The following is a 70,058-nucleotide window of genomic DNA, read 5'->3' as shown; positions in this document are numbered from 1 at the left end:
AAAGAAGGAAATCACACAGTTAATTTAAATTTAAAGCACATTATCGTTTTATCAACGAATAAAATATCGATTTTCATATTATGGTATTAGGAACTCGATATGAGTTCCCTTGACCAACTTCTCAAGTCCATGGACAGAACAATTAAATAAAACGTGTAGTCGAAAGTTCAAAAAAAAGTCATTTTTATTGAACAATCGTACTTATTATGACAACATAAGATGCCGTAGGGTTTAGCTTCATATGCCGACGTCTATCACTGATATTATGTAGGTAGTACTGTGGTACTATCAACTAGAGATGAAACGGATATCCGGTAACTATCCGGTAGGCCGGATATCCGGCCTAAATTTACTATCCGGCCGGATACCGGATAGTAACTCACTATCCGGCTGGATACCGGATATTAAAAAACTACGAAAATTTCCTATTAATAAAACGAAATGCATTAATCTTTGAGGTAAATTTCAATTAAATGACTTATAATAATGACGGCTTTCATTTAACGTCCAAAATGTTACAAAAAAGCCATATTAAAGCCTTTCAAAAAACTAAAATATTTTTCTGGGCTATTCACTCTAATGCCGAATACATAAAAAGTAAATATCTGTTAATGTCGAAATATTGCCAAATAAAATAGGCGATCTTTTTTTCACTGATGATCTGATGACATGATGCAGTTCAGTCAGATTACGCAGCAAATAAACTAATTTAATTTTCGCTATTCAATCACACACTCACGATGGCAAGCGAAATCGCCCGAATTGATCTACCCCCTAGACAAGTGGCAAAATTCTTACTTTATACAGTGAGAGTCACGATAAAGTGCACATATGAATTAAGGTGAAACTAGACCTATTTTTATCGACAAAAAAGACATCAAAATTTTTTTGAGTTTTTTTTTAATTTTTTTATAGATTTTTTTTCTGCCAATTACTTATTGTAAAGAAAACGTAATAACTTTTAAACTAAGAGGTATGTCCTGATAAAATAAAAACAGTAATAATGCTAAATAACAGGCAATACTAATTAAATACATAAAATACCCAGAAAATGCCAACAAATAATAAAAAAACATATTTTTTGAACAAAATCTGCTTTTAAATTCGTGTTTTTAATTATAATAACCAATTATTTGATAAATTTCTCTAAAAAATGCCCCTATAACAGGTGGTTTTTATTACTTTTTAATATTCTCTATCGTATTACTTTTGTAAAACCATAAATCGCATGTCTCTATCCCTATCACAACGTTTGCAATGATCGTTTGAACTAAGCCTCTCCGGGCGCGCCATTCAACGCTTCGTTAACAACGAAACTGAAAATGGGTCTAGATTTGTAATTTTGATAAAGACAAGTTAGATTTCAAATAAAAACAAAAGATTTCAAAGTAAAATAATCATTTTAGTTAAAATTAAAATTGTCTCTACCTGTAGCGGAGAATAATGTGGGGGCAGGCCTTTGTTCAAACGATCATAGCAAATGTTGTGATAGGGATATAGACATGCGATTTTTGTTTTTACAAAAGTAATACGATAGAGAATAATAAAAAGTAATAAAAACCACCTGTTATAGGGGCATTTTTTAGAGAAATTTATCAAATAACCAAAAAAACACGAATTTCGAAGCAGATTTTTTTCAAAAAGTTTTTTTATTATTTGTTGGCATTTTCGGGGTATTTTATGTGTTTAGTATTGCCTGTTATTTAACATCATTATTTTATCAGGATATACCTCTTAGTTTAACAGTTATTACGTTTTCATTACAATAAGTAATTGGAAGAAAAAAAATCTACAATTTTTTTTAAAAAATCTAAAAAAAAAATTGACCTCTTTTTTGTCGATAAAAATAGGTCTAGTTTCACCTTAATTCATATGTACACTTTATCGTGACTCACACTGTATTCGGACGGATTCGATTTTCGAAAAGTGTGAAAGGTCTAGTCTACTAATAGATCTGACTGACAGACTGATCGCGTTCGAAGCACCTGTGCGGCGCTAAACTCGTTACGACATGCAACGAGACAATTGGCCAACTATCCGGCCGCCGGATATCCGGCTATCCGGCCTAGTTGCTGGCCGGATATCCGGTATCCGGTATCCGGCCAAACCACTATCCGTTTCATCTCTACTATCAACTACCTAAAATAAAATTTTGTTAAAAAACCTCTTAGGAAGCGTTAGGTAGACACAGTCTAAACCTTTAAGATTTAAATGCTTATTGCTTTACGATCACTTAAACCTAATAATTATTATGTTTGATGTTGTCGTCTCAGATACTTTTAGCATAAAAATCTTTTTGATCATTTATTAATGATGCAATACCTACGACCGTAGTTACATTAAAAAAACAAAACGGTATTTAGAACATCCATTATAGGTACTTATATTTTACTGACATCCTAACGAAATTATTCAAAAGCAGGACCAGTTTTTTCCTGACTAATGCAATGAAACATTCAAACCATAATTGGTAATTGCTTTACTTTACGAGTTCTGCAAGTATGTATGTACTAAGCAATATTTTTTGATATTTGTGACCTAGTAGTCCTTGTGCCATATCAAGTACAATTGGATTATTGATCGGAACATGTCATCGGCGCGGGCGCAGCGATCTTAGAGCTCTCGCCTCGGGCGCTTTCCGGACGATATATAACCTCATGGCTGGCTCTCTTCGATATCATATTCATAACAACATCCAACCAACACACAACAAACATGGCTTTTAAGGTTTGTTTATAAAAACGATATATTTCATCGATATTATTAAAATGTTTAACAATTCTTTAAGCGTGAATTAATTTTAAAAATCGTGTTTAATTATTATTTTTAAATTGCAGTTTGTCGTCCTCGCTTGCTTCGTGGCTGCCGCCAGCGCCGGCCTGGTGCCAGCTGGCCCCGTGGCATACGCTGCTGCCCCGGCGTACCACGCCGCCCCCGCCTACCACGCTGCCCCAGTGGCATACGCTGCACCCGTCGCCAAAGTTGCCGTCGAGGAATACGACCACAACCCTCAGTACAGCTTCTCCTACGATGTCCAGGACGGTCTGACCGGCGACTCCAAGGCCCAGCACGAGACCCGCAACGGTGATGTTGTCCAGGGCTCCTACTCCGTGGTGGACCCCGATGGCACCAAGCGCACTGTGGAGTACACCGCTGACCCCCACAACGGCTTCAATGCCGTCGTCCACAAGGAGCCTGTGCACGTGAAGGTCGCCGCCCCCGTCGCCTACGCCGCCCCCGTCGCTAAAGTCGCGGTAGCCGCCCCGGTCGCTGCTTACTCCGCCGCCCCCGTAGTTCACGCCGCCCCTGTGGCCAAGTTCGCCGCTCCCCTGGCGTATGCCCAACCCGTGTACCACCATGCCCAACCCGTCTACCACCACTAAGCTGTGTTCGTAATATCAAAGACCAAATACAATGTAAGCAACCCTATTTATTGTTGTTAGATATATAACAAAATATATACATGAATTTATAAATCTGTGTATACTTTTTCTTAAACTATACCTACTACCTAGGTACTACTTCCTGTTCCGAACTTTAAGAAACAAGTAAATTAAACTAGATAGGTACATTCTATACCAAGTAACTACTTTGTAAACTGGTAGTACCCCCTGCTAAGATTTAAAATTAATTAAATAAAAACACTAATTAAAATCGTACAATTAAAACCCAAAAAAAGGTCCTTAGTATCGTAGTAAAATACACAAAAATGTTCAGTACCTCTAGTACGAAAAACTTTCGAGTTCGTTTCGTTGCGTATTCAAAGTGTCATCGAAAAATTTTGTATGAAAAATTAAACAGCGCCCCCTAGGGCGGCTATAATATAGGGGGCGCTGTTTAATTTTTCATACAAAATTTTTCGATGACACTTTGAATACGCAACGAAACGAACTCGAAAGTTTTTCCTACTAGAGGTACAGACCATGTTCAAATTAAATTAGTAGAGTAGTATTTTACAAAAGTAAAACAACATCAAAACATAATAAAGCACTTTATTTTACCAAAACTTATAATACCTAAAGTATGGAAAATAAAGGCTAAAGATTACAACTGTCTACAGTATTTTTGCGCACGGGTTATGCATAGCTTATTTTTATTGCTTTATAACCTAGAAACAAGAATAACAACAAAAAATTGTTCTGAATTTGCTTTTATGTGTAAAAAATAGAAAAATTCATATCAATGAATGTATGAAACATGAACATAGAGATGATTTAATTTGTTGCCAAATATTTTTTTTTCTTTCTTTCTTTCATTCTTTCTAATTATTAAAACATAACAAACATCCATTTAAGATTCATTCTCACAAGAGAAAAATTAAAATAGAGTCCAAATATTTATTAAAAATTTCCTAGTTCTAATTTCCTGTCATGTTCCATAGAAGATTTTTTTCATAAAAATCTAACCCTATCATGCTTTCAGTATACTGGCCTTGGTAACGTCGTTTCTCAAATCCCACTATATTTTGATGAAAGCGTGCCCCTTGTTCTTGCGAATAAGCCCCCATAATTATTTATAAATATATCCCAATGAGAATGTGACGTGCATCTTTAGAGACATTCTACTATGAAGATGGAAAATTCAAATCGCTATAACTTTTTAAAAAGCAAATATTTTCGATTTGTAATCGCACTTTTTATATACATTTGCTTATATTATCAGAATATAATAAGTAAAATCCATGCGCAAAAAAAAAATTTTTTTTTGTTGACCGGTGTTATTTACATTATACATCGTAATTAATTCTTCCCGATAATGTTCCCGATCTGGTGAAGCTCGCGAGAAGCATCAATAGAACAATGACAGATTCTAGAAACAAAAGATGAAAGTTCTTACAACACATTTATAGTTCCAAAATACTGAACTGTCCTATCGATGACATTGACAGCGGGGCGCCACCGTCAATACCGAATCGCTGGTTCCGATTTTTGCCATGTTGGAAACCATAAAGTTGAACGATGGTAGCGCCCCCCTGTCATTGAGTTTGGCGGGACAGTTCAGCCCCCCTAGACAAAACGCACTTTTTGATCGAATCGAAAATCGAATCCGTCAAAACTCCATACAAAAAAGGGGCTTTTCGACCACTTATCGACTGGTTTGCGATTATAATTTGCACTTTGTCTAGACCCACTGCGTGGGTCATTTATATTTACATTTACGACGACATAAAGAAAAAAACTGGCAATGGCCGGATGAACAAACCGGAAGTAGGTGCTTTGTAGTGCTTATGTTCGCAGAGGATTAAGCTACAGCCATTGACCGAAAACATAGACCGAAAATGATATAACATGACCCGAATGTGTCACCTATTGCACTGTACAGTGGCGGACTTAATGCCGGGTGAAATTATCTACCAGTTTCTCTAGCAGTAAGGTAATTTTATGAGTAAATCATATTATCCGATATGATGATTACTTACTTCTTTAATTGTTCATAACATTTATTTTATCATCACGATCATTTCTATCGATAGCCGTCTGGGCATAAGCATCCCAGGGATCAGGGAATGCCACAAATCTAATTTCGTGTTTTTTTGTTATCTTGTCTTTTTGGTTGCGAGACAAAATCAGCCATGTTATAGTTTGTATTTTCTCTAATCATTAAACTCTTCAAATTGTCTTAGGTCTGTCTATGCCTGCCCGAATAAGTGTTTGTCTAACTTAGCTGATGAATCATTTCAATGTGACAATCCTTTCAAGCGTCCATAATCGTGGCTAGCCACAAATTAACATCACTAAAACATGAAAAAAAGGAAATCTTCATTATGTTTCAGGTTATTTGTTCCAATTTCATAATAGTTGGCCTAAAGTCAAGAACGCGTTCGAATTTTCCGCCATTGACAAATTGCAGCTCATTTCCAATTGCGTGCACATCCATAGTGATGCGCGGGTACAATGCTAAGTGCGGTCTTGGCCGGTGTCACAACCCGCGGCTACTATATATACTTCGGCGGGCACTTACAGGAGCATACTCACCTCTGACTTCGTCAACAACCCATCTTCAAACGTCAAAAAATGGCCTTTAAGGTAAATTTTCATTTTGGACAACACTAGAGAAATCATCATCTCATTGTTTCTTACAAATCATTAGCTTTGAATCAGATTCTTCTTAATAACAGATTTATAATATCATTCCAAATCATCTCTTTATAATTCAGTTCAAGTTTCATCTACAGGATTACAAACAGTCATTATTATCTATCTAATTAAAACCTTATCAATTTCTTAAGTTTTAATATGGTCATCATATCAATGAAAGCTAATTTCATACCCTATCAAGATTTAAACTAATTATAATAGATTGTTACATTATCTACTTCAGTTCATTTTAATGAATCCGGTCTCTGGTTTTAACCATTACAACAACTAATCCAAATCAATTAGCGTTTCCACGTGTAATTGTTGCTTAAAAGTAAGTTACCTAGGTATTTGTTCTTCTATTTGCTCATTTGGATGCGGGAAGCGTCGCCGGCGTCCTTGACGCGCCGTATCCTCGGCTTGTTTGTAATTTCTCCGCGCAGCGCTTGCGCAACTGCACTAGTCTCGCCCTCGCAAAACCGTGTCACTATTTCAAGTACAACTGTCGCGACGATAGACACATGTTATAATAATTACGGCGATGACTATCTACACTGACTGACCTTGCCAGAGGAACGATCCCTTAATACTAGAAAATAATAGTTTTGTTATGGGTTTTCTGATAGTTTATTTCATTTACAGATCGTCATCCTGTCCTGCCTGGTGGCTTTGGCCCGCGCTAGCGTGGCTCCTGTGGCAGTAGCCGCCCCGGTAGCGGCCGCGCCTGTTGTGGCGGCGCGCCTGGAGGAATTCGACCCTCTTCCCCAGTACCGATTCGGCTACGACGTGGCTGACGCCCTCACCGGAGATTACAAGAGCCAAACGGAGCAACGTGACGGTGATTTAGTGCAAGGCTCATACTCCCTGGTTGACTCTGACGGAACACGCCGCACTGTGGACTACACTGCTGATTCAGTGAACGGGTTCAACGCGGTGGTGCGCAAAGAGCCGCTGGTAGCCGCCGCTCCAGTCGTGGCCGCCGCTCCCGCCGTTGTCCCCGCCCGCATCGCCGCCGCTCCCGCAGTCGTCCCCGCCCGCTTCGCCGCCGCTCCTGTCGCCGCTCCCGTGGCAGCTGCCCCCGTGGTGGCTGCCCGCTACACCGCCGCCTACCCCGCTCCGTTCTCGTATGCGGCATACACTGCCCCCGTCGCGGCCGCCTACACCGCTCCCGTCGCTGCCGCGTACACCGCGCCAGTCGCCAAAGTGGCAGCTTTAAGAACTGCGCCCTTCGCTTACGCCCCTGCTGCGCCAGTAGTAGTATAAACATCGACGATCTACTCAAACAAGGACTGACTTTTTAATGGCCAATTAAATTTTTTTACTCGACTATATCTTTTATTGGTGATCAGTGCGAATTGCTGGTCAGTGGTTAATACATACCTCATACCTACAGAATCCCTATTTTTTTCAAGTGTAGACTACATTTGATTTCACAAAAGAACCACTACGAGAGAATAATATTTTATTGTGGAAAGATTAATGGGGTCCAGTGTCCAAACTATAATTTTACGATCAGTAAAAAAAGTATTTTGATTTTTGATGATGGAAAAATTCTCAGTCAATCAATATGTCAATGTCAGAGGAATGCCATAATTTTCAATAATTTTGAAGAAGATTTTGAACATCAAGAAAATTTTGTATATTTTTATTTGTTTTATTTGTTATTCTCAGTTTCCAAAATGCAGATGGAAGAAAAGCAATTATACGGTGCACTTACCGTGTACCGAGAAAGAGGCGCTTATTTGCGTCGACTGGAGCAGTTTGAAAAAGCCAAGGCATCGTTTGATGAAGCGTACAAGGCCGCTCCAGACGATGTAGCGAATCTGACCGGGCGCAGTCAGGTCTGCGCGGACGCCGTGCAGCCGGTGCAGGCGTATGCCGACGCCGAGATCGCGCTCAAGCTGGAGCCCGGCAACATGATCGCGCGCAACATGCAGGCGCGCGCCATGTACACCATGTCCGACTTCGAGAGGTCGGTGGTCATGAACTACCGAGGGGCCCGGGTTCGTCGTCAACCTCCCTACTTCATCGAAGGGATCAACCAAGGAGTGGAAACGATACAAGACTGTATCGGAATTAACGCCGGTAGTGTCATGTTAGATTTTCTTCCTTTGATAAAACAAAACGAAGCAGCGGGTGTCGATGAAAATGAACCACAAAAACCATTACATGTGTCGCGCATTCCACGACCGCTCAAAAAACGTAAGTTGACTCAAATGGAAGCACGTAAGCATTTAACGTTAGCACGTGTACTTGCAATGAAATACCTTGGCCCCATGGCTTACGATAAGTTTTTTCTTCAGGAACTTACTGAAGACCCTCGAATAATGTCTGCGAACTCTGGAGGTAGTATAGAACTAAGGGGAATTGTAAAAGAAGCCTTGCGATCTCTTTCCGAACGTCAGGACATGTTGCGAGCTCAACGTCCATACTACACTATTAAACTGGCTGAGAAAGCCGAGTCTAAACACCAGAACAAGTATAAGGAAGCTGTTCTTATTAAAGAGCGTGAGATTGGTGCTCGTACTGCTGAACGCCTGTTGAAACAACTTGAGAAGAGCATGCGTGAGAATCGCGTCATGGACTTGATTGCACAAGCCGAACGCATGCAGATATTCCTTGACATGAAGACTCCGAGGACACTACCCGACAAAGAAATTTACACTGATCGGTTATACAGAGCTGTCGGTGAAGGCTACTTATCTCAGCATAGACTCTCGTACACGCTTAGCGAACGGGGTAACAGACGCAGAATTGCTTTCCTTATGGGTTTGCCAGTTGGCCGTCCACAATCATTCGATTCTGTTATGGCCAATTATCCATACAAGTTCATCGATATAAAACAGGCTACAGAAAAAGTCGTGGCGACCTTAGAGATGTGCGAGAACTCTACAATGAAATGTTGGCTAATGTACGAACTTTCACGGTTGCTTTGTACACAAAAGAATTACGCTCTTGCCAAATTCTATGCAAAGCGCTGCCAACGCGAAGCTCAGGAGCTGGGTAGTGTGACCTGGTGGTTGAATGGATGTTTCGTACTAATGAGTGGTGATATGCAACAAGGAAACGCTAACGAAGTGCGTATACAAGTGGAAGAGGCTTACGAATGGTCTAAAAAGTTGCAAGATCCGGAAAGAGTGCAAGCTTTCCTTTGTAAATGCGCTGAAATGGCGGCAGAGACAGTGACCGCGGATGAACGTAAAGCGGTAGTACAGCGTGAGAAACAGATAGTAGGTGTAATGGACGAACAGCAACGTGTGGAGACGCAGGTGCTGTTCAAGCGCATGTCGACGGTGCCAACGGGGCGGCGCTTCTCCGTGCTGCCGAGCAAGCCGCAGGCGGGCGAGGTGCGCCCGGAGCGCCGCCGCCGCCGCCAGCGCGGGCTGTCCGTCATCCCGGGCCCGGAGCAGGCTCTGCCACCCCCACCAAAGTCTGGTGTACTCGGGTTCCAAGTTTTCGATATCTAATCTTATTTTATTACTTTTTAAGTTGTATACCTCCCAAAATTGTGATTTGCTATTTAGATATTTCGCTATATTTGCTAGTAAATTATGTACATTAATAAAACCTTCTTTTCTTATTATAAACTAGCTTTTTCTCGCGGCTTCACCCGCGTGAAATATGGTTGTCACAGATCGTCATAAATTATAGCATATATGTTATCCTGGGTTAAAAAAAATACTGTAAAGTTTCATCAAAATCTGTTCAGTAGTTTTACGTGAAAGAGTAACAAACATCCAGACATCCACACAAACATTCGCATTTATAATATTAGTAAGAAGTAAGATAAGTTAATCAGGCATGCGGGGGATTGTTTAACCAAATGATATAAGACAATGTGAGTCTAATGAATTAAGTAGCTAGGGTAAAAAAATAGTCAAACGTTTAAATAAATAATAATTTATTTACATTATGGCATTCAAAGTTGTCTATAAAATCAATTGACTTAGTGGTGGTAGAGGGGAGCGGAGTAGGCAACGGGGGCCGAGTGGTAGGCGACGGGGGCGGAGTGGTAGGCGACGGGGGCGGAGTGGTAAACTGGGGCGGAGTGGACCACGGGAGCAGAGTGGACCACGGGGGCGGCGGCGTAAGCTACAGGAGCAGCGTACTTAGCGACGGGCGCGGCGTAAGCCACAGTCTTGGCGACGGGAGCGGCGTAGGCGACGGGGGCGGCGACTTTCACGGCGAGGGCTTCCTTGTGCACGACGGCGTTGAAACCGTTGTGGGGGTCAGCGGTGTATTCCACAGTGCGCTTGGTACCATCGGGGTCCACCACAGAGTAGGAGCCCTTGACGACATCACCGTCGCGGGTCTCGTGCTGGCTCTTGGAGTCTCCGGTGTGACCGTCCTGGACGTCGTAGGAGAAGCTGTACTGAGGGTGAGAGTCGTAGGCTTCGACTACTTTGGCGACGGGTGCGACGGCCGCGACCTTAGCGATCGGGGCGGCGTAGGCCACGGGAGCGGCGTACGACAGGGGAGCGGAGTAGGCGACGTGACCGGTAGGGACAATGCCCGCGCAGGCCGCAGCGACCAGGCAGCTGAAGACGACGAACTGAAAAGAAACGAAATATTTTTTATTATGATTGTATTTACTTTACAGGTGAGATAAAATTTTACATTTGATTTTATTGAAATGCACTTAGTATTTAATTATTGTTATACCTTGAATGCCATTTTTGGTAGTAGTAATGTCCAAGAGTGAGATTGAACTGCCAAATCGAGTGCACGCTCTCATTTTATATTCGTCGCTTGTCCACCGTGACTTTCGGCTTTGTGACGTCACGCGATATGGGCCGGTATCGAATCCGCACTTACGAGGAGCTTATTGAACTTTCGCTTTTAATTGAGGCGGTAAGGCAAGGTCGCGGTCTTCGCCGGAATGCGGCCGCCTGCTCTTGTTTCCTCGCACTCGCACATTATCGCATTATCCGTAAGGTCGTCGTCATGCGAAAAAGTTTAAAATTAGTTTAGCCTTTTAGTGTTCGGACTTCGGACTTCTTCCTACCGGGTTAATAAAATAAGTTATTAGTGAATTAGTACGAGCTTAAATGGTGCATCCACTCACACAATTGAAATCTCAGTTTTTTGATTTTAAATATAATGTTATTAACCTTAAAACGGCCTTCCCCAAGTAAGTTTAAAGTATGTAACGGCAATTTTCTTTTTCAAACTTATTTTTAGCTTTTATTCAGTTATTGAAACTTTTGAAACGAATGACTATGAGTTGATTTTACCTGTGATTTTACTGTGTCTCAAAATCATGAGCTTTTTATTGAAAATGTTTATAGCCCTATTCCTTTTGACAACATACTGTTTTTCAGAGATTTTCTTGTAAGTAGGTATCTGTGTCAAATATTTTTGTGTAGAAAAGTAAAGCAAATATTCAGTTCAATTCATTTAATAGAAATAGTATAAATAACAATCATACAAATCTAAACAATATACAAAAGAAACACAACAAAATTGTAATTAATTCATCTAGAAGTAGTAAGGACTAGGTAGCCTGGGGGCAAAAAATTGTGCTGGGGCGGGCGCGTGGAAGTGTGCACGGGGGAGGAAGGGGCCTGGGGCGACCAGGGGTGCGGGGGCGATGGGGGCGGGTGCGACCACAGGGGCGGGCGCTACCACCCTGGCGGGGGCGGCGACGACCAGCGGCTCGCGGCGGACGACCGCGTTGAAGCCGTTGAGGGGATCAGCTGCGTAGTCGACGATCCTGCGGGTGCCGTCGGGGTCGACGACGGTATACGAGCCGGTGACTAGGTCCCCGTTCCTTTGTTCCTGGTGGCCTTTGTAGTCGCCTGTGAGCGCGTCCTGTACGTCGTACCCGTAGGCGTACTGGGGGTAGGGGTCTAACCGCGCTACCGGGGCCACTGGCACCACGCTAGCGCAGGCTGCGCCGACCATACAGATGAATACTACAATCTGAAACAATTTCATATTTGGTTTAGTTTGCCAGAGTACAAATAATAAATGGACGAAGGATTTTATCAGACGGCACATCACATTACACAAAGCAAAACAAATAAGTTGCCAAAACAAGATTTATTCGATAGATAAGTCTGAATGAGACATTACAACATGTCATGGGCCCGTGCGATTGTTCATATTGTGCCCATCGGCTCAATCAATACGTGACGTTATTTATCTATCGCCTCGTTACCAGCGCGGTTGCGCAAGAGTTGATGCTTTTGCACTTTGGCGTGCGCTGTATGTAAACACCGAGTAACTGACCGAGATTGATGATTGTTTATTGCATTTTGAATGGTGATACAATGTAAAACAATAAAACTGAAACGTACTCATGTACTTTTTTTATCGTAATCTTTTCCTAAGACAATTACTATGGGCTAAGGAGTAAGGACCTAATTACATTGCAAAATAATAAAAGTTTAAGTGCAAGGTAATGCGTGGTAGAGTCCTATCTTTTGATTTTAATTCATAACATCAAATCTGTCGCGCAGCTCATATTGTGTTGAGGATCGTGTAGGCTGCTCATTACCACATAATAGCTGATCGCTCTGATAAAAAGTAGAGTTGCTGAAATAATCTTTTTAGCCACGTCACGAGGTTACTACTAATTTACATAATTATAATGGCAGATTACACTCGTCCCGTAAATAATAAAAATTACCAAAAAATATGTAAATGTAAGAACAAAGGACAATTTGGGGATAGTCTCATTGTTATGGAAGGTACGAAACGAAAGCGCACTGTCGGTTAGAGAGAAGTTGTGTCGCAAAGCGTCCCGATATGGATCGCGTTGGTCAATCGGCGCGCGCGCATGACTAGCAGGGCTGTTCTGGTAATGGATAGAAGCATTTGTGTGGTGAATAATTTACGTAATGCACTTGAAGGTGCACTTTTGATTCAATATTGCACTTGAAGGTGATCAGATTTTTCCCCTAATAAATGAAAATAAAAACAATAATTAATTAAAATCAAAACATTTCCGATTACCTAAAATGTTCAGGTTTTGGTAATTTAAAGTTCAAAAGTATCTTTTTGTTATTCTTATCTTGCTTAAAAATATATATATTCATGAGTGAAACATTATTTGGTCAACCCTAACAAACGGCATCGGCGCTGCTCCTGCTCTGAATCAAATAGCGAGTTCGCAACATGTCTCAAAAACACGATTACAATATGCCCACGAACTCCCCTTTCAAACATTTCCACGGTAATAAATCTACAGTCACACTTGTTCCGACGGTCAGGTGGTCTTGTTATTTTGTAACGGATTCCCCATTCAATGTGAGCTTTCAATCTAATTTTTATTTAATAGTCACCGACTGATGAATGATCACGGATATCGACGGGCAAAATTAATAAAAATATTTGAAGTTAACATATACATTTTTACTTAATTGGGAACTTTAAAACGTGTAATACCTAATTAAACCACCAAATCACTGAAAGCAATCTAATTTGTTATCACTTTTAACACTTTATCCGCACAATGCACTTTTTTGTTGTTTGGGGAGTTCCTACAGGATTGTCCGGGAGTCGCTTACCTTGGTGTCCATGTCTGCTTGTGTGGGGTAGTGAGCAGAGTCCTCGAGGTCGAGTGTGGGTAGTCCCGGGCACCAGCGCGTTTTATATCGAGCGATGCGTAACGCAGGACGTGAGGTCCATACGGACGGCTCATTGAAGAAAGTGCTTCGGTGTTACGCGACGCTCTTGCGATACATGTTGCGTTTTGCTGACTGGCTTTCTTCGTGATATATTGGGGTTGATCAATTCCGGGTTATTTTCAGCTTATTATACCTATTTGTGATGTGTATTGCTCCCATTAAGGACCATATCCTCGGGCATTGTAAACCGAAATCAGTAAGCTCATCATTATTTTTAGTAGGAGCCTCTAAGCTGGATGATCAGGAAATAAGAACAATATTTATTGCCACGACATTAATAACCCCGATATTGAACTTTAACCCTGTAACTGGTAAGAATAGAGAAAAATATCTTTTAATTGTTTTCAGCCTTATTGTTATCTCACTAAAATATTTTTTTGCAGAATTGATTTCTGCCATCAACAGGTAAAGGCTTATGTCAAGCTACATCGTTAAGTTTATCGGGCGCTTTGATTCTTCTTACCCGACTGCGCCAAAAGGTGGGTTATGTTTTTCGGGTGTATGTATGTTTCTGCCTTCAATTTACTTGTCTGACGATAAGTTGATATTTTTTCGTAAGTAACGTAGTGGGTGCCTATTTACTATTTCTACGAAACTGCTTTCATGTAGCTTACAATACCATTCTGAAACTTTTGGAATCGAGCCTTAGAAACCACGGGTTCAGAAGAGTTAATTTCTCTAACCATCGGAAAAATGTACGGTGAGTGGTAAACACGGTTGGATAAGTAGAAGCACATAGTTGTATAAGGCATTTACTAACCATGTGGATGTAGTGATCAAACTTTAAGTGCATAATCTATGGTCAATTTTATCGATAAAAATACTTCAAATTTGGGGCTTGACCCATTTATCGCAAAATTACAAGGATTTAAGTTTTAAATTTTTAGTTTTCACCTCTTCCTTCAAAAACAAGTAAAAGCGTGGGTAGCTTAACATTAATAAGCAAATATTTTATATCATGCGATAGCCAATAAAATTATCTTTTAGTAGAAGTAGAAAACAGACACAAGTTTCATACATTTTATGGGAGTAAGAATGGATTTAATTAGAAAAATACCTGACTTTTTTCACTTCTTTTTCAGTTATTTTCCAACACAAGAAAAACCAGGTCGTTAAAGTATGTTTTTTTTTTGCATTGTATTATTAGTATTTGAGCTATTCTACAAAACGAATGTAAATTTATTAGTCTACGTTTATTAGTTTCGACGTAATTGTTGAACAAAGATACCCCTTCCCAGCCGGTTCCATAGCGCGTCGGAATAGGTTGTGTGATTCTTTCAGGCAGTGCATTTTCGCATGTTAGCAGCGCTATAGAACCGGCTGGGAAGGGGTATCTTTGTTCAACAATTGCGTCGAAACTAATAGACGTAGACTAAAAAATTTACATTCGTTTTGTAGAATAGCTCAAACACTAATAATACAATGCAAATAAAACATACTTTAACGACCTGGTTTTTCTTGTGTTGGAAAATAACTGAAAACGAAGTGAAAAAAATCATGTCTTTTTCTAATTAAATCCATTCTTACTTCCATAAAATGTATGAAACTTGTGTCTGTTTTCTACGTCTACTAATACATAATTTTATTGGCTATCGCATGATATAAAATATTTGCTTATTAGTGTCAAGTTACCCACGCTTTCAATTGTTTTTGAAGGAAGAGGTGAAAAGTAAAAATTAAAAACTTAAATCCTTGTAATTTTGGGAGAAATGGGTCAAGGCCCATTTCATCGATAAAATTGTCTATAGATTACGCCCTTAAAGTTTGATCACTACATGCCCGGACACACTGTATAAATAAATTGGAATTGAATATCCGTAGCGTGGGCAGGCCCTCCACTAGGTGGACCGACGATCTGGCGAAGGTTGCTGGAAGAGCCTGGATGCGGGCAGCGCAGGACTGGTCGTTATAGAAATCCTTAGGGCTTAGGGGAAGCCTTTGTCCAGCAGTGGACGTCATTTGACTGAAACGAACGAATGAATTGAATTAATATTATCTATCCTATTATTTATTTATCCACGCCCATTTAAACCTCACAATATACCAATAAATCAGGCTGAATATCCTTATTGGTGATCTTCAATTGAAACTAATTAAATAGAACAATCTTGAGATCACGAGACCGTTCACAATTGGTTTTGATAGGTTTGTATTGTACATAAACAAACCACAGTTCATATAATTTTTATCTCCATCGACATTATCACGGGTCTTTAGTGGTTTCGCCCCACGAGTTATTCGACCCGTGATACGTGGGGCGAATCACCCAAGAGCTGTTTATGAACGGGCTCTTAAGAATTTGAATTTTATCTGAGTTTGATTCAAGTTTCCATTTTCATTTGGACATTGCACTAATTCTATCAACTTACAAATAAATACCTAAATAGAAATTTTAATATGATCACGTTTCGGAAATAACACCTTAGAATACTTTCGTAGTAGGTATATCACCTACTTTGCGAGTACCTATCTACTACTCTACAAAGATACTTTATTTTCTACACTAATAAAACGGGAAAGATTTGATTATTTGTTTGTTTTTACCTAACAGGTTGTGAAATTACTGCGCCGATTTAAAAAAAATATTTCACCATTAGAATCCTAGTCTATGAGTATAGTTACATTATGACAGCTAGTACGATATAAAAATGACTCATACACAGAATAATAATAAGTACTACGTACTCATACTCCATACTGATTGTTACAGTAACGTAAGCTTTCTAAGGCTGGGTTGCAGCATCATACTTTAACTTTGACAAACTTGTCAAACTCCATATAAAAACCACCGGTTATCGATAAAGTTATGGTCAAATTTAGGTAGTGCAACTCAGCCTAATACTTTTCTTTTAACAAAAATCTTTAGAAAAACTTTTCTTTCAGTAAGTGTGCTGATACTATACGGTATTGCTAATTTCTAAAGATCACTGAAGACTTGAAAAGAGACTACTAACCATAATTAAGGATCAAAACATAACTGTTGAATCAAATTCAGAAGCTCCTTTATATGTATAAACACAATTTACTTAAAGCTTCGTGAAAGCTCGATTGTCTGGTAGAGTCACGCACGTTGTTATGTTCCACTAGGTAGTTAAATAGAGTTTGTGTTCGGAATGCCTGATGCTGCAAATCAAACTCTTTTAATTTAATTATAACTCGAATATAATAGTAATTTAAGTAGATAAAGTACCTAAGTAGGTATAGTCTTTTTCACCTAAGATGATCCGTATGACACTTCAAGGTTATCCATATTACGCATACTACATACGCAGAATATTCTTGAAAAAATATTTGTATTTTATTAGCAATATAATAAAAAAATAATTAACTACTTGTCTTGAAATATATAGTAAAATCTGAGTCTATTGATAATATTTTAATTAAATACTATGTAACAATATTTTTTATTTACTGTACGCAATGTGTGAAACGGAATAGATTTAGTGCTGGGGTATTTGTTGTATAACAAAATCGATTATTTCCGCGGATCATTAATCGATTGCAGTGAATACTTAGTTATTAAAAACATCACAAAAATCAACTATATTTTTGATTGTTTACTTTAATAAACGCATTGAAAATAAATTAATAGTTTGTAATTTAAAGAAATAGAACCAGTACTTTTTAGGAATCGTTTTTTTGAACATGAAGTCTATGGAATTTGAATATTATCAATAAAAAAATGTTACAAAAATATTTGTAATTAAAAAAAAACATGTTTTTTGTTAAATAACACCTAAGATACAAAATATTTCTCTAAAAGTAGGTTTTACTAACTCTTAGAAAAAAATCGATAGATAAATCGCTATGGTTTTGTTTTGTGACATCTCTATAACTTTCAAACTCGAAACGTCATACGAATTATCTTACGTGAAAAAGACTATAATTAAATTTTATTTACTCGTAATTAGTTTATTTACTATTGTTGGGTTTTCCTATCAAATTACTTAGATAGGTAGTAGTAAATAGTAGTAGGTACTACTAGTACTTAGATAGGTAACCTGTAGCTTTGTAGGCATAAATTTCTGCATGGATTTTGATGCTGTTTAAGGTTTAAACAGTATTATAGTATTTCTGAGATGGTGATGCAATACAGTTACTAAATCATAACTCGGTAATGGCAAATGGATATGAAAAAAGAAGTGTGGTGATAACTAAATATAGTTGACAAAAAATAATAAATACCTAATGGTGGGTATGTAGTCTATGTAGGTCATTGTAGGTAGATGTAGAGCTAAACTATTATTTTTGTAATTGGGATTTTTGACTAGAAATGAGTACTCCATAACTCAAGAATTAACAGCTCTGTTTTATTCCATACAAAAACAAAAAAAATCTTATAACTATATCATACAAAAATCAAGTCTTCAAAAATGAGCCATCAAGTCGGTAGTCTTATCATTCTTAAGGGTAACGGTAGCCGGCAGCGACGGGCTCCACGATCTTGGCGGGAGCGGCGCGCACCGGGGCGGCCACGGGCGCGGGCGCTGCGGCCAGCCGCGCGGGCGCCGCGTACACGTTGGCGGCCGCCACGGGAGCGGTGTAGGCCGCCGCCACTGGGGCGGTGTAGGCTGCTGCCACTGGGGCGGTGTAGGCCGCTGCCACTGGGGCGGTGTAGGCCGCAGCCACTGGCGCGTTGTAGGCGAAAGGACCAGCATACGATGTGTACGCTGCTGCTACTGGAGCGGAGTACGCGGCATACGCAGCTGGGACTGGCGCCGCCGCCGCCACCGGAGCGGCGTAACGGGCCGCTACGACTGGAGCGGCGTAACGGGCCGCTACGACTGGAGCGGCAACGGGCGCGGCGGCATAGCGAGCGAACACAGGACCGGTGGAGTAGGCAGCGGCAGCGGCGACGGGGGCGGGGGCTGCGGCGTAGCGGGCAAAGTAGGGAGTGGCGGTGTATCTCGCAGAGGCGACGGCGACAGGGGCGGCAGCGGGAGCGACGGCGTAGTTGGCAGCGTATACGGCAGGTTGGGCAACGGGAGCGGCGGCAAGGCGAGCTGGAACCACGGCGGGCTCGGCGACTACAGCGGGAGCGGCGGCGACCAGAGGTTCTTTGCGCACTACAGCGTTGAAACCGTTGACGGAGTCGGCAGCGTAGTCGACAGTGCGGCGGGTGCCGTCGGGGTCCACCAAGGAGTATGAGCCCTGGACGAGGTCGCCGTTGCGTTGCTCCTGCTGGCTCTTGTAGTCACCGGTGAGAGAGTCGGCGACGTCGTAGCCGAACCGGTATTGCGGCAAGGGGTCGAACTCCTCGAGGCGTGCGGCGACCGCGGGGGCGGCGTAGGCGACGGGAGCCGCCGCGATGGCCGCCGGGGCGACGCTGCCGTAAGCCACGGCAACAAGGCAAGAGAAGACCACCAACTAGAACAATTAATAATATAATATTATAGACATTAACCACTTTATAAATTATTTTCACAATAATTTTCCAAACAAATATTTATTGAAAATCCAGAGTATTTTTGCAGGTTTTATGAATTTCCACTATAACACTTTTATCACGATCACTTTTTTCACACTTCACGATGTCAATCCACAGGTGTTCCGTACCTTGAAAGCCATTTTGTTTGTTGAGTTGTGAACAGGGGTGCTTGGAGCAGTGAACTGTACCCCCTGTTGGTGCCTAACGCCATTTATAGTCGTTGAAGTCTCGCGCTTGCCTCATCCCGGCCGCATCTCCAAATTTAAATATATTCAAGTACGCACGTACGAGCCTGACCGATGGGACTGGACAATGCCACAGACAAAGCAGCTACTTGTGCAACCGTACCGGGCCTATGAAACATCGCGGTCACGCCAATTCTTCGGTTAATCCTCAAAACAACTTGTTTTCAGGGGGCACATTATGCGATCTTCACGGTGAGGCTACGCTGAAATGAGACGTCAAGGAAATGCGAAAATATTCGCAGAGAAATTGCTAGTTCCATTGTGTTTGCACTGTTATTCTATCATGTGCGTTCCCTTCGAGAGGCCACTGTGGAAAACGAAGGTTTCGTATACATAAAGATTTAGCAGGACCTCTAAAACAAATGTAGCCAGAATGATAAATTTGTAGGTGTTGTAAGTTGGACGCTACAACCCGCCGAATGTGGTCCCTCAGATGAACTATGTCAAATACCAAATTACTGAATCTGACCAAATAAGATGATTTTCATGAATGGTAATATTTAGGAGGTAAATCGTAGGGCCACATACGAAAATAAGAGCTCTGGATAGTTACTGCAAATAAAGAAAATCCAATCAGACGATGGGCCCTCAGTTCACCAGTGCACAAAATTTACTTTAATGCTACAAATTGGAACTTGAGACTAAGTTTCTTTGGTAAGGTTTTAATTTTAGCAGAAGTAGCCACAATGCTACCCTGAGAGTACAGAGTTTATATATTCTACTAGTACAGAATAAAAGCTCTAGTAAAGTGAGCCCTCGGGCCACACGTTTCAGAAAATAGTTATCATATTTAGAGACAAGGTGGAAGGTGTATTAATTTACACATAATAATATAAAAACGTAGTCATTTCGTAGTACAAACTTGAGTATCTGTGTGGTGTGTAAATATTTCCTTTCTTGATATAAAACGGACTCATTTATGTGTGAACAAAATATTCGTATTAGGGTAACCACACATCAGAAAATAATGGATAACTAGAAAAAGTGTCCCTACACAACCTATACCATGATTAAAAAAATTCAAGATAAAGTTGTACTGTTAAACATTTCTATAGATAGAGCATAATAAAAAAAAGTATACTGATAACAAAATCACCATGTATACAGGGCGATTTTTACTCAATCGTCGAATTCAACTCGGCTGGGCAGCGTACGCTGGGAAGCTTCGCGATATTCTCACGTCCGAAATACCGCAGTGTCTTAAGAACTGTGCCACAGCGTACTGAAGGAGATAGCCGAAAGTGGGGATTGTCCACTGATCGGCCACATGCTCAGCAGGACGAGGTCGGTTTTAGAAATAAGATACTAACATTAGCCTAAGTTTTTACTAACATTTATGGACCTCTGTTATCTGAATTACCTAAATACTTTTATTTTATTTTATTTATTTAAGACTGACCAGTGTGTGTTGCCAGTGATGGTATACGGATCTGAGACGTGGTCATTTACTATGGGCCTCATGAAGGCTCAAGGTCACCCAAAGGGCCATGAAGCGAGCTATGCTCGGAGTTTCCCTACGTGATTGAATCAGAAATGAGGAGATTCGTAGGAGAACCAAAGTGACTGACATAGCCCGCAGAATAGCTAAAATCGAGTGGCAGCTTGGGCTAGGCACATAGCTCGTAGAGCTGATGGCCGCTGGGGCAGGAAAGTTCTTGAGTGGCGACGACGAGCCGGAAGACGTGGCGTGGACCGACGTTTTGGTGAAGGTCGCGGGAGGTACCTGGATGCGAGCGGCACAGGACGTCTTTTGGCTGAAACGAACGAACGATTCACTGCTATTGATTAATGAACCGCGGCATTAATCGATTTTGTTGTATCACAGCTCTAAATCTATTCCGTATCTCACAATGCGTAGGTACTTTAAATAAAATTATTTTTACGTCGTACTTACCTATTTAATTAAAATAAAATCAATAGACTCGGATTTATCTCAAAATACCTCTTAGGCAATAGTATACAGAATACCTACTTATACTTTAGTTTTGAGTTTCCTAAAAAAATCGACAATGTGGTTAACATACACAAAATCATTACGGAGAATTTAAGAAGCAAGATATTTCTTTAAATACTTTATACAGCAATAATATTTGAATACAATTTTAAACTGCAAATTTTGTACATAAAATGGTGTAAACTATTTTTATCAAACAATGAGTTGGGCGAGATATTTATCATGGAATTGGTTTTTAGCGTGTGTTCCGAGGGCTCACTTTACTAGAGCTTTTATTCTGTACTAGTAGAATATATAAACCCTGTACTCTCAGGGTAGCATTGTGGCTACTTCTGCTAAAATTAAAACCTTACCAAAGAAACTTAGTCTCAAGTTCCAATTTGTAGCATTAAAGTAAATTTTGTGCACTGGTGAACTGAGGGCCCATCGTCTGATTGGATTTTCTTTATTTGCAGTAACTATCCAGAGCTCTTATTTTCGTATGTAGCCCTACGATTTACCTCCTAAATATTACCATTCATGAAAATCATCTTATTTGGTCAGATTCAGTAATTTGGTATTTGACATAGTTCATCTGAGGGACCACATTCGGCGGGTTGTAGCGTCCAACTTACAACACCTACAAATTTATCATTCTGGCTATATTTGTTTTAGAGGTTCTGCTAAATATTTATGTATACGAAACCTTCGTTTTCCACAGTGGCCTCTCGAAGGGAACGCACATATTCTATCGAATGCATATTTTTTGGGTCAAAATACTTTTATATGGTGTGAAAGTAGCCGGATTCTATTCCTGTTGAATTATTTTCTTTATTATTTCCTTTATATTGCGCTCATATCCTTTTTACAGCTACCACAGGCTGAAGAGCTTTTCATACATTTCATCTACACTATCTACACTAATATTATAAAGAGGAAAACTTTGTTTGTTTGGTTGTAATGAATAGGCTCAAAAACTACTGGATCGTATTTAAAAATTCTTTCACCATTCGAAAGCTACATTATCCACGAGTAACATAGGCTAAATTTTATTTTGGAAAAAATAGGGTTCCGTAAAATATTTAGATAATGTAGTCCACAATAAGACACTACTACTTAGTCAGTAATCAGCTTGTTGTACCTACTATGGATTTTATGAAATGCAATATGTTAAATATTTAAGTCTAATGAGGCCAGGTTTCCAGGCTCCGATCCTGAATTAAGATTTTTGGCCTGAGCGTGCTCATTGAATCTTGTAATCAAGTAGTTATGAGCTTTCATATTAAATTCATTTTTGAGTAGAAAATGAGCACGTTCAAGTTCGAAATCTCAATTCAGGATCGGGGCACAAGATTCATATTCTAAATCAATCATTCGTCTGTCGACAAGACCAAATCTATGATTGGTTAATTGAATTCAACATGTGGACTAATCACAGATTTGAGTATACAGATTCTTCAGTTTAGGCCTTAGTTTAAGACCACTTGAGCGTCGTTACAGAATAATCTGCCTAAATATCCGACTTAAAACCACAATATTTTGTGAACAACTTCGTTCTCTATCACTCTATAGTGATATCTACCTTTCTATAAAGGTAGAGATTTACGCCAATAACTACGAGTGGTATACTCAGCAAAACATGTATGTAAAGCTAAATAAAATTTTACAATGATTTTAATAATTGCTTCTCAAATAAAAATGCGATTCGATTTAGCACGACTGTAATTACGTCTAGATTTAATTGGTAATCAAATAAATAACATTTCATTGAAAGCAGACGGCCAGTTCTGGGCGATAGTGATCCAGTTTAGTTCGGTGGACGCGTTTCTGCGTCAACGACATTTAAAACCAGCTCGGACATGAGGCGTCTGCGCAACATGCAATGATCTTCAAGGATTGCTTACATATTTATCTTCATATACATATGACCAAGATTAATAAGATTTTATCCTGTGATTTTATCACTACTTGGTACGCAGATATTAACAAATCACAGCATGGATTTACATATTAATGTGCCATCTGAACAAAAACGTAGTACCTACATAGGTAATAATTACCGTCATTTATATTTTTATCGGCTCTATATTTTCGAGGGTAGATGTTCAAGAGCCTGAAGTTTGAATCATAAGTTTTTTCTAGTGTAGGAGTAGACTCTTGTGTATTCAAACTTTTACGAGCATTATATTGAAGTTGCAGTGTTGGGAACGTGAGGATTATAGTCCCATTTATGGCTTTATTAACTGACTTCAAAAAAGGAGGAGGTTCTATGTTCGGCTGTATGTATGTTTTTTAGGTTAGGTGATTGATGGGATAGTTCATACAATTTTTTTTTTTCATTTAACTTGGCATAGTTATTTAGTCTGATGTGTACATGCTGTAACAAAACGTAAGATGGTAGGTAATGATCGCAACTACGGTCATTCACTTTCGCAACAATTAAACGCTTAATGAAGAACATAGGCGTTTCTATAGAAGTGGACGAGTGTAGAAAGCATGTGTGTCATTGTCGACGAATTTGCATTACAATGGACAGTCTTCAGATCGCGCGCAAGGACGCAAGGTCACGTGCCTCAGCACTGGTTCAAATTCCATGAGGGTTTGGTGTTCATCTAATTTAAATTTTAAACATACATAAAAAAAGAACGTAAGTTTAGAAGCTTCTTTATGTTGAAGCAGCTAATTGTATATTATGTCCGACATAGATTGGTTCAATATGAAATGTGTGTGTGCATAGTGCATCATAAAAAGCTCATATAGCGGTAACTAAAGCTCTGTCTTCCACTCGTCCAGTTCGTCGGACCTATTTACTTATTGTAGGTATTATGGTTTTAGGTAGGTTATTTTTAAACCATTACATTTCTGAATGAATACCTAGGGCTCTTCACTATTTTTATCTGAAACCATAACTCGAACAAGTTGAAGCTGTTTTACTAGATTGCCACTACAAAAGGTATTCATGAATTCAATAAGAATGAAAGTTCAAGACAGACAGACATTTAACAGGCCAGGCGGGCAATTATTTCACCAGCTGTCTCACATGAATGTTAAACAGGTATCTTCTAAGGTTTGCCGAGATCTTAGATATGGAACTATTACCACTATTACTGTCGGCCCACACCTTAAAAGGAGTTGATCTTCTAAGCTCACTTAGAATACGTGTTACGAATTGGAAATATTGTGCTCTGTATAGTTAGAATGAGTAGCTTACCAAAACACGTAAATGGGGGCGTTACTAACACGTGTTTTCAAAGTCTCATTGTCTCTCTTTTTGGAATTTAAAATATTAAAGTATGTTGCAGAATAAACTTCCTGGTGTTTGGAAAAATAAAATTATCAAGGCGAAGAATAATGTAATGTTTTTCAATTACTTCCCTACTTTTTACAATAAACGTGTCAAACGTCCTTCTTTTCACTGAAAATCAATTCATCATCATCATCATTTCAGCCGTAGGACGTCCACTGCTGAACATAGGCCTCCCCTAATGCTTTCCACGTTGATCGATTGGTAGCAGCCTGCATCCAGCGCTCAATCAATTATAATATCATACTTTTTACAACGGTTAAAACTTACAAGCTTTCGCCATATTCCTATCGTTTTCTTTTTTATATAATAGAGCGTCAAATAAAAAAGTAAAGCGTTATCATTATTATACCTAGTAAGTATACTGAATGGCAACCATTTATTAGTTCGCTGGCATTGACATCGGCAAAAATCATGTTACTATGTCAAACTTCCCGCCCGCCCCACTCCGAGCGCATGAAAATGCACGACGGGCGTTTTCCCGAGTTGCGCACGCGCGTCCTTCAGAAGGCTGCCAGGTGTTGCGCAACGATAAATGCATGCTTGATACGCGCGCGACATCTCGCGTGTGTGCTGTTCATAGATTTCGATTATTGATTTCTAGGTTCAATTTATGCTAATACCTAATGTTTGGCTATTTGTGGGCATAAATAAATAGCTTCACCTATCTATTACGAGTAAGAGTTGTTGATGCAAACGATAATTAATTATTTTATCACAATTGCCAAATGCCAAAACAATATTAACCATTCTAAGGCTGGGTTGCACCTGTGGTTGTACCATCTTACTTTAACTTTAACAAACGTCGAAAATCTGTCAAACTCCATACGAAAACAACCGTTTATCGTCGTGGGGCCTAAGCCTAAGACGAACATTACTTTGATTTGCTTGAATTTGCAGAGACTGTCTCTAATGAAATTAACAAACCGTAAAACACAAAATTAAATTTAATCTACACACCAATGACTTCATCAACCAAGTTACAAAATGTCGCACTCAAATGTCGTTTGATAAAATATGTCCCGCGACACATAACGTCGAGGTTGCTGCGTAATAAATGCTTCCAGTTAATTAAACTTGGTATTTGAGTAGTCAACTGATGTCCTGTGCTCCTGTCGGCCTTTTCGACTTTACGAGTATACTCGTACACACTCGGCATGAGAAACCTTCACTTTTAAAATCATTAGTGACACTTCATTATTATTTTTAGCTTGATTTTAAACTTAAACTTTAACTGACGATTTCGTAATATTGGGAATATTCTTTATTTTGTTTTACTCGTATCTTATTAAAAGGGCTTTTTAGGCAAATTCAACTGAAGTTCATTTTTTATACACTTTCCGACTTCATCATAAGGTACCAGATAAAATACAAATGTAGGTATGCTTAAATATGTTAAAAAGAATTAACAAAAAATATTTTTGTTCTATTTTTTTACGAAAATTACTAGCCTAGGTATAAATTAATAAACAATTAAACATGTTTCTTCATGTTGTGCAACCTGATATTTTTTCAAAGTATGTACCTAGTTTATGACCGCCTGAAACCTTTCTACAGCGTCGGCGGCTGAAGAGGACAGTTTCTAATGTCGTATTCTTGAAACGAATGTCGAAGTTATTAATTACTGCAACCTCAATTACTCACCGGAATGGCAAATTGCATCACGATGTCTGCCGCGTCAGACCCTATTGACATTCAGTGCGTCCGCGCAGCCGCAGCCTAAACGCTTTCCATGACAATATTTCTCAGAACAGGCTCAGGTTAAGTAACTAAACTAGAACAAAATGTGATAGGTGCACAAGGATACTGCAACAAGGCATTACCATATGAGTGAGGTCATACCATTGCTTATGTTAGGTTTTAGAAAGTACCTAAGATATAGTCTAGGATCGTAGTTCAACACTAGGAGGAATACTATGTTTTTGTGAAAGGGGCCGTCCATATATTACGTCATTCTAAATTAGGGGGGGGGGGGGGGGGGTTGGTCTGCGGATGACGGTAAATGATAGATAGTGGGGGGGGTGTTCCGAAATTGACGTCATTCTTATAGTTATTGTTCACGTACAAAAATATTATTTCTAAAAAGAAATTTCTTCCAGCACACCTAATAAGTAAGACTGCAAATGTGAGAGGCGGCTAAGGCGCGTACAATACAAAAATAACTCATAATAAACATACATAATGCAACATACATGTACACAAATACAGTACAGATAAAATACTCTAACAATAATCTATACTTATAATAAACCTGTAGAGAGGCAATTCTGTACATGAAATATATTTTCAAAATAACTATCAGGGGGTGATTAGTGATCGATACTGATGCCAAAAATGCTATCAGTAAAATTTTTGTCTGTCTGTCTGTCTGTCTGTCTGTCTGTATGTTCCTTATAGAAATAAAAACTACTCGACGGATTTTAACGAAACTTGGTACAATTATTCTTCATACTCCTGGGCAGGTTATAGTATACTTAGGAATTCCCACAGGAACGGGAATTAGCGGGAAAATCCTTTTGTATGAAAAATCTAAACCGCTTAAGTTAGACACTTGAAATTTAGCATGCAGGTACTTTAGTAAACTTAAAGCTTAGTTACAACAGGATAATGCAAAATCCCCATGGGAACGGAAGTTAGCGGGAAAAACATTTGTATGAAATTGAAAAAACCTAAACCGCGTAAGATAGATGAAGGGGGTAAAACGGGATCCACGCGTACGAGGGCCATTCTTATTCTTACGCATTTTTGTGTGAGATGTAAGAATAGCATATGTTTTTAAAGAAAATCAGTGCACTGTATATTAATTTACTTAGTAAAATACCTCTATTAACTAGGCCCAATATCATTTTTATCATAAAACTATTAGAAGAATATTTAAAAAAAGTTACAAGTCCAAAATGTCACGGACCGTGTAGTGTGAGATTCCCGGATTTGGACATACAATATTTTTTTCTGAAGAGATGTTATGTTATTTTGATAAATATTACAGTAATTATGCAAGATTAATACATGTTATATAAGACTGTTAAAAATTTATATCAATAATAATTACCATTTTTGATTTTGAACACCAAACATTGTGTGAGCAGTTTTTGTGTCACAACCACGTGCGCCACTTTAAATATGCGTAACTCGGTAAAAAACTATCTTTGATATTTACATCCCTTGCTAAGTTTTTTTAGAACAGTAACATTGTCATCTTATTAGATTTGCAAATGGCTGAACGTAGTGAGTGAGCCGCAAAAAATTATTTCCTATTTATTTGAAAAAAGGGACAACCATAACACGTCCATCCCGTGTACGGTTTTTAAAGGTAGGTATCAATGTCACGCTATTGTATAAAACATATTTATGTACCTCATGCAGTATAGTTTCAGATAATTGCACAAGATCTGCTAATTCACAGATAGTTTTTTGGATATATCGGACACGTTCCAAATTGTCACGGCCATGGTATTAAAAATGTGTCACCACCGCAAACTATTTAAGTACATGGTCGTGACATTACAACGCGTGGTTGTGACATTCTATTTTTATTATTTTAATAGTTTTTGTTGTTCTGCTAAATTATTTTGTGTATTGTGCAATTTTTAGGAGTAGCCTTTTAGTAAATGTACTTATTTTTCGCTAGTATGATTTTCTAGATGCCACGAAGGAAAAATTATTGCACTTTCTCATTTCTGCAGTAATATCAAATTTTACTGAGACAGCTCCCGGTAAAGGCCCTACAGAGGTGGTCGGAGTTGTTTTAAAAGGAATTGCTATTAACCATATTTTTAGTGGTACGGTGACTATGAAACATGTTTATGTTGTCAAAACCAACTGTTATGTGAATCCTACAGAAATCTCATTTGATACTCAATTAGGTACCTACTGTGTTTAAGATTTACTAATTTGTTAAGCATATTATCATATCGAAACCATGTAGGTAGCATATCGGAAGCATGATCAGATAGTGCCAATAATAAAAAGTCTATTTTTTTATTATCTAGTAGATATATTAACTACCTGACGGTATTTTTGATCTCAATTTTAATTAAATTTTTGGATGTTCAGAAAAAAGTACATATTACCAAATAACACTTTTGTTGATGAAACGAATTTAGTGTATTTTATTGTTAATCAATTTAAACTATTATGATATAAATTTAACAACATAAATATTATTATTTACAGTAAAAATGTAAAACTGTCACATCCGTGTCATGCAGTGTCACAGCCGTGTTTACGTAGGCTATTTTGTTTCCTTTCCGAGGGCTTTAAGGTTGTCCATATACATCAAAAGTATGCTTTTGGTTAATACTTTCGATACACATCGCAAAAAGTTTAAAAAAAAAATCTTTAATTTTTAAAAAAAAATTGGCACAAATTTAAGAATGGCCCACGAAGTCGCGGGCGGCCGCTTGTATTACATATAATACTAGCTGCCCGCCCCGGCTTCGCCCGCGGTACTTACATGTATTATACATATAAACCTTCCTTAAGAATCACTCTATCTATTAAAAAAAAATAAAAGGTGATTCTATAACCAAGTGTTTTAATTTTGTCAAACTGGTAATGACGTCAATTTTGGGAGAGGGGGGGGGTCATTAAGATATGACGATAGGATGATTGTAGGGGGGGGGGGTCTAAAATCTGAAAAAATCGATGACGTAATTTATGGACGGCCCCAAAGTTAATACGAACTTTATTTAAAGAATTGTTCTGATTTTACTTAGGTATGTCATGTATGTATAATGTTCCAGTTCATAATTGCAAATAGGCCTTTTTGTGATGGTTCCTTACGGGTATCTCCATTTCAGAGGTCTACTACTACTTGAAAACGCAGTTCTATGCTAGTATGAGTAAAATGTAACATACTTACCTTCTAAAGTAATAAAAAAAAAGTCAAGTTTCATGTTTTAATTGCTTTATTTCTGGAATACTAGGTTAGGTTCACGAAACTCAAACTTTTGTTATTATTAAATTCTAATTATTAATCTTAGTGATTTCGGGCTAGATATGTGGTTTTCCTAAACCGGAAAAATAGCCGCACGGTGGCGAGGGTCACGCTCCGGACGTTGCGTCACGTTCCGTGACCGCGCGCGCGGGCTCACGCTACAATAGTATACCTACAAACTAGCAACATAGTAACAACACTAACAACTCTGAGTGCTGACACTACTCAATACGCCTAAAGCTCAACCGTTAAACTTTTATCAAAATATAAAATAGTTTTCCTTAGTTGACCTGTTTTTTTCTGTAATTTGTCTTAGCAATCTTAAAACTAGTTTTTGATCCAATCTTTATAAACGTTATTAACCGGTTGTAAATGTAGGTAATTTATTACGCCTGCGTCAAAATTGTTTAATGAATGTAGCTGCGTATTGTTAGTCGTTTCATTGAACTTTGACGTTGAGCGTGTAATTAATAAAGAATTATTAACTCGAGAGACAAGCACCGCCCGCCTGACCTCAAACTTTCGGCATCGACTCCACCCGCAACAAACTTCCGCACGACTTTGCTTCACATATTTAATGACAATGTGATTAATTGGCTAAATCAGAAAAGTAAAAAAAAAATAACTGAAGGTTCCTTTTTTAATTAAATCCAGTCAGAATTTAAACACATCGTATACAAATAAATATATAGTAACTAATAACACCAGTTAAATAATTATTAAATACCTATAAAATTTATTTATAGCCAACAGTCAACTATAGACCTATCTACAGGGTGTCCCGTAATGTAACGTCAAGCCGGAACTGGGTGTTGAGGCAAGTTGTGCTGGTTATCAGAAAAATATAAAAAAAATCTATGTGGCATATTTTCAAAATAATAGGCATTTAAAAAATATCTAAAAATTCTACTCCAGGTGACGGTCCTTTTACTCGTGTTGCCACAAATCTTCACTTTTTCCAAACTTTTTTTTTTGTTACGTAACCCTGAATAATGCTTCTCTAATTTGTTATCAAAATTACAAAACCAGCTGCTCCAGCTTGGATGAAAAAAATACATTATTCCCAAAAAAATTTTCAAAATAAAAATTTTGCCTAGTTTAAACTGACTGTACTGAAAAAAAAATGTACTACGCGAGTGTGGCAAGTGACGTCATAATTTGGCGCATTTAGTAAGGATTTCAAAATGGTATAACACTTGGTAAATTTTTGCTGTAATTGTCGACAATTTTTGGTTTTTTGGAAATTGTCCCGTTTTTAACTTTATCTACCTTGGTTAAAAAATATTATTCTAATGTGCCCAAAATTCAAGTTTCTGTGACTGACTACTGTACAGTCAGTCACAGAAACTTTTGTCACCATGACAGTAATTAGTAGTTGACATACTGTGACAAAAGTCACCCGTGCGCGCGCGCCTTTACTACCTGCTCTGCCTGCACTTGTACTTGGTAACAGGGATAATAAGGATATGAAGTTTCGGTTATGGATACGGTTACGGATATTAGAATAATATTATACCGGTTTCGGTTACGGTCACGGATATGAAATCATTTCAGATTATCCGAAAGTTTCGGATAATTTCGGTTACGGAATTATTAGAATTTCAAAAATGTAGGTAATACAAATAGCAAGATGCTGCGTGAGCGTGACCCACATAGCTACTTTATGTACCAACTAAGACGACACCTATGTATGATAAAGGTAAAACAGGCTGGCATAATAGATGGTGCCAGCGAATGCCAGACAAGTTGGTAACAAATATTAAAATTTAAGGTACAATTCCAAGACGGGGACGCAGACCGCAAACTGCAAAACTATGAAATCGGCAGCGCGGCATTGCAGCTGCGGCGTGTATACTGCAGATTTCATAGAGTTTTGCAGTTTGGAATTGTACCCTTAGACTCCGCCTTTATCCGAAACTATCCGTAACTTTTGAATCAGTTTCGGTTACGGTTATGGATCTTTTTTTATTTCGGATATCCGATAGTTTCGGTTACGGTTACGGATATCCATAACATCCCTGCTTGGTAAGATGGCCCTCTCCGTCCCGCTCATACCTTTTAAAATGGCTTCTCCACCTCACTTAAGCCAGAAACTTGAATTTTGGGCACATTAGAATAATATTTTTAACCAAGGTAGATAAAGTTAAAAACGGGACTATTTCCAAAAAAACAAAAATTGTCGACAATTACAGCAAAAATTTACCAAGTGTTATACCATTTTGAAATCCTTACTAAATGCGCCAAATTATGACGTCACTTGCCACACTCGCGTAGTACATTTTTTTTTCAGTACAGTCAGTTTAAACTAGGCAAAATTTTTATTTTGAAAATTTTTTTGGGAATAATGTATTTTTTTCATCCAAGCTGGAGCAGCTGGTTTTGTAATTTTGATAACAATTTAGAGAAGCATTATTCAGGGTTACGTAACAAAAAAAAAATTTGGAAAAAGTGAAGATTTGTGGCAACACGAGTAAAAGGACCGTCACCTGGAGTAGAATTTTTAGATATTTTTTAAATGCCTATTATTTTGAAAATATGCCACATAGATTTTTTTTTATATTTTTCTGATAACCAGCACAACTTGCCTCAACACCCAGTTCCGGCTTGACGTTACATTACGGGACACCCTGTATATGATGTAGTGTGTCAATCATAATAAATTAATAATAACTTCACACCATCTCGTTTCATGTTTAATTAACTGCCAATAATGTTTATAAAGTCTGCTGATAAACGTCATACCACAGAATAAGTAATAGTACAGGTACAGAAGGATTACTCCGCAAGACGATTTAAATAAATGCGAGTCTTGCTACGACGCGATACAGTGGAATTCAGCTCGCACAGCACTACGTACCTACAATTTTATTCACCTACAAGTTTTGTCTCTTTCTATCGCGTGCCTCTGAACTCTTCTTACGCTGTTAGGGTTGCTGTCTAGTGAAAAAATAATTAATCTACTTATATGTAATGAGGTACATATGTAGGTAAGTACGCATTCATTATGGAAAACCTTGGGAAAGGCCTTTGTCCAGCAGTGGACGTCATTTGGCTGAAACGAGCGAACGCATTCTGAGCAGTAGTCATGGTAGGTTAGGTTCCTATACTATCCTAATAATTATTGATTACCTACATGGCAAACATACCTTTCAGCATCTTTGGGAAGCGAAAAAAAAGATAAATCCGGTAGATTTCTTTTCGAATTTAAACACCCGAACGCCGCACAATATTTCTTTCTTTTTATGTCCATTTTTAAATAATACTTCTATCATAGAATTAGGTACCTACTACAACGCACGCCAGCGTCATGACGGGCGCGCGCGTGACACTCGACTGATATAATACCCGCCGGCGGGGCGCTTCGCTGTAGGTAATTATCGGATGTACCGCGCGGAGTGAGCCAGGCCATACGTCGTAATCTTCACTCATTAGCGTGCAAGTTGCGAACGTTAATAAATAAATTATTCTTTTACAACATGCTCAAGTGGTATTTTTAATCAGAACAAGGTTACGCAGGTATACGGCTTCTCGCGCGCGCGATGTATAGCGGCGGCACCTGGAGTGACAAAGATAATTTGTCACGTGAAAGGGAATCGTGAGCTTCATTGATTTTGATGTTAAAAGAGATAAAGAGGTCGGTTTTATTATGATTTTAAATAAATGTTTGTCACTTACGATATGCTAATGGGCAAATACCTACCTAGATAGCGATGATAATAATATCATGTAGATTAAAAGTTAAATGTTTACAGGAAAACTACTCAAAAGCTGTAAAAAGCTCTACACATAATTATCGACTCTGGATTGAGAAGTCAACAAAGACTAAAGAAAGTTTAAAAAAAATGCAGTCAATATCAATATTACAAGTAACATAACCCACGAAATAATCCCACAAACATGAGTGCACTAAAAGCCCTCAATGTTATTGATAGACGATAAATAAAATATTAATATTCTCTTGAAACAATGCAAGCCTCACCTTGACATTACTCGGTGTGGATAATGCCGATGTTATCTGCTGGCCAGCGGCCTCAGTAGAAGTTTCATGTTTGACCGACGAGAAAATTAGCCGTTTACGACCTAGACCTTTCTCGCCCACTATAACTTAAACGTTTATTGTCCAATTGCTCCAAATGTGTGTTGCGACAAACATGCATAAATTATTAGATTTATGTAATACATATTGTACTAGGTATTTGCCATAATCAGGGAATCTTTATCATAACCATCATTTCAACATATTATTATAATTAAGGGCGTCCACTGTTGAACATTACTATTTCTACTGCCTACTAGGCCTAAGTACTTGCATTCCCTAAATTATTCATATCATATCCAGATTGACTCGATTAAACGCGCTAGCATGCATCCAACCGGCAAAAGGGAATCTTTTTAATTGTTTAGGAAACAGACGCATAGATAATGGTATTAGATTTTTTTTTATGTACCTCATCTTTGACGTAGGCTTTTTAGTAGAGCCATAAAGTCTGTTTTACGCTCGTGGTAGGTACTTATTAGATTTAACATTAATCACTAATGTAGGTACTGCAGTTAAGAGGCTCTATTGACATTTGAGCGGAACCAGTTCCAGCAATGAGAACCACTCGTATGTAGTTTGTATCTACTTATTATTTGCATACATCGTTACGAGTATGTTACAGTTGTCAGCAATCATGTACGCCGACCGTGCGGCCATCGCACTCATCCGGTTCTATTCGATTCGTTTTAGATCTAAATTACACCAAGTTAGGCAAGGTGTTTTCTTTGAATATGTCAAATAAGGATAGCTAATAAGTCTGCCATCAATGTTTAAAATAGGTCTTACCAGTTTACAACTAAGTAACGCTCACACTGTAGAAAAGTAGAGAAGATTGGAATAAGATATTTTAGTGATTATCATGTATTATCACTGTTCATATAAGTAATTCATATTATCAAAAAACGCCCCATATCCACTCAATTTGTTAAATCAATTCTGGACTTTTTAGTATACTAAACTACTATACTAAACGGTGATTTTAGAACTACTGCGCGCAGATCTTTGCGGTAAAGTATCTTCGATTGTATATGTCTTCGGTATTAGAACATCGCTTGAACTTTTATATTGATGTATTTCTCACGCGGATTATTATTCAGAGCCGTTTAGTTAATTGACAGTGGATCAGATTATGAGCTCGGCCATCCTTGAGTGCGGGCGGCTCCCTTACGTAACACTAAGTAGAGCAGAGACGCTAACTGCTGCGGTGACTTTTATATTTCCTCCTACTGTACTTTTATACTGTCGGACTAGAAAATAAACAGATGAATAAAACCTTCTTTAAGTAGTATTTATTGAAGTGTAACATTATACCTAGTGTAAGAAGTAACACAATATTTTTATTTTATTTTAAAAATACATCTGCTACAAAGAGAGGAATTCCCTTTTTTCTAGGTAAATCCTAACCCTGGAAGCCGCCGTGTAAAGCTCTCACTGCAAGCGTTGTGCGAGCTTTCAAAAGCCGCCATAATAACTTCATGAGCACCACCTTGTGCGCCGATTGCGTATATTCCTACGCTGCACTGTGTCAATGACTACCCATTATACTCGCTCGTCTAATAGAGCTTTAGTTATGATCGAGAACATTAGCAAATAATTAACTAAGCTTTTGTAGAGTTGCTATAACGCTGAGCTTCTTTATGTAGAGCTTTTTTAAAGTAGGTAGGATGAACTTTAGCTGAAACCAAATTAATATCGTAGGTAAGGAAAAATTTCACATAAAGTTCATTTTATCTAAAAATAGTCTAGACGCAAATTATTAAGCTATTAATTTAATTAGCATGAGAGCTTTTCGCTTCATTGTCTCAGTTAATTTTGCACCGTATTGAATTATAGCTGTATTTTATGGCTGCTACTACTGACATAGATTCTGAGAGACAATTGCACTTACGAAGTAACTATTATAATTATAGTAATCTGTGATGTGATACTCCTTCGCTCCGGTCTCAGTCCCAATTGGATAGCGACAGTTTTTTCATTAAAGATAAGACGCTAACGATGAATATAATATCTAGTGCATGCGAAATTGGCTTATTCCACTAATCACCAGTTAACTTTTAGTTTATTAATCCCCGTTAACGCCAATAGGAGCTTATGAGCTTCAAATTCATATTCAATGTTCATAATTCGGAAGTAGGTCAAGTAGGTAAGGTACCTACTTTATTTGGTTACAAAACTGTCCTTAAAAGATTAATAAAAGTATCATTAAATGAGGTTAAAATAAAGGTTAATTTATTAAAAGTGTAGCCTTTGGTCCGGAAGCCAGTTTCACGAGTTGTTCTTTATTGGACTTGCTACTTAATTACTACGCATCATTATGTAACACGGCAGCTACTTGACTGATCTTCTTGTTTATTTACCTGTCTGTACGATATTCACCTGCTTTTGTTATGTGCATGAGCATTTCCTAGTTCTCCCTATTTACATTTCTATCTGAAAATTGTTGGTAGTTGTTACTGTTACTGAAGAGCTTTTATGTTAGAAAGCTTATAGGTACGGTGTACCTACCTACATACATATTTTGTATTAAGTTATTTACACAAGCTAAAATCCTCCAAGTACCTATTCAAAATTTACACCTCGGCTACAACCCTCGGCAAAATATGTAGAGATCAGTATTATCCCTCTCGAGTCTCGACCTCTATTTTTAAATGAAAATGTACTACATTGTTATGTACTATGGTGGTCAGTTATAATTAACTAGAATTTGTCATCTTTTTTAAATGCTATTCATTAAAATTCATTACACAGAGATGAAACATCTGCCTAATTCATGCTATGTGCCTTTAGTTCTTTTAAAGTTTCTTTATAAGTGGTGGGCTTTGTACAGTGCAACTCAGGGCGGCTGTGCCTGGAAGCCGCGCCGGCGCCCGGGGCGCGGGCTCAGGGCCGCGTGACGCAGCCTCCGCGAGTGAAAGGGTGCGCCCCCGCCTCCGCTATAAAAGCTCCAAACGCTTCTCATCAAGCATCATTCAACATCCTCGATCTACTCACACACTACACAATGGCATTCAAGGTACTACCGATGAACAATATTGTGTGATAAAGTGCATCAAAGTGATAAGTGATCGTGCAAAGTGATTATTGAAAAAAATCTAATGTAACGTTTTATCTTGCAGTTTGTGGTTCTCGCTTGTTTCGTGGCGGCCGCCAGCGCCGGCCTAGTCCCGGCTGCTCCAGTGGCCTACGCTGCCGCCCCGGCGTACCACGCCGCCCCCGCCCTCCACGCCGCCCCCGTGGCGTACGCCAGCCCGGTCGCATACGCCGCACCCGTCGCTAAAGTCGCCGTCGAGGAATACGACCACCACCCCCAGTACAGCTTCGCCTACGACGTTCAGGACGGTCTGACCGGTGACTCCAAGACCCAGCACGAGACCCGCGACGGTGATGTCGTCAAGGGCTCCTACTCCGTTGTGGACCCCGATGGCACCAAGCGCACTGTGGACTACACCGCCGACCCCCACAACGGTTTCAACGCCGTCGTGCACAAGGAGCCCGCTCATGTGAAGGTCGCCGCCCCCGTCGCTTACGCCGCCCCCGTCGCTAAGATCGCCGCCCCCGTGGCCTACGCTGCGCCCGTAGCCAAGTACGCCGCCCCCGTGGCGTACGCCGCGTCCCCTGTGGTCCACGCCGCCCCCGTGGCCAAGATCGCAGCTCCCGTGGCCTACTCTGCCCCCGTCTACCACTCCGCCCCCGTCTACCACTCTGCTCCCGTCTACCACCACTAAATTGTTGCCAAATTATAGTACCTAATTTATGTTGTACAAAACGATAAAGTATTATTTTAAATACATTGTTTTGTATGAAATGTTATGATCAGTAGGATAGGTATTTAATTAAATTTTTCTATCCCTATTCAAATTTTTTAATGTTGCCTACCTCACCATGAATAAGAGATAATTATTGCCTACTTGTAATTTACTGAAAAACGTATTTTACACCAATAAATAGATGATACGATGCATATAAATTACCTATGAAAATGAAACTAACTATTATGGCGTTAATGATAGTAAAATAATTTTCTACAAGTCGCCAGTTTCTCCTACTTACCAAATACATCTTTTAGTGCTAGGTATCGGTACATGACATACGTAGCCTGCCTAATTCATTGCACATAAATAGATTTACGTAAGCTAAAGGTACCTAACAAGTACGCTTATAATTAGGTTTATGGGTCTGAAGTCCGGAGGTTAGAAGTTGATCTTTCTCACAGCACCTATCCAAATGTGAAGGTGAGCGGATAGCCTTTCTGTCGCCTCATTATGCCTACACCATAAAGTCTAGACGCCAGGCAGGAGACACACACATACGCTGCAGCTTTAATCGCTAGGCAACCTTGATATTTCCATAGTTCCCACGACGATGCGGCAGCTGCCTGCGCCGGCGTACACCGTTACGCAATCGTTTCATTCAGGCAACCTACACTTCGTAGCCCTGATAAAGTTAAATAATTAAACATGAGGCATGTTTTAATACTACTCCTACTACATAATAGGTAAGTAGGGTACCTATTCTATTCCGATAGGTACTGTGCATACTTGAGTGGCGACCACGAGCCGGAAGACGTAGCGTGGGCAGGCCTCCCACTAGGTGGACCGACGATCTGGTGAAGGTCGCGGGTGCCTGGATGCGAGCGGCGCAGGATCGGTCTTCGTGGAAATCCTTGGGGGAGGGAGGCCTTTGTCCAGCAGTGGACGTCTTTCGGCTGAAACGAACGAACGAACTGTGCATACGCGAACGTGTGAAAACAATAATATAAAATACCTACATGAGATCCTTTGGAACCCTAGAACAGTTTAATTTTCCATTACTGAAATAATTTGTTAAGTAACATTTTATTGATTAATAGTCTATTTTTAGCGCAATTAACCTAATTGGATTATTTTTAAATAAATCATTGCTCTTAATTTTTTATTACGTACTTATTTGCTATACTTAATTTAATAGGAGTTAGGCAATTTAAAAAGAATTGCGTTTTCACCAGAGATGTGCGAGCACGAAAAATGTGAGTTGTGTTCTGTTTCAACAGTGTTCGGTCGAGGTCCACCTGCTAGGTTCCCCTGGATGGACACAGGCATTTTTTCTTGCCTATGGTATCTCTCCTTATTAGCACAGCTCTGGTGGAAATAGCATAACGGAGCGAGGTTTTTGTACAACATACAAGATAATGTGACAAGATATGTAAGAAACTAGAGAGGGATGATGTGCTAGGGCTAGGAATTTGGGCGATGGATGGATGCTATTATCACAGCTTATCTTCCTGTGCACAGCTTTGGTTTAAATACCCTCACCATTTCACAGTTATCCTCGATCTATTTACCTTCGTAGCCATAGATTCGTAGCATATCTTTGATAGAATAGAAACGCAGCAAAGTACAAAAACTATAATAACAATATAACGGTAAATACCGGTATCTCAAACGCTATGTGGAACTTTCCCTAGTGTAACGATAGCCTAACATTAAAAAAAAATAATAGGCTTGTCTTGTGTCATGTGTTGACAGATGACAGTTTGCAAACAAACTTCGGTGCGGTCGACGCCCAAACAAAAACATATTTTTCTATATAAAATAATACTTCGGTATTCCGAGGTAGGCGTTGGCTGGAAATTGCCGATTCCTCGTAAATTAGTGAAAGTTTTTTAAAGTGTTTAATGTTAAACTCTAGTCATAAATAATATTGTTACACGTAACTTTCTGGCGGTATCGCATTTCTACGAATTTAGAACATTTTCTGGGCGTTGTAACTTGTAAACTTACGTAATTAAATATTGGCCTAGTAACCTTAAGTCTTTAAAGACACATACCCTCCTCTACAGTGCTAGAAAATGGTTTCAACCAGGGGAATTCGATATAAATTCAGTGAAGGCGAACGGGTTTTGTGCTACGAACCGGACCCCACAAAGGCGAAAGTTCTTTACGATTCTAAGGTAACTATCCTTTTTTTATTATTTAATGTCTAGGCATATCATACATTTAAACTTTATCCTAGTTTTCAATTCATCATAACCAAAAAATCAAAACAAAAACTTTTTTACATAACCTTACACCTAATTTTTTTGAGCCAATTTATATTTTTAATGCATTTTTAACTAAACCAAATGAAAAAATGTAATATTCTCATTTAGAACCACTTTAATTTTTTTTTGTCATAGAATTTTCCCTGCAGATAATTGGTCACAATTACATACTGCAGTAATGCTATGCAATTTCAATGGGCTAATTATGTGTAGCATCGTAACAAAAACCTGTATTTAAAACCGGAATTTAATTGGAATAGTATTTTCATCTTTATCCCAGTTTGAAATGTCTTTGTTTACATGGGTGGGGTTGGGTGTGGTTTGCAGTAAGTGGGCTAAAGTTGTGTTGTGAACAAAGTGAGACTTGCTAAACTACTGTAAAATATCCAGTGTAATCAGCATTAACAGGATTATGAATAAAAACATGGATCACATAAGAATTTCAGCCATAAATAAATTATTTAGTAACTAGGGCGTATCAAGGGTGTGGTTGCGAGTTGTTGGCCATGTGACCACTCCCATCTGCTGCATTTATTGCATAATATTGTCTTCACTTAAATATAATACTAAACCTAATTCAAATATGGATTTATAAAGCAAACACTCAGTTTTTTCTTGATTTTTTGGAATATGAAAGTGTTTGGGAATTTAATAACAACGTTTTTGATTTGTGTCATTTAGATGTTTTGTGATTAGTAATGAAGAAACATTTAGTAATTGTTTTAAAATATACATTTTATGCTTGCGAAGTATTAGAACTATATCTGATATTTAATAATTATTTTATTTCAAAGAGTAACTTAGAGACCACACCTATTCACACCATATCTGTTACCATATTGTCGGCTAATACAAAAAAAATTCTTGCATAAATTACTATCAGGCAACGCCCATCACCAAGCAATATATCAGAAAAAGTGTTCATTACAGTGCAGTGATAATTAATTATCTTTGGACAATTCTACACAGCGCCAGCTAGCCCCAAAGTAAGCAACTGAATGCTTGTGTTATGGGTGCTAGCTTAACGGATATACTACTTATATACTTTTTTTTTTTAAATACATAAATATTATACATAGTCACACCCAGACCCGTCACAGAAATTAAAATTCATCATTTCAATTTCTGCCCGGCCGGGAATCGAACCTCTCGGCATAGTAGTCCGTTCTGAACCACTACACCAAACGGCCGACTAGTAATTATGTGACATTTGTTTATAATGGACTATCCTGCTTGTGCACTTTATTTTAATGCTCATTGCATGACAATATAGTGTAGTAGGCAGGATCTTATAATATGACACATGTCAAATATAGGTGCTGGAAGTAATAGAAAGTAAGGATAAGCGCGGTCGGCGGACAGTGGAATATTTGATCCACTTTCAAGGCTGGAACTCTTCGTGGGACCGTTGCGTCAGTGAAGACTTTGTCCTCAAAGATACAGAGGAGAATCGACAACTGCAGAGGGACCTCGCCGAAAAATCACAGCTTCAATTGTAAGTTGTTAATTTGTTCATCACAATTTTTAAATTGAGTGAGCAATCAACACAGTTTAACTTTTGAAATGCTTGCAACCAAAGTGTTTGGTCCTGTAACAATGTATAACTTAATTAATTGCAAAGATGCAAAGCAAACTTGTAGTTTTAATAAAATAAGTTAACCTTTATTTTTTTGTGGGTAGATTTAAATTAATTAATCTTTTCATTTGTAGGTAGGTAAAAATACATTTGTAGTGACAGGTTTTTAATTTGAACTGTTTTATTGCTGTGGAAGTGTGTACAACATGTTTGTCCGTTCCAAAAGGGGTGCTTACCTATACCGGCGCGAGCGTAAAAAGGGCAGCACGGGCGCCGCGCCGGGGCCGGCCAAGCGCCCGCGTCAGGGCTTCAGCGATGATGGTTCTTCGAGCAGCACGCAGCCCGATGGTTTGTTGTTGTTTTTTTAATTTTGAAATTAGGATGGTGGTGGTGTTTGCAAATGGTTTCAATGGTTTGGAAATGTGGAATTGCAGTACTATGATTATGATTTAAATGTTTGTCAGCCTTTTCAGTAAACAACTTGAATAGCCTCTCAATAATTCGAAAGTCATTCTTTATTAGTAACGGCAAGTAATTTTCTAAAGATTTCTCGTTTTTAGATTGGTAATCATGTTTTCAAGATTGCTTTGTTATGTATGAATCGCGATTGCTGTTTTTCGTGATGCGGCGTTTGGTAACAAAGCGTTTGTACTATTCCAAATTGCTACCCTGCTACAAAGATACTTATACCTCACTAAAACATATAATAGCCGGAGAACTGACTTTGTATGTTCAGGCAATGTGTATGTGACGACAGAAGGCGAGGCGGGCGACACGGACTCGTCGGCGTCGGGCTCGGGCGCGGGCTCGGGCTCGGGCTCGGGCGCGGGCTCGGGCTCGCAGCGCCGCTCGCCGCCGCCCAATGCGCACGTCGGCCGCGCGCACATCACGCTGCCCTCGGCTCTCAGGTTACTTGTCAATTGTTTTGCGATTGTCATGTTTGTAGACGACAAATAACACTACTTTTCAGTTTCATTTTTACACACAGAATACCTAATAATAGTGTTTGAAGTGCTCCCAGTCTACACGAAGTGTAAGCATTAACTGCATTATTTATATTATGGTAGATTTTGTATAGGTATTATCTTCAATAGTAAATTGACACAATGAAATCCAGTATTCTGACTTCCTGGACTGGATAACCTAGATGCGGGCAGAGCAAGAGCGGTCGTTATGGAAATCCTTGGGGGAGGCCTTTGTCTAGCTGTGGAAGAAATTTGGCTGAAACGAACGAATGATTCTGACTTCCAAATGTGTGCTTATGACTAATGTGACGTTTGATAACTTAGCTTTTAAACAATTTAGACACGACTGGTGATGCTAAGGGCCCTCGCCCACGGCGACTAAATTTTAGTTCGGTTAGTCGCATTTACAACGCACTACAGAAGTGATGCCAAAGCACTACTAACGCGCTACAACAGCACGACTGCATCGCTACAAAAAGTCGCCGTGGGCGAGGGCCCTAGGTACATGTCTTTACCTTATGAGTAGGTCATCTAATTAACGTCCGTCGAAAACGCAGAGACCGTCTGACCTTCGACTACCACCTGGTGGTGAAACGCGGGCGTCTCTCACGTCTGCCAGCCACACCATGCGCGGCCGAAATCCTGGAGTCGTTCGTGAAGTGGTTCGCGCGCGCCGGCGCCTGGCACCCGGCGCGCGCCCGCCACGACCCGCCGCAGAGGCCCGACCTGCTCGACGTGTCGTGCCGGTGAGTGTTCCGCAGCTGTCCCGGAGGTTCGAGAGCTATCCTGGCACTTGTCGCGTGCCATACTGTGACTACGCACTCCTGAAAAACTCCCCGACTTCCTGGGCGTGTCGTGCGGTGAGTGGCTTGCAGCTGTCCCGGAGGTTCGAGAGCTGTCCTGGCACCTGACGCGTGCCATGCCGCGACTACGCCCTCCTGAAAAATTCACTCCAGAAACCAGGGCAGAAAAGTTCTTAGTGGCAACCATGGGCCGGAAGACATAGTGTGTGCAAGCCCCCCACTAGGTGGACCGACGATCTGGTGAAGGTGCCTGGATGCGGGCGGCACAGAACCAGTCGTTGTTGAAATCCTTGGGGGAGACTTTTGTCCAGCAGTGGACGTCATTTGGTTGAAACGAACAATACAGCCGCTTGACGGCCGCTTAGGCTAGTAGTTCGCGTACCGGACTGTGCGCGTACCAGAAGTCTCGGGCTCAATAACGTACCTCCGTTTTTGTATACGACACTTCCCGTCCCTTGTACTCGCTGCCACTCCTTTTAAGCCAGGATCTACAGCTAGTAGGCCAAACCTATGCTCTGAAGGCCAGTGGAAACCTGACAACCGATGACAGTTGAACCTAACTACCTGTCTCCCTGTAGATTGAACCTGGTGCGCGAGGTGGCGGACGGGCTGCGCGTGTACTTCGACTTCATCCTGCGCGGCCACCTGCTGTACAAGCAGGAGCTCAACCAGTACCACGAGATCTGCGGACAGTACATCGAGGAGTGAGTACTTATTTAATTTATTACGTTTCTTGAAAGGGCTTAAGTCCGTTTTCACCATCAATCGCAAACTTTTAACTGTCCCCTATGATAAAACGTAACAAGAATTTTGTTTTCATTAGACTTGTATTTAAAACCTCCTGTTTATGGAAAGATAGCAACCTTTCCCCTTACAGGCTTCGATCATTAGCCAGATCTTTTAGGTTGACGACAACGACGTATTGTTATTTTCTGAGTTTTTTTATACCTGATCGCGTAGTAGGTGGTCGACGATAATCTCCTCTTAGGCTAAGAACTCACGGCGCGATTTTCACCCGCGCCCGCGGCTGTTGTGGAATTGCGGTATTATTTCAAAACTCACGGTTATTTGCGCGGTTATCCTAATGGTGCGTCCACACTGGGCGAACGGGCTCGCGCGGCACGCTGGTCATCCTGCTCACCCTGCTCTTTTTACATAAGTGCATTCTACAGAAGCTGCGGGCCCGCAACCGCCGCGGGCGCGGGTGAAAATCGCGCCATGAGTTCTTAGCCTTAAAGCTATCCAAAGATTTTTAATGTTTCTTCATTCTACAGATAAATATTTTATAACTTTATGTGTATTAGGCAAGAATTAGAGCTGAAAACCGAGTTGGAAGACGAGGTAGCTTCGCAGGATGAGGCGATGGCTTCGGCCGAGGAAGACCTCAAGAGCCCGAAGATTCCCGAGTACTCGCACCTCCCGCCCGACCCCGTGGACTCGGAGAAACAGGAAGGTAAAATCTACTTAAATGCACTTAGTTAAGGTTCAAAATATGACGAACTATAATATGTTTTTGTTTACTGCCCTTTGAAGGTTAACAGAAAAGAGGGTGCAAAATGTCCAGCTTTTGTTATGATTTAGGTCAATGTCATTTTTTGTTATGTTCTTTAGACATAGGGGGAACGCGATGTGCCTTTGTGTATGATAAAGCTTAAATAATAATAAAGGTCAGCTCTAAACGGTATGACGATATCCACCAGTGTTTGTTATTTATAAATAGGTAGTGACCTTGTGACCCTGCGATTAGAATTACGCATTTGTTTAAGCAGTAGTTAAATGAATTTAGTTTAAGATTACGGTAAAAACATTCAGTCATGGGTGTTCCCTGTATAGGTGTTCCATACACTTACCTAAGGGCTGTCTCAAATTAGGTTGCAATATTCCGTGTGTGGTCCTGCAAATAGGCAACAGACGTCGGACACAAAACGTCCTATTTTAAAGAGCCCTTATGCCTTATGCCCGTTTTCACCATTAATCCCTAATTTTTAAGTAACCCCTATGACAACAAAATTCCTGTTATTTGTAAAATTAGGGATTGCTGGTGAAAACGGGCATTAGTGTAGTTTTCTAATCGCAGGGTCTCGCTTCCCTACTGGGTGATAGAATACATGTTTGAATTCTAGGCTCGCCAAGCCCCACGAGCCAGCCTGACGAGCCTATGAAGCTGGAATGCGATTTGGACATCAAGCAGGAGCCGGCCGACGACGCTTCCTCAGTGTCATTCGCCTCCGCCTGCTCGCGACGCGACCGCGCCCGCGCCGGTCATGTTGCCAGGAGGTTTGTATTCGATTATGATCTTTCCTGCTATGATGTTAGTGTTGAATATAGCGTGCTCCGGAATTAAGAAATCAGGTGCGACAGCGCGCGTCTACCACGTCACAAGCCTGGCTAAGATGCGCGCCTTGATATAATTTATCGAAGGTAAAATGTATATGCAAAATCGATAAAATGGCGTGATAACTGCTTATCGCGGCGCGCATCCTAGGCCTACAGGAGGTGCATGCGCGATTATGGCCGTTGTTCTTAGGACGTTTGGATGTTGAATAAAGCATCAGATATTTGGCGATTAGACATGGCTTTTATCGTGCCTTTGAATTACGAAATCGCCTGCTCGCCTAGCCGGGCTAGGATGCGCGCCGTGATAAAATCTTATCGACGATTTTAGACGACAAACGTATGAGCTTATCACGTAAAATCGATAAAATGGCGCGATAAACGCTTATCGCGGCGAGCATCCTAGACCTACTAGTAATTGGTGTATACCGAGGTCATAAAAGTGTTTATTTCAGCGGTTCCCGAAAGGACCACCTTTCCGCCGCAAGGGTTCCGTAAAAAATATTATCCCACGTTTCGTGAGGACGTACGCACAAGGGAGGGGCAGGGCGTGCGGGCGGAGTAGTACGGGGGTTCCGCTAGGAAAAGCATAATCAATTAGGGTTCCTTGGCAAAATTGGGAAACCCTGGTTTATTTAACTTTTTTATAATTTAAAGGTTTAAAATTTCCACAAAAGAAAATTCTGTGGCATAAAGTGTGATTAAAGAAGGAATAAAATATTGATTTACGTTATTTCCTTAGGCTTCGCTCGCACAAGTCGGCGGCGTCGGAGGCGGAGGAGCCGCTGCCGTCCACGTCGGGCGGCAGCGAGCCGCGCGCCTTCGAGACGCAGTCCTCCAGGTATGGACGACCATTATTATTTATTTATCTTATGTAGGGGTGGCCAGGCGCGTATATAGCGGATGTTGGGCCGTGACATGGCATGTAAGGGCAGGCCCCCCTGATAAAGAACCCTAGATACGCCAAAGCTGGTGGCTACATCTACGACGCCACGCTCCGCTCCTTTGTAGAATAAAAGTATGTTATTACATTGATGAAATAAAACGTGGCCAAAACAGCGTATTACACTTGAAAATTTCGACGGGTTCATCCAGTGTCTAAGTAGCTAAGTTGGAAGAGCAGTAACCCAGCAAGCGAAAGGTGGGTTCGATTCCCGCCTTAGGCAGTTCGTAAGTTATTTAAAATAAAGTATGTTGCTACCCAGCTTGTGTATTACTCGTGTCCGTACGCCTTCATCATCATCATCATCATTTCAGCCACAGGACGTCCACTGCTGAACATAGGCCTCCCCCAATGACTTCCACATCGCACGGTTGGTAGCGGCCTGCGTACGCCTTACCTTCTGTATTTTTTTGCCTCATTCAGGCTACGATTGCCCATAAAGTACAAACCCAAAATTACGGATTTCTTATGCATGACATATCTTTTTCGTATGTAGAATTTTTGCTCTTGAAGACATGCATCGCAAACTATGGCCCAAAGTGTAGTAATACACTTGAAAATTTCCAACGTCTCCCTTGCTCAGTGGTAAGAGCAGTTGCCCGATAAACGCCGCGGGTTCAATGAGGGCTATCGTTTTAGCGCTCACCAGTTGGCGCCACTATAGTGTAAGGTCCTGTCACTTGCTAGTAGCGAAGACAGTGGCGCCAGCTGGTGAGCGCTAAAGTGGTAGGAGGACTATCGCATTTGCACTCATTAAGATGGCGCCACTGTAGAGTAAGGTCCTGTCAATCGCCAGGGGTGCCAACTGTTAAGTATAAAAACGATAGCCCTCATTCCCACCTGCGGCGGTAGGTTTAATGTTAAGGCATATTGATTTATGCAGTGTTGGCAGTAGCGGGTCGTCGCTGAGCGAGCCGTGGCCGCGCGCCATGCTGCCCGGCCGCGCGCCCGCCGCGCCCACGCCCACGCGCACGCCGCTGTCGCTGCTGCTCGATAAGGTGACTTACCGGCTTTCATTTAAAGCACAATTTTCTATAAAGAGCTCAGAAAGAACCTAGCAACTACACTCGAGAGCAATAGTATGGAATCACCCTATACGTTTCGAGCGATCTTTAGAACTGAATGACTATGTAGATTGAATTAAAATGATGCCAGTTTAAAGGTTTTATAATAAACTTTGTGATACCATAGATAATAAATGAGTTCTTCATATCGCTGGTAACAAAACACAAGAACCCGATTCCATACTTTTGTTCGTATAGTTGAAAACTCAACTATCAACTATACCACTATTTTAAAGGAATCTACCCATGCCTTGAATTAAGTTTAGTAATGTTCAATCAACGCGCGTGTAACTTTTAGTAAGGGGGTTAGATATTCATGCATCCATCTTTGTTATGAAATGACACAATCTATACAGGTCTGTAATTGTATGTAATATCACTGTCTTTTATTCAGGTTGCGAAGTGGCAGATCATTCCTCGCGAGGGCACCGAGCACCTGCCCTGCCGGGTGTATGGCGCTATTCATCTTGCCCGTCTTTTTGGTACTTTATATTTTACATCTCATTACACAATTTGGATTAATTGTGACTTGTTTTTAATTAATTAATTTTTGTTTACAGTGAAACTTCCAGATTTCCTGAACGCAACTCAGATGCCGGATTTTAAGCTCAAACTGATTTTGAAACACATTGATATGTTTGTCCAGTGAGTATGCCTATATTACATCCCTACATCAGTTATATTCAGTTATATCCTGATTGGTACAGCTTTATCATAAAAAAACAACAAAACAGAGCTGCAAAGTGCAATATTTCTTCATTATGACAACCACAATGTTTAGCCTGATGGGCCATCATCCATATATAACATTAATAATTAATAAGTATATCCCTTCATGCAGGTACTTGGATGAACACAACGAATGGTTCGGGGAGATGTACTACGTGGCCGATAATATGTCCCGTTCTCACTAAACTCACAGTACTTAATTTAAATACATTAACGATATCATATTAACTGAAATAATAGAATTTTGGTAGGTGGTTTACCATTTCCTTCAACATTTGCAATTAGAAAATGTACTACATACACTTTATTACAAGCATTCCAAATACATAATACTCGTGTTAAAATCACATTTTATTTTTAAGTTAAGTTTCAATTGTTAGCTTACATACCGTCCATTGGATACAAAATTGTTAAAAATAGGTTTCGTCATCAAAAATGATATTTTCGAGCTATTTAAATATTCATCGCCTATTTCTATGTTTAAGGAATGAAAACGAGTGACTTGCTATAAGCCTTTTATCAGTAGACGTTGGGAATAGTTATAGAAACTTGATTGATATTATTAGAGAATAGGGTAACAAGTATAGTATTATTATTATTAATTATATTTCCGACCAATACGTCAAAAATGCATGATCTCACTAGCTTACTCTCGAGACTATCTAGTTTTCTAAAACCTGTTAGCTCTCTAATTTAGCGACTTACTGATTGTACTTTGTAAGCGATATGTTAAAAATAAAAGTTATTCGAAAAAACCACGTTCTTTTTTAATTTTCGTCCCAATTTTTGCGGTACCTACGACTCCTACGAGACAAAGCAAGAGTGCACGGACAAAATATTAAGGTACAAAAGGAAGGAAGGAAGCAGGAAGTTTCTCCTTCAGCACTCTTGACATTTTCGCGAACTTAAAAAAATCATGTCCGACAGCAAATATTAAAATGTGTACTTCTTGAAGTAGTTGTTATCTAATTTCATTGATTAATGTAATGTAATAAAAAAATATTTTACAAAACCACATTTTATTATCAAAATTACATTTTATTCGAAAGTACATAACAAGAACAATTTTAGAGACACTTAGTACCAAATCACAACTATTACTATTATTTACTCGTGAAAATTATTACATAATATTCATAAAAGAGTAACTAAATTATATTTTAAAAGTTTCTTCCTGTTTTCATGATATTTTAGTTGGAGTCGAATTTTCTGATCACGTCAAATTCCATCATTTATATTTATATGACAAAATTAAACCACAAAATTACAAAAAACAAGCATTAGATGCCAGGCAAGTGTATCAAGATTCAACACCTAGTTTCCGCATCTGACTGTACAACATAAATGCATTGACAAATATGCAAACCTACCAAATTAAATTTTAAACAATTTAAAAATCAGCATGGCTGTTACAACTTAAATACATTTGTTACAATTCCCATTTTAAGTACTATGAAAAAAATTAAAAATCATTAGCATTTAAATCTCGACACTATTGTTTTAAAATCTTTAATCTGAGATCAATGATGATGATAGATACAATACAAATATTATAATCGGCTATCTGTGACTGACTGTATTGATAATAACAGTAAAACTAAACTTACGATATGAATAGCAAGTTAAAATAGATGCAGTCTCACTCTTAATTTAACCTAAACCCTTCTCACAGTAACATCGAATTGTAAAAATACAGTCAAGCTGTCGCATAAAAATTTTGAGACAGTAAAAGGAGGCTCAACGTCGTAATTAATTTTAATTGGTTCGAACTGGTTAGTAAACGTGCCGCTTGCTCTGCTACAGTATGCGTTATCTCCGCGTGGCAGAGTGGTTATTTCCTTGAGGGTTAGTCGTGTTCCATGCGGTGGATGACGCGGCGATAGTCGTCCTCGAGGGCCAGATACTGCGAGGCGAGGCGGCCGTGCGTCTCGGCGAGCCCGGTGGAGCTGATAGTGGCGGCAAACTCTTCGGGCTTCAACACTTTTTGCAGCTTCTTCATTTCTAACTTCTTTTTCTGTAAATAAATAGTAAATATAATTAAATTACACAGAGGCAAAGCACACCATACTTATAATATTGTCTGCATATCTATCCTCATTGGTTACAAAATTATATACTACAACTACAATCATGTCAGTGTTTAGTCTGATAACCTGATAAGTACAGAATAACAGACAATTCATTCAGTTCAGTACATTATAACAGTAAACATTATAACGGAATGTACACAATTAGAGAACAACATACCTGGTAAGGAGCATTGAGCCTATTTTTAACATCAAGCCTGTAATTTAGGTAAGCAGTTTTATCTGAAGTATTTGTGTTCTTTAGTCGCAGAATCTCGTAAATTCTCCGTGCTTGCTTTTTGTTAATTTTGAACTTGGCACATGCTTGGCTTGCCATTTCTGATGAGAACCTATGGAATAAAAAATACAACAAGACATGAGATTTTCCTTCAACATCTCCATGATTTGGAAAATTTTGGCAAATTATTTGTCTGCATGGATTAATGTTAATGTAGTTTCTTACCCTTGAACTAACTTAGCAGGTTGGAAGGCTGGCAACGATTCACAATTTTTGGCATCAACATAGTCTCTTATTCTTTGAAAGTCTTGTGATGGGTCTTCAACTGTTATGTCTACAACTTCTGGTATTATTACGAAATGAGAATAAATAGCCTGAAAACAAGAAATACAAAGTTATAATAAAGTACAAACAGGTAATATCTGTGTCTAAGACATGAATAAAGTGAGTGAATGAACATAAATATTTTCTATAACAAAGGGCTATATTTCTTATTGGAAATAAAGGGCTATGGCTGACAACACGAAGCTGTTTTGTTAAATAAAACAAATCCGATATTTTCGTCTCTACCCAAGCCCTCTCTCACTCAAGAAAGAATCTCCAGTGATAAGAGAAAAGGGAGAATGAGAGTTGAGATTACTGCATAATCAAATATCTCCTGCCCACTGCTTCGATAAGAAGTTATAGTTCTTGTAACTCATGAAGGCGAGTGAACTTTACTTGTGTGTGTACGTGTACGTAACGATAGTGTAATTTCTATCAATTTTTTTTAAAATGAACACTAGCAAGCCACACATGTAAAGCTTGAAATGCAACAACTATGGTCTGCGAGCACTACGCGACTGTGCGACGGTCGGCCGCAGCGAGTGTGTGAGCGCGACAGCAACATAATTACGCGCGAGCAATAAGGATGGGTAGCTTGGGGTCATTGGACAAAATTGTATGTGCTCATAGACCGGGCTTTTTTTATTATTATAGCTTTATATTCCACATTTTTACAGTTTCATTCAATTAATCTGTATCTCTTGTTTGTGGCCCCACTTGGGTAAAAGCTTCCTCCATCTTTTTCCACCTTTCCCTGTCGCTGGCTATGTGCATCCAATTTTTCCCTGCCTTGTTTGTTATGTCATCGGCTTTATAACTAGTTAATTTTAGCTAATGTGCTACCTGCAGTAGGTTCGATCCCGTCTTAGGCAGTTCGATTTTTGCAAGTTGTTTATTTATAACTAGCTTTTGCCCGCGGCTTCACCCGCGTGAAATTTCGTTTGTCACAGATCGTCATAAATTAAAGTCTATAAGTTATACTCGGTTATAAATACTGTAAGTAAAGTTTCATCAAAATCCGTTCAGTAGTATTTGCGTGAAAAAGTAACAAACATCCAGACATCCAAACTTTCGCATTTATAATATTAGTAGGATTTAGTTTGGGAAGCGATTCTAATCGCTAAGAAATTTGAATAAGTACCTGCAGCAGGTTGGCGCAGAGCCCGAGCTTGCGCGCGGGCGGCAGCGTGAGCACCTGCGACACGCGCGGGCGCAGGTGGCGCGGGTAGGCGTAGTAGCGGTACACCGTCGCGTACGCCGCCGCCGCGTACCGCCACGCGCCCTCGGCCGACTGGTACTTTTCGAACCTGCAATAGACAGTGTATAAACCTTCCATGAAACTTGTTTGTGTAATTTGCCAATAGATGTCACTGTACTTTGAGACGCGTAAAGCTGTACCGCGGTGTCCAGATTTTTTTCCCCGGCTTTATATACCGGGAGGATTTTGACACAATGAACCTTTGACAACCTTTGTGAACCATTGACAACCTGCGTCAAGCAATAAATTGTCACCTACATATTGACGTCTTATTTATACCTAGATAAGAGTCCCTTAAGTGCGCCGAGAGTATCCGTGGTTTATTCAGACAGTTTGACACCATACCTCAATAATTCGAAACTACAACTGTTTTAAAAAGACCCTTAAAAACTTATTCTGGTCTTAAAAACTTAGTTCATTTTAAATTACCTGTAAATTACGATTTTTGTTCGCATTGTAATTGAAAAAAGTAGTTTAATTGAGTTGACAAAATAGTGACGTCACTTGCTTGTAGTGCCATACAAAATCTATGGGAGTTTCGTTTTGACAGTTTTAATAAGTGCGGCAATTGACTGGTGGTGTCAACATGTGTATATGTTACGGTTAATGTGATAAATTGAAAATTATTAATAATAACCGGTTATTATGAATAATTACCGACAGTCGCGGTAAAAGTGATAAATTAATCATATTTAACAGTGATTATTTAATAATTCAACCTTAGTACTAACAAATTTCATAAAGGAGAGCAACATCTTGTGTACGTGCTTATGTACAACCAAACTTTTGAATGTTTTGATATCACATATTAATGTAATTTGGCATAATGAGTTTGGAATGTTTCTTGCATAATATTACGGTTTCGGCGGTCATCGGCGATTAAGGTGCGGCGGGGGTGGCCCTGGGCCCTTGGCGCCGCCTATTTACGTGTACGTACGACTATAATACATAAATGACCTCATATTAATCACATTTACCAAATCATGCGGTAATTATTCATAATAACCGGCGATTATTCATAATTTTCACATTTATCACTTTGTCCGTAACATATATGTATAAATAACATTGTTTTTTTTTTTATGTGACAGGAGGCAAACGAGCAGACGGATCACCTGATGGTAAGTGATTACCGTCGCCCATAGACGATGAGGCGGTTATCACACTGCGCCGCGCTCCGCCGCGGAGCGCGGGGCGACAGATTTAATCATTGTATGCAAGTTCACACTGACAACGCGTCCGCGCGTGATTTTTTATATGAAAATCGCGCCGCGCGCAGTGTGATAACCGCCTGATAGTGATAGACGATGGCCGTTGGGGCATGAAAGTTCTCGAGTGGCGACCACGGGCTGGAAGACGTAGCGTGGGCAGACCTATTAGGTGGACCGACGATCTGGTGAAGGTCGCGGGAAGAGCCTGGATGCGGGCAGCGGAGGACCGTTCATTGTGGAAAACCTTGGGGGAGGCTTTTGTCCAGCAGTGAACGTCATTTGGCTGAAACGATTGTGACAGTATGTTCTTTAAATCAAATCATCTACAAAATACTAAAGTATAAACCATTGATATTGATATGATGACAGAATATGAAAATGTTTTTGTAGAAAAATCATCTATATTCATAAGATGCAACCTTTAGCTATAGCTAAGAGCCTTGCCACAATAGCTGATTACAAGCGTTTTCAAATAGACGACGCAGCAGCAGCTCACAGTCTGTACACAGTTGAATTAGGAGCTACTTTGCAACCAAAAGAGTAAATGGTGTGCTGTTCACTGCACTTAATACTTAAATAGGTAGGTACTATAAATAAAAATACAGCAGTAGCAACTTACACAGTGAAAAATGTCCATTGATCGTCATCCACATCTATGAAAGACGCTGCGTCCACATACCAAAGCAAGAAAGTTTGCAATCTCTCATGGAAGGCCAGAAACCCAGGTGTTGATGTCTCACTATAGTAAACTTCGAATGTACGCTTTTCACCACCATCATCTAAACAATTTTTTTATAATTAGTATCAATACACACAAATTATCATGGTCTGAAAAAAATATTAATTATTATACAATACTTACGTGGAGTTACACTGAATGCATGTAATAGTCTACCGTGCGGTGTAAATGATTTGTCTTTCTCCAGCAAGGACACAAAGCGATCCAGGTTAGTAACATAACCCGGAGCCAGGACCTTCTTCAAGGCACCTTCCACATCGTCTGCCTTCATTCCATCAGACTTACTGGGTTCAATCTGAAATAAAAACATTATAAAAAGTTACTTTCAAATGTAAATCTTGGGCAAACTAATCTACTATTGTTATGATGGATTACAACTGGAAACAATATTATAGAACAAAAAAGAAGAGCTAACCTTATCCGTATATTCAATTCCCAGGTATGTTTGTAAGCTGGCAGCGCTATAGTAGAGGCGAATGTGTAGGTCTGTGTAACCAAATATGTTTTCATTCTCCCCGAACACCTGGTGGCACATCTCGGGTCCAAAACTAACCTCATCATTTTCTATATCTTCTGGGCTCCTTACTGAAATAATCATATTTATGAAGGTATATTGAAAATATTACAATTCCTATATTATAAATGTGAAAAAGGCAACTAAAATTTCTTTTTTTGGCAAACTATTAGAATGATTTTAATCACCAAGAATACTTACCTAATTTGAATTCTAATATTTCATTTCCATCTACGACCAAATGGCACAGCTGATCAGTCATTTTTAGCCGATTTTACAGTCCTCAAGTCCAACTTTCATTCCACCAGAACTCGACGATTCCCGCGCAAAATGTAGGTATTGAAAGAACTGGAATACGAACTGTAACGACGATTAGCTGGCAATCTATAAATGTATGATGATAAAGGATATACAGCCGTTTACTATTTTAATGGTTAAGTTTTTAGAAAGAAATACGGCGCTATCGAGCTGTGAATTCAAGTAATTTTACAGATTTGCTGAAGAAAAAACGCGAAAAGCCGAAAACTCTTTTGACAGTCTTGACAGTTGAATTGAAATTTGTTTTTTTTTGTCTCACTATTTGAACGTTTAGTAAAACGTGTTACTTACCGGTTTTACAAACCATTCTCATCACTAAACTTAGGTAGAAAACACATTGTGTCGCAATCTGTCAATCAACACAAATTTTTTAGTGCTTGCAACATTTCATACATTTATGTGACGTCATTATGGCCTGGTTGGGTTAGGTTTGCTTGGAAATTTTTGTTAAAAATCTTGTATTTTAGTGTAATATATGTTGTGCTACTTATTTTAGATTAGTAATATAAATACCTCATAGAGTAGCAGTAATCCTGGTGCCAAGAAGTGTTTGTTTCGGCGACATTCTCTGGCGAAAATGAATCGCCATGAAGGTGGGTAATGATAATCAAAATTTGTTCGATGCTTTTGTCACCGTGAAATTCTTTGCAAAAACATTTTGCCCCTGTTATTTGATGATTTTTCAGTCCCAAACAAGGTTTAAAACCCTCAGATTAACTATTTATTCACTATCAAAAATTGTTGTTGTACATTGTATTGACATCTTTTCAGGAGTCAGCTGTGATTCTTGTTTGAAAAATAACTTCAGAGGACGACGATACAAATGTTTGATTTGCATCGACTACGACTTGTGCGCTGCATGCTATGAGTCTGGCGCTACCACAAACCAACATACAACAGAGCATCCTATGCAGTGTATTCTTTCTAGAAGTGATTTTGGTGAGAATCATTATTTTTTAGCTCCCAATCGATTTGCCCTAGTTAGATCTTAACTGGATTCTGTTGTTATTAGTCATAATGTTTGTGTCAAAAATGTAGCAATATTAGAAAGTATCATAAAATTACTGTTTACTTATTAGTTTGGATGTATTTCCAATTAGAATCTACGTAGTGATTGCCTAATAAGAACAGACAAAGGTTTCACTTTTTGTCTATAAATAGATGTTAGTAAGCAATATATTTTTAAGAAATTATTCCAGATTATTGTGGAAGGTTACTGACTGGGTCTATTTTTAACTTTTTTCAGATTTGTATTATGGAGGTGAAGCATTGGCCCTTGAGCAGCCTCAAGCGTACACTTGCCCATACTGCAACCGCATGGGGTTCACGGACACCGCCCTCATGGAACACGTCACTGCAGAGCATGCTGATACCACGTTAGCTGTGAGTGAAGTACATAAAAACCATTTACTATTTGGCTTAAAGTAGTATTAACCAGTTATTGACTGTTTTGTATCAGACTTATTTTACAAAATACAATGTTACTGATATCAGTCAGGTTAACATCTGACCTCAATATACTTTTCCAACAATAAACCAGTGTTTATTTTAAAGAATATGGCCCTTTTCACTGAAAATACTGTCTGAATTTTAAGTACTAAATTATACATGTATGACTGTTGATGATAGTATTGCATGACATATCATTGATGTGAGTCATGAATCATAAAAATATGTTTGTTATTGTTCCAGGTGGTCTGTCCAGTGTGTGCATCAATGCCTGGTGGAGAACCTAATTTTGTAACTGATGACTTTGCTGGTCATCTCACACTTGAGCACAGGACTGGACCTAGAGATCTCATCTCATTTCTGATATCCTTTTCAAATGGTTTTTGTGTAAAAAAGTGAAATAAGCTTTATGTGTGTAAGTAGTAAGCTCCACTGGGCTCAGACCACATTCAAACTATATTGGTGGTCAAAAATATTAGGTTACAATTATTAGAATTTTTTGTTTTAACTAATGTGGAAGTACAAAAACAGAGGCTGTCTATTTTTGTCCACCACTATAGACACTATAGTGATTCAGGCCAAACATCACACATAGGCCCAGTCCAAAAAAGTGGAGGGGTAAGGTAACTCTTACTCTTGCTTGGACTATATCAAGCTTAGTCATATTACATAGTGATTCTTAAAACATAGACCACCTATGTTTTCAGTAGTTATCACTATTTATATCTAGGATACGTCATTTGGTGCCAATACTGCCAATATGAAGTCATACATTTTCATTCTCTATCATCTGTGATTTTTATCAAGTTTATTTACACCCGTGTAATTGAGTATTTTCCTTAACCACTGTGCACGACGAACCCAGTGGCATCAGACACGGTGGCGTGCGCCGCGTGCCGCAGTCGGGCCGCGGCGTCGGCCGCGCGCGCCGGACTAATATGCAGTTTAGGTAAAGTATTTTACCATGTTTTAGGTTTGAAACTACGTTTAACGGACACCCGCGCGGTTTCATACTAAAGTCCACAGCGCGAGTGCCCGCGACTGAACACTTTTACTTGAAACCGCGCAGGCGTCCGTGTAACACAGTTTCAAACCTTAGTTTAGCTCAAGTATTTCATAAGCATTTTTAGTATTCTGAAAGCTGCATGCCGATGTTGCCACTACAACTAACTCTTTTGGAAAAGACAAAGTTATCTTAGTCATATGCATTCATGACCACATCTTACCCTGATACAGTTTTTGCTCATGATTCATCAATTGTAGCAAATACTTCTGGGCTTATTTCAAAATAGGCATTTTTTGAATAATATTGGAGATATACTATTATTTACTCTAACAATTAACTCATATGCTTAACATAATCTAAATACATCAGCCCAGCTTGAATAATTTCTTAATCTGATTATTGTACATACACTTGCGAGCAAAAGTATGGAATCACTTACATGAAGTTGTTTCCACGCGATCTTGTGTACTAACCAATTTGTTAGTAACAAAAAAAGTAGCACCATTTTAAAGATTAAACTTTTAACTTTAAATTGATACCAAATTCATTTAAATCACACCAGTATTTAAAAAGATATCCCGGCTGATGTGAAAAAGTAAGGAAAAAGGCATGTATCAACTGTTTGATACGTCGCGAGTTGCGGCCTATTTACCCCCCATAAAAGCAAGTGTTTTCGGATTTTTGCTTTCACACGTTGATCCATACACATCTCCGCTTCTTTTGACACTTTATCTGAGATTCTACACCTTCAGAAGCAGCATAAATCGTTGCACTATTGCAAGAAGGGCTCAGCCAGCGGGCTGTCGCACGTCAGCTCCACATAAGCCAGTCCTGGGTTTCGAAAGTTTTAAGACGCTTTCGGGATACCGGTGGCTTTATCCCGAGACCAAGTTCTGAACATTGCCGGTGCACATCGCAGAGGGAAAACCGTTTTTTCATGTCAACTTCTCTACGAAATCGTCATTTGACTGGTATCAACGTCCAGCAAGAGCTCAGAAATGTTCGTAGGATAGCTGTTAGCAAGTGGACAGTTCGTCTAAGAACTAAACAATAGAATTTGACTCCAAAAAGGCCTGCCACAGGCTTGAAACTGACGGCAGGTCACCGATAAGCACGCTTTCAATTTGCTCCTACACATCTCGATGGGAAGTCGAGCAAGCTACCCCCATAAGCCAATGTTTTAGCGAACCAGCACTGCACAAATCGCTCCCCAGGCCGTCTATAGACCCGACCTCTTCGACTGCTGCACTGCAAAAACAGTCTGCATTCATCGGAGAACAAAACTCGCCTCCATTACTCGCCTTCCGAGTGCGAGCTAATTGAAAGCGTGCTTGTCGGTGACCTGCCGTCAGTTTCCAGCCTGTGGCAGGCCTATTTGGAGTCAAATTTTATTGCTCATATCTTAGACGAACTGTCCACTCGTTAACAGCTATCCTACGAACATTTCTGAGCTCTTGCTGGACGTCGATACCAGTCAAATGACGATTTCATAGAGAGGTTGATATGAAAAAACGGTCATCCCTCTGCGATGTGCACCGGTGCTGTTGAGAACTTGGTCTCGGGATAAAGGCACCAGTCTCCCAAAAGCGTCTTAAAACTTTCGAAACCCAGGACTGGCTTATGTGGAGCTGACGTGCGACAGCCCGCTGGCTGAGCCCTTCTTGCAACAGTGCAACGATTTGTGCTGCATCTGTAGGTGTAGAATCCCAGGTAAAGTGTCAAAAGAAGCCTAGATGTGTATGGATCAACGTGTGAACGCAAAAATCCGAAAACACGTGCTTTTATAGGGGGTAAATAGGCCGCAACTCGCGACGTATCAAACAGTTGGTACATGTCTTTTTTCTTACTTCTTCACATCAGCCGGGATATCTTTTTAAATACCGGTGTGATTTAAATGAATTTGGTATCAATTTAAAGTTAAAAGTTTAATCTTTAAAATGGTGTTACTTATTTTGTTACTAACAAATTCGTTAGTACACAAGATCGCGTGGAAACAACTTCATGTAAGTGATTCCATACTTTTGCTCGCGAGTGTATTTTATTAATATTTATGTCTATTCTATTTTATCTCCCTACCTACCTATAAATTGGTTATAATTTTCATTGGACTCAATCTGCTGTAGTAACTCTCTTGGCACAAGCTCATGACCCTGTGATGCTGTCTGTTCTGCCAAAATTACAAGACAGGCATGTTACTATTTTTTCATAGGGTACAATCCAACAAATTCCTGTGAAAATCGAATTAATCCTGTGTGTGAATAATAATTATAAGGTAAATTAATATCACACTCATTCAGTAATGACATTCATTGCCCTAAAATATCTGCTTTGCTAGGATCTGACTCGAAACATTAGCCCTTTATTACCAATTTGATTGCAACAAAGTCCTCCTATATAGCTTCACTTTGTGATTACTTGCATAGCAATGTCATACAGTATGTACGTCAATCACAGATATGTGCCCTTCTGTATATGTATTTATTTCCTTAGCTCATTCCACATAATAATTGCCAAATCCCATTCTGTAACATGTATAATCACGTAAATTCACATTCAGAAGTTAGCTAATATGAAATTCGCTGTTTCGTAAGGTGACAGGGTCTTCCGCCACATCTTAACTCCAGCCGATATATTGTCCCGAAGTGGTGTTAGGGCAAGCTATATTTGGGATATGTATAAAGCTTAAACACACCAACGCGTGCAGATCGCCATCGCCGCGCCGGCGCGATCATAGGCCAATGACAGGTCGCGCGACCCATGACAGTCCGCACTCCGCACGACCTGTCATTGGCCTATGATAGCGCCGGCGATGGCGATCTGCCCGCGTTGGTGTGGTTGAAGCACAAGTGCCCTGAAATGAATGTTTTGATTTGACAATGTGTTGCAGCACGGGCGGCGGCATATCGTCGCTGTCGCCGTCGTCGCGGGATGCGGTGGTGGACCCGATCGCCGAGCTGCTGTCGCAGCTGTCGGGCGTGCGGCGCGGCGCCGGCCAGACCGGCACGCCCAGCCAGCTGCAGCAGCTGCAGATGCAGCTACAGCTGGAGCGGCAGCAGGCCTCGGTATGTGCAGCGGCCAGCGAGCTATCTGGTGGTCTGAAGAAAACGTGTTCAGTTGCTTTTCAGTAGCAAAAGCTACATTTCCTTTAGATGCAGAAGGTCTTATTATTATCTTTTTTGACCTGGACATTTTGCGACCTGTACATTTTGCAACTTGGATGATAATGTAAATAAACGTTAACGCCTAATGTCCTGCATGCGTTATTTTGTAAAATAACTACATTCAGTAGGCAAAACCTTGCTTTAAACACGACGTCCAGTTGTTACAAATTCTTGAGGTTTGAGTCACTTGCGACATAAATGAAGATCGGGTGCTTGTCTAACATCCAGTGATGTCTATGTCAACGTCAGTTATATCCGCAGACTTGCGCATCATTGAATACGTGAAACATGAGATTTAAGTCAGACACTTGAGATTTGATAATGTAGATTTAATTTTAATGTAGTTTTAACAGACTATGGTCGGGTGCTGGTCTATCATTGAGTGATGTGTGTGTCAACATAAGTCAGTTGTACCCGCGGGCGACGCGGCAGCAGCTAGAGTGGCTGCCGCGGCGCGCGGGCGCGCCTTCGGATATTAGAAATAGTTAGAGTTGACATCAGCGATATAAATACATACATAAATGTAGATTTCATTTAGGCCGGCAATACACGGACAGGTCGAGCAATTAGTCAGTGATCAACATACACGAACCGCTCTTGCAGTCAAGAGTCAACAGCTTGAAGCTTCCAGTGAGTGATAACTGCTCGAGCAGTTGGTATTAACTGCTCAACAAATCACAAGCGCGCGCGCCGTGGAATGAAGAAAGTGGGCGAGAGCTGTCGACAGCTCGAGCAGTCAGTGTATGGCTGGCGACTGCTTGACCGCACGATGAAAATTCACCGTGCTGTCGACCGCCCGAATCAGTTGCAACCGCTCGAGCGGTTCGTGTATGTGCGTCCATAGAACTCTGCAGTTCACTGTGCAGTCGCAGCTTGAAGCTGTCGACCTTGACTGCTTCAAGCGGTCCGTGGATTGCCGGCCTTAAGCTTTGGTCGGGCGCTTGTCAATAATTGAGTGATGTGTGTGTCAACATAAGTCAGTTGTACCCGCAGGCGACGCGGCAGCAGCTGGAGCGGCTGCCGCGGCGCGCGGGCGCGTCGGGCGGCGCGGGGCCGGCGCCCGCGCACGCGCCGCAGCCGCAGCCGCAGCCCGCCGCGCCCGCGCCCCAGCCCGACGCCAGCGACTCGCAGTTCCTGCTGTCCGGATTCTTAGGTCAGTTGACGAGATTGTTGATTTTTTTACTGTAGTGTGTAATCGATATTTGTAGTATAGCCAATGAACAATATCTACCATTATCATATTTGTATCACAAAATTCCGGAAGTTTTAAATCGGTACAGAATTGACTCTTTTTTTTTACCCAAAAAGACTAGTTTATTGATAAATTGAAACAGACAAAGTTGAAGACCGCATGTTATTCTGTATATTTTCTTTCATCTGCATTGAGTAAATCCTAGTGCACAAACACACCACCTTGTAGGTAGGTAGTATAGTATGCACTAAAAATAAATAAATAAAAAACAACAATCTAAAAATACATACAAACAAGATAAAAAGGTTAACGTGAGGTCAAAAATGATAATGTAAATAATGTCACTATTTTGTATATTACGCAGGTAGTGCGTTACCTGCGCGTGATGGAAAAATAATCGACACAAAAATTCCACAGGAGCATCGAATACCCCCGCGGCCGCGGAGACGGAGTCCCGGGTGGCGCTGCTGCGGGGCCTGATGCTGGCGTCGCTGGGCCGGCCGCCGCCGCTCGCGCGCGCCCCGCCGCCCGCGCCCCGCGCGCCGCCCGTGCCCGCGCCGCCCGCGCCCGCCGCGCCGCCCGCGCCCGCCGCGCTGCTGCGCGTCAAGCCGCAGCCCCGCACCAAGGTAGAGATGAGACGTATTTACTAGAACAGATCCACACACTAGGTATTTTACAGTACTAGGCGGCACCTATTCCATTTTAAAAAATACTTGATCCACCTAGTATTTTATAAATTACACGATTTCCGACCCTACCCTGAAAGTAATAGAGGTTATTATTGCGTAATCCGTAGTCGTGTATTACGCGCACCTAGTATTTCTCGCTAAGCTTATGTGCGAACGTAGAGATTCACTCCGTCTCTGTCTGACCAAACAAATTTGAGCGCGACGAAGCAAACGCACACAAACGTAGTCAAACCATAATATTCATGTAGGTAAATAAGAAAAAAGTATGTAAATATTTTTATGAAATTGATATCTTTTAAATACGCCAACTTTTAAGTTGACAGTCCAAAGCCTGTTGAAGTATGAAGGGAGGAATTATATTATTATTCAATTTCAAATTGCATTATTCATACTACGGTTGTATCTTTTCAAAGAAAATTGTATTTTAAAGTCATATTACTTGGATTAGTCCGCACTAGTCGCGTCAAGTATGATAAATTACTACGTACTAGGTGGAACAGGTATTTGAATCGAGTATTAATAAATACTTGGAATAGGTGCACCTAGTATCAAATTTACCTAGTATAACCCATCTCTACACCAAGGTACGCGCGCCGCCCGCGCTCGACAGCTAGCGCGCTCCCCGCGCTGGCCGCCTTCGACCGGTGCGCCGCCGACCGCGCGTCCGTCGTCCTCTGACAGCTGGCGCGCCGTGCCGATGCGCCAACAGGCGACGGCGCGTCGCTGCGCGGGCGTCAGCCTTTGACAGGCGCGGTGATGCGCCACAGTAGATCGTCGCTTTTTGACAGCTAACAGCATATCGATGCGCTGTTTATCGTGTAACGACGTTGTCGCCCTTTGGGTTATTTTGACTGGACCGGAGGCGGAATGTATCGAAGCCTCCGATGAATGTATCCGATATCGGTTTGGGGAAGATGGTTTTCTCTTATAATTTCAATATCAGTCGTAGGGGCGATACCGTTCCCGGAACGCACCCGTCGAGTGAAAATATCGGGGAGTCCGGAAACGTCCCCGACCCATCGAATTTGACCGCCAATATCCCGGCTCTCGTGGCCGCCGGCAGTGTGCTGAGCGCGCGTTGTGTTGCAGGAGGCGGCGGCGCGCGCGCTGGCGGCGGCGCGGCAGCTGCCCGAGGGCAGGTAGTGTCGGGGCCGCGCCCGCCGCGCCGCGCCTGTATAGACATCGGTAGATGAAACTATTTAACGTTCGCTCCTTAGATATTACGGTAGTCTATCTGATTTTATTTATCCCGGAGGCCGCGCCCGCGCTCTGTACATACCGACGCCGGCCGCGGTCCGCCGCCGCCGACGCTCGCGGCGGCCGCTTCCCTTTGTTTGTTGGCTTTCCGAGTATCCGTGTGACTTCGTTATCGTAGAGTGTGATAGTCGCGGAGCGTCCTCGCCGAGAGGAGTCGCCGCGGGCGCCGGCCCCCGCTTCTTAGAGCCCGCTCCGGCGATTGTACAGTGAGGCGTAGTTTTTGTTCTTTTGTTATGTTCTGCATAGAATTGAGAGTTAATTATACGCGTATAGTTACCCTTGTAATTGTAAATTAATAATAATTGTGGAGACTCCTCTCTAAATTTTTAATACAAACGAATGCGACACCCACAGATTCACTAGCTATATTAAGAAGTGCTTATTAGTTTGATTATTATACTCCAACATTACAAAAAGTTTGTATGTACCCTAAATAAATTCTATAATATTAAAATATGCATTTCATTATTTAATTTCACTAAAATTACGTGTAACTTTGTATCATAATATAAAACACATGGCCCTCGGTTGCGTTATGGAGTCTGATCAAACTGCTTTGTTTAAAATTGTAAGAAAGATATTTACAGCACCCCTACTTTCGAATCCGATTTTAGCAGGTGGGTGTTGAAAATCACGGATCTAGATTGCAGCGACATTTACTCGATTACAAAAATTTCACACAAACAGTATCCGCGATCTCTTGAGGTAAAGCACACTTCGCACACGCTGCAAAATTGGTTCCGAAAGGTGTGCTTTTATCTTTTGCTCTTGTGTAGTATTCTGTGTAACTTCACTTTTTCAATTCCCATTCTGCTTAGATCTCGATCTCAATGCCTAGCGGGTCAGGCTGTCTACTGTTTCTGTTCACACTGTAACACTAGGCAGGTAATATCGGCAACAGTGTTACTTACCCATTGCCGGTCATGTTGTCTCGTTCTATCGCAAAGAATCACCATTTGATGAGCGAGAGCAAAAACGGAAATGGATAGTTAACACTGTGGCCGATAGTACAGGCATCTCATGCGCTGTAATCTAAAGTTAAAGCGCCGGTAGGAGTGAAGCGCCCACTACTGGTTTTTGTGCATTTCTTTAACAGCAACACAGACTATACAAATTCCTGTCTGCGTTCGGCTTTAAACTACGAACGTTTGGGATATACTTCCGCAAAAACGTAAATTCAATAGGCTATTTTATTGTTCCTATAAACGTGGCTGAACGTGTAAACAGCTGTAAATCGGATTCTAGGTCAGGGTAAGATAAGCTTCACTTGTAAAATTGCAAAAATCGACTTCATTAACAATAAGGGTGGTTAGTGGGCTTAATCACTGTGTTTCACTTATTGTTGCTCATCCTTTTTGTTATTTTAGATTAACCGTAACATTATTATTTTACTAAATCTGCAAAACAACAATGTAAAGCACTTTATTCTTAAATAAAAATATATTATACAAACATGTAGTTTAGTTCAACATTTGCAAAAATGTTTTCCTGCCAAACCATTTCCTGTCCCAAGTTGGAATGTCGACGAGACCACCATTGAAGAGAAAACGGTAAAAATAACTATAGAAAATATTTAGAAGAGCAGACTTTACAAAATTGACAAAATACACATCACATCTCCGCTCCGCCTCAATAGAAACTATAGCGGAGTTAAAATTAATTACATGTAAAGTCCGGTCGCCGAGAAGATAGAATTTCGTCCAATAACCCCAAGCTACCCATCCTTATCGCGCTCGCACACTCACTGCGGCCGCTCGTCGCACAGTCAGTCGCGATAAGTTTGCAATAAACTTGCAACTGAGTGGCAATTTCGTACTAATTTATTTATTTGTATTCATGACTTACGTCTTTTTATGAACTTTATTAGGTCCTAAATGGGTCCTAATCATTAAAGAAACCCTGGAAAACTTATCCCTACTGGTAGCGATAAATGGAAATAAAAATCCAACTATCCCCACCCCACCAGTGCAACGATAGAGATCTATGGAGCAAAATATTCCATATTATATCCCTTCCGATAGCTATAAGTGGAAAAAACCAAATTGGATTGGATTTTTTTAAGTAAGTTTTCACTAGTATTATGTCTGTAGGGTTATGTGGGATAGGGGCGCAGGATCGCTCGGTCTTTGTGGAAAACCTTGGGGGAGGCTTTTGTCCAGCTGTGGACGTCTTTCGGCTGAAACGAACGAACAGATTTGAACTGCAAATCAAAGTTTTCCACATCAATACCTACTACTTCTGCATAGGACTGAATTTAACTGAATCCTTCAGATTCGAAATCTTGCATTATGACATGGGATCATATTACTCGAAAGTCGGATTGCCTTTTGATCCCGAAATAGCTCTATCGACATATATGATCTTTGGTAGTCGGTATAATCTGTGTTTACTATCTGTCAAATATGTCAACGTGGACGTATAGAATCGCAAAACTTGTTGTTTCGATTCTTTTTGTTTATCTCTTTCAGACATAACAGCTTACCGACTTGAGTAAGAGAGATATAAATATATCGAAATTGTTTTACGGACCCGATAACTTTTTAGTCCTTCTTTCAGATTCGGAGAAGTTTTATACAAATTAAAAAGTCTCATTCACTTAATTATAATATTGTAAATACTGGACATGGTCCTATCGTCCACAATGGCTAGTGAAGAGCATAAGGAACTAGCAAGCTATCTGAAAAACGTTCATTCTACACTCAGAAAAGCGTCTGCAAAGAATGGTTCAGACAGAGCATGGCTGGACCACTGTGCAAATAAAGATGTTTTAGAGACGTATGCTCATTGTATGGAGAAATTAGCAACTACTCATTGGACGACGAATTGCGCCAGTGATACCAGTGGAGCAACCTCGCGAATTCAGTGGACTGCAGATTTTTGTTTAGATTACTTTTTGAACAAACAGTACATGAGATTCAAAGCAAAAGAAAGAAATATAGCAGAAAAAATTAATTTAGTTCAAGATGAAGATGAGCACTTTTCAAATCCTGTTCATTTCCTAGATGTTGGGAGTTGTTACAATCCTTTTAAAGTGTATGAATATTTAAATGTATTTGCTATTGACTTATGCCCTGCTAACAACAGTGTATTGCAGTGTGATTTTCTTAATGTATTAGTTGGTGCAGAGACCATTATTAATAATTGTGAGGTTAAACAAATGCGTTCATCCTCATTTGAAGTTGCAGCCTTTTGCTATTTATTAGAATACATACCAGATTCAAATTTAAGAATATTAGCATGTCAAAAGGCATACAGTCTTCTGAAACCTGGTGGGTTGCTGATTATAAATACCCCAGATTCAAAACATGTTGGAGCTAATTCCAAACTTATGAAATGCTGGAGATATACTTTAGCATGTATTGGTTTTATGAGAATCAAATATGAAAAATTTAAGCACATGCATTGCATGGCATTTAGAAAGACACTGCACAAAGATGTTGCTATAAGGTGGGCGACAATACATAAGGAACTTGGTATGGAATATGCAATTAACATACCACAAGACTTTAATGAAGATCCTGATGAGTCATTACTGGATAAAGGAGTACAAAGTGACATTAAAGACTTTCAAGAATTACCTTTTTGTTTTGGTTGACTATTTAATAAAATTAATCTTCATAAATTCCAAATTTTTTTTTATTCAAATGCATTTTATAAGTACATGAAGACATGAAAAAATGGAAAACCAAGTAATGAACAATTATTTAATACAGTATGCTTACTGTCAAGTTACAACTAACAATGTTAGAATCTATTTAATTCAAACTCACATAGGTATATCCCTCAGTCAAATCTATTTAACTTTCCCAAATTTTTCTTTGCGCTTTTCAAGCCTTTCTTTGTTCTCTATATCTGTCATTATTTTAGATACAGACTGTCCAAATCTCTCTGCTCTTTTCTTCAGTTTGTCTATATTCTCTGATAAAGATCCTGTGGTCCCTGTACTTAACACTCCAGTAGTAGCAGTGCCAGTCCCTTGACCAAATCTTTGTTTTCTGGCTTCCTTTCTTTCAGCTTCACTCATTTTGACTGGCAAGCCAAATCTCTTTGCTCTCATTTCTAATCTTGTTTTAGGGTCAATTTCAGCTGTTATGCGGATTTTGTTACTTTCAGAAGGTTTATTGTCGTCCAGAGGCTTGTTTTGTGTCGGTTCTTCTACAACTGGTTTTGGCTGAGTTGATGTTGACCGATTTAGCACAATTTTCTTTGACCCTGAATCCTTGTCTGCGGACTTGTCTTTATCAGTCTCTGACAAAGTTATCTTTCTTTTCAAAACCCTGTGCTTTGTTTCGGGAGCCGATTTAACGGGTGGTGGGTTGTCAGCTAATGCAAGTTCTTCATTTATGGTGTCAACTGCAGAGTCATCCAGAATATCAGTCTGGCTTTTATCATCTTCATCCTCTAGTACACCGTCCGAATCTATTTCATCTGAATCAAGGTTAATGTCGCCGTGATCATCTTGAGACATTGCTGCTTGGAGCCTTGCGACTAGTTCCGATTTATCACCAGCATACGACAAACCTCGGGATTTTAATTCCTTCCTTAAGTCTACTACCTTCATCTTAGATACATCGGTAACTGTGGAATCTGCCATAATTTAGTGTTTTTTTTCTGAAACAGCTATAGTTTTGATGAATACCTGCTCGTACTCCAACAAACAAAATTTTATCAGAGAAAAATAACACACCCGGCCCAGCGCGCCGGATTTGACAGTGACAGAGTGACAGACCACAGATACTATATCTGTGTGACAGACATGAAGCTACAGATAAAAATGGAGGCCACACTCCGAATACCTACTTGAAGCACAAACTAAGTATCACTATCTCGCTCTCTGTGGGCAGACTCGCTCTTTCTAAATAAACAAAAAATATAAAATTGCTCAAATTCAATGAAACCAATGTAAAATCTTTATTTCTTGACATAGGTATCATTAAAATGATAAGTGTAATAACTGGTAAAACGTTTTAGGAAGAAATTACTGTAAAAAATGTGAAAAATGTTTACAATGATCCAATGTCGGAAATCACGAAATAAACACTTACGCGTGGAATCTTATGTCACTTCCAGGACAGCACGTACTACCGCAACCACGCACTACAAAATTTTGCACCAATTCTTGTGATAAAACAATGATTATGCCCCCCTGCTGACAACAGAGGGCCCCCGCTGAAAATCAGTTTCGAGACAAGCCTTGGCGCGGTCTTGATGTATGCTGAGCGGGTGCCTTTTTGTCAGAGGGGCTCAAGCAGCTATCTGTACATTAATTTGTGTATCTCCTTCATTGTGTATGTATGTTTTTCCTGCTTGTATGTCTTTCTTTCAAATAAAAATTATTCTATTCTATTCTATTCTATTCTATTCTATTATTTCCTGTAAACAATCTCAAACGAAATTAACTGCTTAATAAACAAAATAGTAAACAACCGCCATGATGGGCCGGATTGGGCCGATGTTGCCACATGGTACCGATTACCCAGGAATTGGGATTGTAATTCCCTGATTCGCCAACACATTAAGCCTAAATGGCCGACAATTTTGTGATTTTTTATTTAACTAGGTAATCTTAGTTTCAAATATTAATTATTATTTATTTGTTTAACTTCTGATTTGGTTAGTGAATTGGCTATTTCGAAGAATTTACAAGGAGATTTAAATCAGAAGATAGCAATACTACAGTTCACACTAAAAAGAGAGGTAGGGCCGCAGAGAGCGAGATAGATATAAGTAGGTATTTGACTCAAGTTTTTGTTCCAACTCTGCCCTCCATTTTTATCTTTAGCTTCATGGTGACAGACAGACCAAATGACAGACAGCTTTTTTTTCATAGAAGTTTTATAGATGACCCACGCTGAACTGTCCCGCCAAACTCAATGACAGGGGGGCGCTACCGTCGTTCAATTATATGGTTTCCAACATGGCAAAAATCGGAACCAGCGATCCGGTAATGACGGTGGCGCCCCACTGTCAATGTCATGCATAGGACAGTTCAGTATTTTGGAACTATAGATGACCCACGCTGAACTGTCCCACCAAACTCAATGACAGGGGGGCGCTACCATCGTTCAACTATATGGTTTCCAATATGGCACAAAACTGAACCAGCGATCCGGTATTGTCGGTGGCGCCCCACTGTCAATGTCATCGACAGGACAGTCCAGTATTTTGGAACTATATACGGCTTTGGATACATTACTTTTTTTTACCACAGATTTATAAGGACTTTAGTTTAGCAAAGATGTTATAAGCTTTAGAGAGAAACAAAAGTAAAGGTTGCGCTGAAAGTCTGATGTATTAATGGAATACAGTGGAAATTCTCACTGAGTGAGTCGTGAGAATATGTATGTAGTGACAAAAACAGTTTAAGACGGGAGCGCGGCAAGCATTTATAAAAAAATACAAAGTCATTGCTTGAATGAGGATCATTTCGATTTTTAGCTGTGAACGCAGATTTATAGGGCTAAGAAATCCTTAATACACAGTCCAAAAATTTTTGTTCTACGACAAAAATTGACGAAGTTATGGCCAAATTACTAAAAAAGTTCACTGACCGCCCGGTGCGGGACCGATGACGTCATTATATCCGATCCGAACGCTGCCGGCGTAC

At 39.9% G+C, this 70,058-nt stretch overlaps 11 protein-coding genes and 1 long non-coding RNA gene across 12 annotated transcripts; 8 read left to right on the top strand and 4 right to left on the bottom strand.

Annotated features, from left to right (window-relative positions):
* The first annotated feature begins 2,654 nt into the window (after positions 1–2,654).
* Positions 2,655–3,476, top strand: LOC135081554 (larval cuticle protein A2B-like). The gene is made up of 2 exons (XM_063976297.1): positions 2,655–2,727; positions 2,838–3,476. Exons 1-2 carry the CDS (start codon positions 2,716–2,718, stop codon positions 3,381–3,383), a joined length of 558 nt encoding a protein of 185 aa, XP_063832367.1. The 5' UTR covers positions 2,655–2,715; the 3' UTR covers positions 3,384–3,476.
* A 2,450-nt stretch (positions 3,477–5,926) lies between these two features.
* LOC135081552 (larval cuticle protein A2B-like) lies at positions 5,927–7,403 on the top strand. Its single transcript, XM_063976295.1, has 2 exons — positions 5,927–6,026; positions 6,720–7,403. Exons 1-2 carry the CDS (start codon positions 6,015–6,017, stop codon positions 7,338–7,340), a joined length of 633 nt encoding a protein of 210 aa, XP_063832365.1. The 5' UTR covers positions 5,927–6,014; the 3' UTR covers positions 7,341–7,403.
* A 353-nt stretch (positions 7,404–7,756) lies between these two features.
* On the top strand, positions 7,757–9,544 carry LOC135081872 (outer dynein arm-docking complex subunit 4-like). Its single transcript, XM_063976656.1, has one exon. It carries the CDS (start codon positions 7,757–7,759, stop codon positions 9,542–9,544), a length of 1,788 nt encoding a protein of 595 aa, XP_063832726.1.
* A 417-nt stretch (positions 9,545–9,961) lies between these two features.
* On the bottom strand, positions 9,962–19,363 carry LOC135081870 (calphotin-like). The gene is made up of 3 exons (XM_063976655.1): positions 19,265–19,363; positions 18,140–19,075; positions 9,962–10,629 (listed from the first exon to the last, which is right to left on the bottom strand). Exons 1-3 carry the CDS (start codon positions 19,274–19,276, stop codon positions 10,024–10,026), a joined length of 1,554 nt encoding a protein of 517 aa, XP_063832725.1. The 5' UTR covers positions 19,277–19,363; the 3' UTR covers positions 9,962–10,023.
* Positions 11,460–13,640, bottom strand: LOC135081559 (larval cuticle protein A2B-like). The gene is made up of 2 exons (XM_063976301.1): positions 13,589–13,640; positions 11,460–11,999 (listed from the first exon to the last, which is right to left on the bottom strand). The coding sequence occupies exons 1-2, from the start codon at positions 13,598–13,600 to the stop codon at positions 11,556–11,558; spliced, it is 456 nt and encodes a 151-aa protein (XP_063832371.1). The 5' UTR covers positions 13,601–13,640; the 3' UTR covers positions 11,460–11,555.
* A 17,162-nt stretch (positions 19,364–36,525) lies between the features above and the next one.
* LOC135081553 (cuticle protein 21-like) lies at positions 36,526–37,448 on the top strand. Its single transcript, XM_063976296.1, has 2 exons — positions 36,526–36,609; positions 36,713–37,448. The coding sequence occupies exons 1-2, from the start codon at positions 36,598–36,600 to the stop codon at positions 37,319–37,321; spliced, it is 621 nt and encodes a 206-aa protein (XP_063832366.1). The 5' UTR covers positions 36,526–36,597; the 3' UTR covers positions 37,322–37,448.
* Positions 37,449–39,110: 1,662 nt separating this feature from the next.
* Positions 39,111–48,787, top strand: LOC135081548 (protein male-specific lethal-3). Its single transcript, XM_063976289.1, has 13 exons — positions 39,111–39,525; positions 40,932–41,110; positions 41,418–41,539; positions 41,928–42,099; positions 42,714–42,902; positions 43,538–43,663; positions 44,264–44,412; positions 45,083–45,236; positions 46,036–46,134; positions 47,120–47,234; positions 47,695–47,782; positions 47,861–47,945; positions 48,142–48,787. The coding sequence occupies exons 1-13, from the start codon at positions 39,424–39,426 to the stop codon at positions 48,212–48,214; spliced, it is 1,653 nt and encodes a 550-aa protein (XP_063832359.1). The 5' UTR covers positions 39,111–39,423; the 3' UTR covers positions 48,215–48,787.
* Positions 48,788–49,031: 244 nt separating this feature from the next.
* On the bottom strand, positions 49,032–54,918 carry LOC135081533 (histone acetyltransferase type B catalytic subunit). Its single transcript, XM_063976257.1, has 8 exons — positions 54,581–54,918; positions 54,281–54,450; positions 53,989–54,160; positions 53,746–53,905; positions 51,799–51,964; positions 50,559–50,707; positions 50,277–50,445; positions 49,032–50,043 (listed from the first exon to the last, which is right to left on the bottom strand). Exons 1-8 carry the CDS (start codon positions 54,639–54,641, stop codon positions 49,876–49,878), a joined length of 1,215 nt encoding a protein of 404 aa, XP_063832327.1. The 5' UTR covers positions 54,642–54,918; the 3' UTR covers positions 49,032–49,875.
* Positions 54,919–55,087: 169 nt separating this feature from the next.
* On the top strand, positions 55,088–60,343 carry LOC135081532 (E3 ubiquitin-protein ligase Kcmf1). Its single transcript, XM_063976256.1, has 6 exons — positions 55,088–55,290; positions 55,469–55,636; positions 55,944–56,080; positions 56,390–56,509; positions 57,001–57,095; positions 60,040–60,343. The coding sequence occupies exons 1-6, from the start codon at positions 55,275–55,277 to the stop codon at positions 60,278–60,280; spliced, it is 777 nt and encodes a 258-aa protein (XP_063832326.1). The 5' UTR covers positions 55,088–55,274; the 3' UTR covers positions 60,281–60,343.
* Positions 60,344–62,007: 1,664 nt separating this feature from the next.
* On the top strand, positions 62,008–64,903 carry LOC135081531 (uncharacterized). The gene is made up of 2 exons (XR_010259213.1): positions 62,008–62,131; positions 62,779–64,903. It is a non-coding gene; the product is annotated as an uncharacterized LOC135081531 (long non-coding RNA).
* Positions 64,904–65,938: 1,035 nt separating this feature from the next.
* Positions 65,939–67,080, top strand: LOC135081529 (S-adenosylmethionine sensor upstream of mTORC1). The gene has a single exon (XM_063976253.1). It carries the CDS (start codon positions 66,075–66,077, stop codon positions 67,044–67,046), a length of 972 nt encoding a protein of 323 aa, XP_063832323.1. The 5' UTR covers positions 65,939–66,074; the 3' UTR covers positions 67,047–67,080.
* Positions 67,070–68,166, bottom strand: LOC135081530 (SAP domain-containing ribonucleoprotein). Its single transcript, XM_063976255.1, has one exon. It carries the CDS (start codon positions 68,043–68,045, stop codon positions 67,245–67,247), a length of 801 nt encoding a protein of 266 aa, XP_063832325.1. The 5' UTR covers positions 68,046–68,166; the 3' UTR covers positions 67,070–67,244.
* Positions 68,167–70,058: the final 1,892 nt, after the last annotated feature.

The sequence above is a fragment of the Ostrinia nubilalis genome, chromosome 20, assembly GCF_963855985.1.
Source record: "Ostrinia nubilalis chromosome 20, ilOstNubi1.1, whole genome shotgun sequence".
Lineage (NCBI taxonomy): Eukaryota > Metazoa > Arthropoda > Insecta > Lepidoptera > Crambidae > Ostrinia > Ostrinia nubilalis.
Note: the sequence above shows the minus strand (reverse complement) of the source record. Positions and strands in the feature narration are given on the sequence as shown.

What these genes read in the sequence shown, in the direction of transcription:
- LOC135081529 (XM_063976253.1), top strand. Translation starts at nt 66,075, where the DNA reads ATGGTCCTATCGTCCACAATGGCTAGTGAAGAGCATAAGGAACTAGCA.
- LOC135081548 (XM_063976289.1), top strand. Translation starts at nt 39,424, where the DNA reads ATGGTTTCAACCAGGGGAATTCGATATAAATTCAGTGAAGGCGAACGG. An exon ending in AAGTTCTTTACGATTCTAAG is followed by an intron (nt 39,526 to 40,931) that starts GTAACTATCCTT and finishes TGTCAAATATAG; the next exon opens with GTGCTGGAAGTAATAGAAAG. An exon ending in GAAAAATCACAGCTTCAATT is followed by an intron (nt 41,111 to 41,417) that starts GTAAGTTGTTAA and finishes CCGTTCCAAAAG; the next exon opens with GGGTGCTTACCTATACCGGC.
- LOC135081872 (XM_063976656.1), top strand. Translation starts at nt 7,757, where the DNA reads ATGCAGATGGAAGAAAAGCAATTATACGGTGCACTTACCGTGTACCGA.
- LOC135081530 (XM_063976255.1), bottom strand. Translation starts at nt 68,045, where the DNA reads ATGGCAGATTCCACAGTTACCGATGTATCTAAGATGAAGGTAGTAGAC.
- LOC135081533 (XM_063976257.1), bottom strand. Translation starts at nt 54,641, where the DNA reads ATGACTGATCAGCTGTGCCATTTGGTCGTAGATGGAAATGAAATATTA. An exon ending in GAATTGAATATACGGATAAG is followed by an intron (nt 54,161 to 54,280) that starts GTTAGCTCTTCT and finishes TTTTTATTTCAG; the next exon opens with ATTGAACCCAGTAAGTCTGA. An exon ending in CAATGGACATTTTTCACTGT is followed by an intron (nt 51,965 to 53,745) that starts GTAAGTTGCTAC and finishes TGTCTATTGCAG; the next exon opens with GTTCGAAAAGTACCAGTCGG.
- LOC135081870 (XM_063976655.1), bottom strand. An exon ending in CCGCCAAGATCGTGGAGCCC is followed by an intron (nt 10,630 to 18,139) that starts GTCGCTGCCGGC and finishes GTTTCTTTTCAG; the next exon opens with TTCGTCGTCTTCAGCTGCCT.
- LOC135081532 (XM_063976256.1), top strand. An exon ending in TCTTTCTAGAAGTGATTTTG is followed by an intron (nt 55,637 to 55,943) that starts GTGAGAATCATT and finishes AACTTTTTTCAG; the next exon opens with ATTTGTATTATGGAGGTGAA. An exon ending in CGGACTAATATGCAGTTTAG is followed by an intron (nt 57,096 to 60,039) that starts GTAAAGTATTTT and finishes AATGTGTTGCAG; the next exon opens with CACGGGCGGCGGCATATCGT.